The sequence below is a fragment of the Eublepharis macularius genome, chromosome 11 (assembly GCF_028583425.1).
Source record: "Eublepharis macularius isolate TG4126 chromosome 11, MPM_Emac_v1.0, whole genome shotgun sequence".
NCBI classification, from domain to species: domain Eukaryota; kingdom Metazoa; phylum Chordata; class Lepidosauria; order Squamata; family Eublepharidae; genus Eublepharis; species Eublepharis macularius.
This window is the reverse complement of record NC_072800.1, coordinates 36,351,686-36,413,295: the sequence shown is the minus strand read 5'-3', so window position 1 is coordinate 36,413,295 and position 61,610 is coordinate 36,351,686. Positions and strand designations below refer to the sequence as shown.

Genomic DNA, 61,610 nt, shown 5'->3' with positions numbered 1-61,610 from the left:
AGCTTTCCAAGTCCATGCAGGCCGGATTCACGTCAGGATGGTGAGCAGAGAGGAGGCTCAAGTCCCCCCCGCCAGAGTATTCCTACCCTGAAATGGCTCCAAAAGCACCGTTTGCCCCAATAGGGAAACTACAGGTACTAATGGCTACCCGTAAGGTTCCCCAGCAAGGCAAATAGCAGCTCCTTTTTTTCTCCCCAAGGAGGGAAAATGGTGCAAAGGAAAAACCCTCTGCTAGAGTTGCCAGCCTCCAGGTTGCAGCTGGAGATCTCTCAGAATTATAACTCATCTCCAGGCAACAGAGATCAGTTTCCCTAGAGAAAATAGCTTCCTTGGCAGGTGGGTTGCATGGCACTATACCCTGCTCTGGTCCCTCCCCAGGCTCCACTCCCCAAATCCCCAAGCATTCCTCTCCCCAGACTACTCAGCACCCACCCACCCCTGTGCATCCAGCAGTTAAGTTCCAAGTAAAGAACTCCCAGTGCACATCTGATTAGAAGCCCTCGTAACACGTGACTCAGCCCTTCAGGAGTCAAATCTGGCCATGGGATCTGGAAATGAAGGCTGACTGTTCTTCCTATGCTATGCCTTTGCCCCTTGCTTAGCCAGGAAGTGGCTCCAAGTCAAAGTCACTAATATTTATTTATTTAAAACATTTATTGGCTGCCTTTCTACCTTGCAAGAACTCAAGGCAGCTGCTCTGGAAGGGCAGTGGAGGAGCACAGCCTTCGATTGCAGAAAGGGCCCCACTTCAATCCGTGACACTGCCCGCTAAAAGGTCTTAGGTGGCAGGTTCTAGGGGAAATCTTTCTCTGACCAAGTAGGCCAAGGAGCTGGATGAGACCACTGGACTGATGCAGGGTAAGACAGCTGCCTATAAGCCGCATATAACATTCAAGGCCCCCGATTAGGAGGCAAACGGTTCGTTGGAGAACTCATCTTCAAGCTGATGCTCAGGAAAGGCATAGTAGTTCCTCCTCCTCCGTCAGCTTGTCTTTTAATGAGAGTCTCTCTACACAAAACATCTTACACCAGGAGAAAGGTCTGGCACTTGCTCCCCCATTGTGGATACACATGCACAGCTAGGGAGACAGAGGACACTTGAAGATAAGACCACACAGAAAGTAAGTCCCTTGAGCATCCCCGTGTAAGATGTCTTGTGTAGAGAGACCCTGAGCCACAAAGTGATTCTAGGTCCACAGGCAGCTTGAAGTAGAGAGACTCCACTGAAGTCAAATTCAGTGCCATTGTACGGAGGTCTATTACTGTGATTCTGTCTCATTGAAAGCCCGTGGGTTAATTCCATTATCTCTCCTAATGTTTCTTCTTGCTGCGTAAACTTCATAATCATTGCAAGCAGAGGTGAATGCAGGTGCCTGATCTGAGATCTCTTTGTAGCTTCTATCCAGCATGCTAGCACAAGCAGCCTAGAAAAGAAGTAAACTATCCAGCCAAACCAAACACTGAGACCTGCCAGCAAGACGTTGTGAACACACATATTGCTTTATTTTTTTGCACTGGCAGAGATCTTCTTTTCCCCTGTTCGTGCAATCCTAAACAAAGTTGCACCTTTCTCAGTCCGTTGGAGTCAATGGGCTTAGAAGGGTGTAACTCTGCTTAGGATAAGCAGATGTGAGGTGGTATGTATTGCCAATTCTAAAACAAGGAGGAACATTTAGGTAGTACGTTTGGTCTCCATCACTGTAAATAATTGATATATTAACATTTTTGGGGAGACCTTGCTCCCTTGTGATTTTTTTTCTGTTTGTCACTATTGCACAGGAATGAAGTTATAAGTTTCCTTACCTGAATCGGTCCCCAGATGTTGGAGTTCTGAATTACTGGGTCTTGCCTCTGAACTGGAACTGGAATTCTGTAGGAATTTGCAACATCTCTCCCCCCCCACCCCCTGCCGGGGGGCAACTGGCAACATACACCCATGTTGCCAGTTTGCATATATCTACATTGGTAAATTTTGATACTGCAAAAAAAAAAACTTGATGCAATTATATGTATCAAGATTCTTTGGGGTGGCTTACCAACGTATGGGGGCGATTGTGTGCATCCCATGGAGATTTCCCCATAGTTTGGGCACCGAACTGCAGGGATTTTTCTCCAAGGTTCCTTGCAACATTTTTGTCCATTTGTTTTCTTTCCATGGTTCCTTCCTCAGTACTTTCTCAAAATCCAATCAATGGTGGTTGGGGGGAAGAACAGAGAAATAGCTAGGAAACCATAGGAACACAACAAATGAAAAATGCTGTCATGAGGAAGCTCAGAGAAAAACCCACGGCCATTCAGCACCAAAACCATCATGTAAAAGATCCTAGCAGTGGAAGTAGTGGAAACCTTGTTGGTCTGTAGTAGAAGAGCAGGATTTGGGTCCAGTAGCACCTTAAAGACCAACTAGATTTCCAGGGTATGAGCTTTTGAGAATCAAACCTTCCTTCACCAGGGAATTTTGATTCTCAAAAGCTCATACTCTGGAAATCTAGTTGGTCTTTAAGGTGCCACTGGGCCCAAATCTTGCTGTCCTAGGGATGGAACGATGCAAATAAATGGAAGGAGCTGAAAGCTTTACAGAATCCAGTTCTCCTAGATCAATCGGTACTGAAGAAAAGTGGGCTACAGTGCAGAGAAAAAACATGCAGCAGCTATATGATGAGTCAGATCTTGGGTTCGGCTAGTTTTCTCCTCGGAACAGCAGCAGAGGAAGTTCTTTCCCGAGACCTGTAACCAGAGATCTTTCATTTGAAATTGCCTCTGATTGAGCCTGGGACACACTGCACGCAAAGCCTGTGCTTGGGCGCTCAGCCTCAAGCTCTCTAGGAAAAGAAGGAAATGGTAGAATGAGAAAAGAAACAGTACGGAGACGATGCACGCCTGATTTTGGACACACTGATTTCATTGCTTCCTGATATTTAGGCCTTGAAATTAGGATAAGAGGAAAAGCAAGCAATGGAGAGCAGAGCAGTAAGGAGCATAGGGGAAGGACAGCTTCCCAAATTTCTTTTCATATAAAAAAATAAAGGTCCTGCCCCTCTTTTTAGCCAAGAATAGGGCAGATATTAGAACAAACAAACATGTAGTCTTACTGCATCAAGCCTTACCTGAAGACTGGGGGGGAAATAGTTTCACAAACCAGATTCAGCCATATAGCAGCGGGCCATCACTACATTAAAGCAACTGTAGTTCTGATGTGGAAAAAACTGAAAAGTAATTTATCTGAGTTATGTCCATGATCAAGAAGGCACAACTGCTTCCCTATGGTTGCTTCCACTGTAAGTAGTCAGCCCCAGCCTCCGCCATATTTAATAGCTGTTCGATAGTGGCCTGCAATATCACAGGGCCCCTGAATTAATGCAGCCTGATCTGCAGCAGGGGGTATTCCAGCCAGAGTTGCTGAGTCCCACCTGGGAGATCAAGCATGAATAGGCCATTCATGCAAATGCAGAGTGACCGTAGTGATTGTATTTACTGCCTTCCCAGCTGTGGGCGTGAGCTGTGATAAGACAGGGTCTCGTTGAATCACCCCACTTAGCACATTCCAATACCCTCCTTCCGTGATGAAATCCCCACCCTAAGATCGAAGATCAATCAACCAGCACTGATAAGTTTAATTTGTCTCTGAGAACATGCATTTTCATATCTAAATTCATCAACTCAGCTCCAGGGAGATTCCCCAGCCTCAGGACACATTTTGCCCTATAAGAAATAGGCCTCTTGCTGCATTCAAATTGTGCATGTTTGCTGGATCCAAGTGCTGCTCCCTTAGGGCCACTTCCCTAAGTCTCTCTCTGGCCGAGAACGCTAGACGTTTGAAGCTCTCTTCCTCCGTGGACTGCTCTACTCTCTCAGATTGATAAAGATACTTTCCCCCCTCCCTCCCTCCCTCTATTCCAATTTCTGGCTAGCTTCCTAGAACTCTGTGTGTGTGTGTACCAACCATTTTTAATTGTCTGTTGTGTATGTTGGTTTTTCCTCTTTAAATAAAAATATCCTTTGACCTTAAAAGCACCAAGTCTTGTCTGCTACCTTGGGGAAAGGACCCTGTAAATACTGGTGGAGTTATCCCATAGTTACCCCTCTCACATAGCCTTGCTCCTTGCCATTAATTCCCCCCACTTACTCACAAGGAGCCCTATTCCAGGTAACACCACATGCAGATGGTTCTCCATTGTGCTCCCATTGTTGCTGTGAATGCAGAGCATTCTCACCTGTGACAAAATGGTTGTGGCGGGGGTGGAGGAGGGAATTCTGTTCTTTTCTCCATTCTTTTCTTTCTGTTCTTTTCTCCATTCTGTTCTTTTCTCTTCCCCATCAACAACAATGGAGTGCATTTTTCCAGTTTATTTTTGGTGAAAGGTATATTCCTATAGTGGGATGCTCTTATAGCACTGTACCTACTGCCAATAACAAAAATGGTAAAACTCTACCTTTGGAGTGTGTCTGTAAGGGAAGGGGGGCAGGTGCAAGGAGAAATGAAAGAGGAAATTGCATTGGATGTGGTTGGGGGAGTTGTGGAAACCTTCACCTTCTTGCCCATGATCTCCCCGAACTTGCGTTCAGTATGATCTGTCTGGAAAAGTCATACCAGAAGAGGGGCAAAACAGCAGTCGCAAGGAACACCTAGAGGATGGGCAACTGTCACAATGATGTCATGTGGAGGCCCCCCCAGTAATTTAGCTGGGGGGAGTGCAGAGCAAACCGCCATTTGGAGACAATCCATTACTGCAACCTGTTCCTATCCCTTTACTTCTCAGCCCGTGTTTAGCAGCAGCACAGTAATCTCACAAATGTCCTCATTACTACACAAAGGGAATATTCATACAGCCACATTACATGAAAACAATTGGATCCCAGATATACTGAACCTATAACTTAAATGCCACGACCCTGATTTTCACCGGGCCTTATTCAGAAAAAATAAAATGAATGAGCAGAGTTGGTTGCCTGGGGCTGGGTTTTAGTTGAGCTGAACGGTTTGCTTCTTGGTGTTTCATCTTTTGTTTCCTTTTTCTTTTCTTATTTTGAACTATTTCAATTTATATGCAATTTCTTCTCCAAACAATTCCTGCTGGGAGAATCAAGCTATGCTGCCTCTGTGAACAGTGATTGACATGACGGCAATATGCACAGCCTCTCCCAGTTCTGCCTGTTTGTGCAAAGAGGCATTTAGAATGCATTCTCGACACTTGAAGAACACGACCTAAGAAAATGATACAAAGCACAAGCCACAGAGCTCAGGAGGAGAAGGAGAAGGTGGAGGTATTTGGGGGAGGTTTCAGAGGTCTGCCTCTTTACGAAGTACAGTCTGGACAGAGACCTCCCCTTTCATCCTTTGATGAAGAGTTCAGGATGGAAACAGAACAAAGAAGTTGAGTATTTGCTGCATTGTGTCCCAAGAGAATGCAAACCATACAGAAATACTGCACATCCCGCTAGGAAAGCAGCTGTAGCTCAGTGGAAGAGCATCTGTTTTGCATTCAGAATATTCTACGTTCAATCCCCGGCATCTACAGTTTAAAAAGGAGTAAGGAGGGTCATACGTGATGTGAAAGACCTCTGCCTGAGACCCCAGAGAGCTGCTGCCTGTCAGAGTAGACAATATTGACCATGACAGATCAATGATCTGTCTTCGCATAAGGCAGCTTCATGTGTTCACCCATTCACGCACATTCGTATTCATACCCACTGAATCAAACAGGGTGAGAAGGCAGTAGAGAAAACTTAGAGACTATGGCAGCAGATAAACACTCATTAAGATCTGGCTTCCCCAAAACCAAAAATTTAATTTAAGGGGCTTGCAAAATACAGGCAGAGCCTAACTCTGAACTTACATGGCAAATTTGTGCTTTTGCGTTGTATGCTTGGGCAAGGTCTGTGGATAACATGTGTGCCTTTACTAGTGTGACATGGAAAGAATATAGTCAGCAGTAGACGAGAGACAGCCCCTTCTTCACACATGCCTCAGTCCTTATCTGAATTGGACATTGTACATGCAGGAGCTGAGAAGGACCCCTTACTCACATCTGACTGTCATGTCTTACACCCGGTGGGAATCCCAGACCCAGCCTCTGTGGTCCATAACGTGTGAATAGTATTAAGCACCTATGACCCTAGCTTTAGTACAAAGGAGACTCACCCCAGTCCACAGGATTCCAACCTCTAAAAGAAAAAGCACACACAAAGGTAGGGGAAAGCTTCGGGGGTTATCTCCGTCTCACATCTCAAACCTTTTTTTAGCAACAGATTTTTAAAAGTTGAATATCACTGGAAACTGTTCCTGTGAACATCCCATCCCTCCAGGTAGAATTCGGCATTTGCCAGGATGCAAGCTGGGAATGGCGCCAGCTGGAGATGTCTGGCCGTTGCTGCACTAAGCTGCTCTGTTTGGTTTGCCAGGAATCCCATAAGCCACTCTGAGCTTGAGGAGCGTGAAAAGGCAGGTGCAAGGCTAAGCCATGCGGAAAACTGTTCACTGCCCCCCCCTCCCCCGTGTTCCTCATACAGCAGGTTTCCTGACACCTGTAGACCATTTTTTGGCCTGGGAACAGACAAAACCTGCTTGCCTCATCTTGACCTACAGCCCCTCTCAACAGAGGTAAAGAAAAGAAAAAGACTGAGCTGGGAGTGTTTGTTTTTCAGTGATTTCTTTATTCTCTTCCCTTGAAGTGCTCCCTGCACAGCGAGGGATGGACACTTTAATCGGCCTCATCATTAGGCTAACGAATGAAAGCCTTCACTGTTTAATCAGCTATGGTCAATTTTAATCAGTGAAGCTGCAAGTTAAGGAAGACCATTCTCTTTTGGGAGGTTATTTTAGTCCTGTTGTGTTACCATGTACATTCAGCCTAAAGGGGAGAAAGAGAATGGAAAAGATACCTACCATTTCAAGAGGAGGATGAACAAACACAGGAGAAATGCAACAAAATTGAAATGAACTGTTGTGCTAAACATACCATTACACTAAATAAAGATATATCCAGGACCTAATGATGTTGTTTTAAACCTTTCATGCTAAAAAGGACACGTAGGAAGGGAAACACTTGGAAAATAACATAATGGATGTGGTTTATGTCATATTCCTCTTTGTGAACTTTTATGACCCCACAGATCCCACAACTCTCCTTGCTTAATCTAGTGTCTCTCATACAGCTTTACAGGCCCTTCTCTCATCCTTCAAACCCACCTCTTCTTTAGTCCAGACTTGGAGGTGGCCAATCTCAAACAGCAGGTTGCCAGATCATCTCAACTGACATGCTGGCCAGTTCTCCACCCAAGCAGCCAAGGTAAGTCCCTGGGCTACTGGCAGCACTGCTGAGACTCCACTGCTAGTTTGTCTGGCCAAGTATAACCCTTCTCTCCCCATGCAATTTCACATATGTCAAAAAAGCCCAATGCAAACCTGTCTAGCAAGCATGATGGAGTTATTTTGTGCTGAAACAAACTACATGATGAGCTCACAGCTGATCACAGCCAAATGCAGTGATTTCTAATGTGGAACAAGTTCACTGTGAAATTTGTGAAACACGCCCCCCCCCGCCCCCGCTGTGGCACATTTGCAGCACCATAACTCAGAAGAAAAAATGTTTCAGTTCTGCTGTCATTCATCTGAGGTATTCTGGAGGAGCTAGGCCTCAACTTTACTTGGGCGTACAGCAGGCCGGGCCTTTCTTTACACATTCCACGTATTTTTTAAAAAAACAAATGTTGCAAAGTTAAGCATGGAAGTGTCTATTGCTGTTCTCTCAGCTGTCGTGCTGTTCTTATGCAGTGAACCAAGCAAATCCGTGGCCTGTTCTGCCTCAGGCCCAATTCAGAAGAAGCAGACAGAGTCTGATGAGGAGGAAAAAAATTAAGTTACTTTATTCGAATACAGGAAAGCCAGTGGATATTGGGGAAGTAAATAGGGGTGTGCGCTTTGGGAATTCGATTCGGGTAAAATACCCAAATCGGACCCGATCTGGAAAGCTTCAGGATTTCCAAATCGGGGCTGATCTGGAAAGCTTCGGGATTTCCGAATCGGGGCCAGATTAGGAAATCCCAAAGCAAAGCTTCCCGAAGCATTCAGACTGCTTTGGGGGACCAAGGGGGTTAGGTTTAAAAGACTCTTTCACAAGTGGCAGGGCCCTTTAAACCTAACCATTCCCTCCCACCCTTTCCTCCCCACCCACCCCCCACTTACCTGACACTGGCAGAAGGGAAGGCTCTGTCGCAGAACCTAACAATTCCCTCCCACCCTTTCCTCCCCCCCCCCACTTACCTGGCACTGACAGAAGGGAAGGCCCTGTGGCCACTGCAACAGCCACAGCGGTGGCATGAGAGAAGGCCCTCTCTGCCGGCCAGCCATGCTGGTGCAGCGCCAGCAGGAAGGAAGGCCCTGTCTGCTGGCCAGCCGCACCAGCCACGGTGGCAGCAGGAGGGAAGGCCCTCTCTGCTGGCCAGCCACGCCGGTAGCAGTAGCAGGGAAAGCCCTGGCTGCACAAGGTAAGTGGGGTGGGGGTGGGGTTAAAGGGTGGGGAGGGGTGCTTAAGGGTGGGGGTAGCCTCTCCCTCCCTCCTCCCAGTCACTTCAGTATGCTCCGAATCTTTACGGAGCATACCGAAGCGACCTGGAAACCAAAAGCCAAAGCAGCATGCCGCTTCGGATTTTGGGGATTTCCAGATCTTTTTCCTGCTTCGGGTAAACCCAAAGCGGGAAACCTGAATCTTTTTGGGTTGCACACCCCTAGAAGTGAAAGCCCAGTAAAACCAACCACTCTTCAGAGATCTGAGAGCCATTAAATCAACTTTTAACACCTTTGGTTCATTAGCAGCAATTATACATTCAATAAGTTATTGGTCAAGTTAGTTACATGTATATATGACCTAACATCATTCCATTGGTTTGGCATAATTAGGGGTTGTCCCCTTACTCAATTAACACTTGCAAAAGTTGTTTGTCATTTCAAAGAACAAACATTCTTACTTTGGCAACTCTGATATCAATTCAAGTATCCATTTGGCAGATGTGTCATTTTCAAGACTGGCCAGTGGCCAGTATCTGTTCCCATCCTTAATGTAACTAGCAGAATAACTACCCATTGTTAATTTATTCCATTACATGATATAGGTGCTGAGAAGAGAACATCTCCCCAACATTCCTGAGACAAAGCGCCCCAATCGATGGCAGGATGCTGGCCGTTTATCTCTTGCAATGTTGCCAATGAGGGAATTGAGATTCTACAGGCTCGGATCTTGGAAACCCATGAATATCTAATCTCTGTGTGGAGCACAGAAAGCAAATTGCTTTGTTTTCACAGATTCTAGGAATGTAGTTTTATTTCTACTGTCAGCATTTTTGCTGACTTGCCAGTACATGAGGAAAGAGGGTTAGGGGCTTCTCTTAGTGTGGCTGTGTAAAGACCCAGGCTTCTTTACAGAAAGACCAAAATCATAAAACATGATTACATCTACATTCATATGGTCATCTTCTTTCTAATACATGTTGTGCTGTATCTAGAGTTACATAAAATATCACCCAGGGCCTCTGAGGGCCTCTGCTTACTACTCAGAATTTGTGGGGGGTCGGAGTTGTGTCCCACAGCAGTGTTAATTTAGGGAAGGCTGGGAGCTTCCCCTTATTCATGTTACCCCAATAAAAGGCCAGGTGGTTTGGTTGTCCTAAAATTAGTATAGCTGAACCCAGATCAAACCTTCATGTGGCTATAGATGTAAGCAACTTTGCAGTTTTATTCTTATTTTAGAAAGACTCATTACAACAAAAGTTGTACTGGTCAGATTCCCTACAGTACAGAAAGTGGGGATGATGATCTCTAATAAAAACCTAGTTCCAGTAAAGAAATGGTCTCCAAATACCTGTATAAATAAGTGTCATTCTTCCGCCTTTGCAGTTTAATATGCTGGGATCTTCTTTCCTCCTTAAATTAAATCGACTGATCTAGAGATTACCCTAACATCTGTGCTAAGGTTATATATTTTCTGAATTAGGGCAGTTTTGCATTTCCCAAATATTCCTTTTGTCCCTTGTTTATGATTATGACTCAGACAAACATACGGCAGTGGGAGATACACAGCTATGATACCTTTCAGAGGTATTTACTCATTCCAATGGCTTAATCCAACTGTGCATACTGAAAAGCCTCAAATTGCTTTTCTAACCACAAAACAGCCTTTGCAGAACTCAAGCTGTGACAATTTAAATGAGTAAGACTTCTTTGAGTATCTAATAAATATGAGATTTTAAACATCTCTCCAAATTACAGTGCAGACTTGTACACATGAAATACTTTTTAGAAGACCTTCAGTTTCAGCTAGAATCAGTGACTCATTGTTTGCTGAGGCTTAATTTGTTTTCTTTAGGGCTTAGTTGTGAAGCCTCTTCTAAATGTAAGCAATCAAGTTCAGATCATAAGAAACCTCTGAGCATGTGCAGACTGTCCTGCCTCCTGTTGGAACAGAGGCAACTCAGCATGCCTGGATACTGGGGGCATTATTTTACCCTTTCCACCAGAGCCAGATTGTGTAGATGTGTGAAACTTTTTAGTCTGAGCTAAACTTTTCTGACTCCTCCTTCACTTTCTATGCCTTTGCTCTCTCTTCTCATGTCTTGCAAGAAGCAAGACAGTTCTGCAGAGCTCTCTTGAGCAAAGATGCCAGAGAGACAGCCATGATTTCATACTCCCACTCACATGCAGCTGAGTTATCTGGCCACTGTAATAGGGAATAGTGTTACTTGGATTCGGTTTCTATTTTATCTCTGCCACAGCAAAAATGAAAGTGAAAGTGATTCAGTTTAAATAAAAGTAAATTGTACCTGTGGCAATATACTGGCTTGAAGAGTGTTTTACTTTACATGATCCCACTGAGCCTCTTTGCTACATTAATTAATACCTATTCCCAATACATTCATCACTGATTTACCTGTAGCTTTCTGCCACCTATCTGTAGGTGTGACACTGCGGTTCTGTGGTAAAGCACCTCTTTGGCATACAGAAGGTCTCAGGTTCAATCCCTGGTCTCTCTAGTTTCAGGATTTCAGGTAGCAGATGTTGAGAAAGATCTTTTTCTTCTTCAGACCCTGGAAAGCCAAGCCATCCAGAGCAGGCAATACTTTGGTAGATGGACCACTGGCCTGTCTTAATATAAGCCATCTTCATATGTTCAGATCTGATACTGGGGAAAGGGCTTTGAAGTCAGGTCTTCCAAGGGAAGTCATTGCAAGACTTTGAAGTCTTCCAAAGCAAGAATCCAGGAATATCCTCCCAGGCTTCCAGCAAGCTTAAGGACCAAACTAGACATGACAGTGTCCATGAGTGACTTTCTGAGCTGCCATTTTAAAGGGATTTTAAAAATACCTAGATTAAAAATACCGAGATTTTAAAAATACTGAGATTAAGCCCACAGTGCAGAGGCAAGATGTTTTTGTCCCTCCCTCATTCATTTTCAAGTGCCAAAATGGTGCCCCCCCCCCTGTGCCCATTGGACCCTCATACAATTTTTAAATTGGGCCCATTTTTAAATCCCTTTAGAATGGTGGTGTCCATGGGTTGGACCTGTGGATGCCCTCAAGTCTAGTTCACTAGGGTTGCCAATCCCCAGGTGCAGCCTGGAGATTTCTCAGAATTGTAACTGATCTCCATATGATAGAGATCAGTTCCCCTGGAGAAAATGGCTGCTGTACGGGGTGACAATATACCCCACTGAGGTCCCTCCACCTCATCAAACCCCTCCCTTCCCAGGTTCCACCCCCAAATCTCCAGGAATTTCCCACCCCAGAGCTCTCAAGCTTAAATTATCTGAACTGAGAATGATGCAGTACTGCCTGTTAGATTGCTCCCATCGTCTCTACGATCTCTAAGATGTGAGCCAAAGGCCATATTTCTTTCCTTAACCAGGGGCCCAGAGAAGAAATAAACCATGAATTATCTGCAAGCATGACTCCAGTCATAAAGACAAGCGAGGAGGAATTTCTCTTGCTTGTGCTCTGTAGTTTTCTTATAATGTCAAGCTACAGTGTTAAGGGGGAAAAAACCAGGAAAACATAAGCATGCTTGTGCTAATTCTAATCTAATTGCCTCCATCTTGTTCAGTTTTCTGCCTTCAGCAGCCAACCTGATGCCCCCAGGAAATGCACAAGAAGGGTGCGGTAGAGATGGCCACCCCATCATGCATGCTTAAGGCCCGTGCTTAGGAATTACGAAAGCTCAATTTTTGGCTGTGTTGACCAATAGCCAATAAAACTCCCATGCATGACCCTAGAGGTCCCTTCCAACCCTATGACTCTATGATTTTGCCTAGTCTTCTTTTAAAGCCATCTTTTCACTTCTAAGCAGGGCAGGGGATACCCCCTTCAAGATTTCTTTTAAACACCTTCTTTATAAATCTATTCAGCGCCACATGGTGGCTTTCAGAATTAAAGTACAACATGGAAAGCCTTGCATGACGGTATATTCTTTGGAATATGGTTCTTGAAGCATCTTTCAACAGTGTGCTTTATAGCAACTTTACAGCAGTTTCTCTACACTGTGATTTGGGATAATATAGCTTGTCTTCAGGCAGCAACATTTGCCGTTTTCACCTAAAGAACACAGACGGAGATAGGACTCAATTTGGAATAAGAGATAAGCTCTTTAAAAATTTGATTGCACCGCCTTAAGTGTAGGCCGGAGTAGGCATGCCACACAGCCTCCATTAATTGCTCTTTACATTTCTACATTCCTGGGCCGATTCCAGACGACTAACCTTAAGCCGTTTCATGCCGCCCTCTTCCGGATCGCGACGGGGAAAATGCGAAATATCGCGTTTCCTCGCGCGAGTTTTGCGCGACGACGCGCAAAACTCGCGCGAGGAAACGCGATATTTCGCATTTTCCCCGTCGTGATCAGGAAGAGGGCGGCATGAAACGGCTTAAGGTTAGTCGTCTGGAATCGGCCCTGATCTCCTGGTCACAGCATATCTGTCCAGTGGCCTGTAACTGGTTCAGAACTAGTTTAGAACACGCTACTATTGTTGTAACTATTGCTATGGACATATTTGGCATTGCTCTTTTCTGGGTTCCTGAAAGCTTTCTCAATAAAGCTCTCGCCTCCATGTTGGAGGGACAGACTTTGCATCCAGATCTCGGTCTCGTGTCGTTACTACACTTAAGTTCTTCCCTGGATCTTCCACATAAGGATTCTGTTTTGGTAGTTGCTAGTTAATCACAGAGTGCCTCAGGTCGTGTCTGCTGCTTCTTCCACACAACGTTCCACATTCAAACATGGCAGAATTTCACAGAAAATGCCTGAAGATAAGAGTTCTACTGTGACGCATGACAACATTCAATGACACTTTTGCAATAGAAGTAAGATTACTTTGCCTTCAGAGCTGAATTTTTCACCAGGATTCTGCCAATTTCTACCCAAGCCTTCATCAGTATCAAGCAGCAGTAGACCACCTTTTGCTATCTGACTTTCTAAAAGGGGTTTGAAGTACATAGCAAGACAACAGCTTACTATTTCTGACTGATGACAGAAGCAATCGATAGCACAATTCTCCCACTTGGAGAAAGAGCATGTGATAGAAACACTGAAAGAATAGATAAATAAGCTTCCACTCCCTTACACATACACAGCAGCACAACACTTTTGTGCCACAAGACATCTGGAGCAGTTCCTAGCAGGGTCACCTATATTTTAAAACTAGGTCAGCACAGCCTTTGATATGAAGGAGGGATAGACTTCTGCCTTGAGGAAGAAAAGGCTAGCCAGAAGAACTTTTGGGAGGGTGAGGGGAAGTCTGACCTATGGCAGCTCAAGGAGCTTTGCTGCTCCTTTTCTCTGCAGCAACTCTTGCCATTGTTGCCACCACTTCAGTCCAGGACGTGACAAAGATACCCGTCTTTGCTGCCCCTGCTCCCTATTAAAATAGAATGGCAAACCGTGTGCGCTCTATAAGGCTTCCTGAACTTTCTTGATTGCAATTAATACCTCTTGCAAGAGGTTGCCCACCATTTTGGTTGCCCTAGCAACAACCAACCAGGAATGATGGCCAAGTTCTTACGTGCAGGAGGAATCTCAGATGCGCTCTGGAAGTGAATGTGTGGCCTGCTGCACTGCTCTTAAAGAGGCGGGGGGAGGAGAAAGCAGGCGACTGGACAACTGAAAGAACCTGTTGCGGCTTGTGTAGGCTGTATTCAGCCAGCCCAAAGTGGTATAAGCCATGGCAGTCACTTTTGCAAAGGTGAGAAGGGCAAGCGCACATTACAACCTCACTAGGCTTTTGGACAGCCATGCCTGCTAATATTATGGATTCATTCATGGAGGGAAGGTCCTTGCAAGCTGATTTATCCCAATCCCTGCGCCTGGATGGCTCAGCAAGGTGCTGAGGACCAGGCTTCCCTCCAGCACCAAGGAGGAGGAAGTAGCACAAGGTGAACACATGGATCTGACTTCTGGTGAGCCACACAGTTCAACCAGGAAGGTCAGTGATAGGTTCTTTCCTGGCGATACGAGTGTTGTTGATTGTTACAAATGTTAATCTGCATTGCTTGCTGTAAAGGATTTTTTAGAGAGAGCCAGTGTGTTGAGACTCAGGTTCAAATCCCTGCTCCGCCATGGAAGCTTCTCAGGTGACCTTGGGGCAGTCACACTCTCTCAGCCTAACCTACCTCACAGAGTTGTTGTGAGGAGAAATGGAGGAGAGAAGAAGAATGTAAGACACTTTGGGTCCCCACTGGGGAGAAAATGAAGTTTTTAAAAGTTCCCCAGAAGTCTCTTACCCAAGACATTGCAGACTTCCTAAAAGAAACTGAAGAGGCCGGTTCTTTGAAAGAAGAATCATAGAGACGCATGGCTAGATAGCCCCCATTCTTTCTGATGGTTTGGAATTAGAATTGTATGGCCAGCCACTACTGAAAGCCTCCTTTCCCAGGAATATAATGTAAATGTTCAGAAGGCCAAAAAGATCACAGGAAACCATCACAGAATTGAGGTAGATTCCTAATGTGGCAGATAACTTAACACAACAAATGCATGTGGTAAGTCTTATAAATGAATACTTACTTGAAAACAGATGTGTCCCTGTGATACCTTTATCATGTAGACTAAGCCTGTCTGTACTAGTGCCAGATATCACATCTCCAGCCTAGAAATTGTGCATATAATGGTACAGGCGAAAGATACACTGCACCGGGAAAAATCATTCCATCAGCAGAAATTTTGGGTGGGATTCAGGCTGCCAACTGAGGGCACATTTGGGGGGTTGTGCACCCCGCTAGCCATCATGGACATGACCCTACTTACCCTTCCCTCTTCCCTTACCCTCCCTGCTCCACTTCTCAGTCCATCTGGCCCATTTCCTTCTCTTCTTTATCCCTCCCTTCTTGCCTTTCCCCCTATACCCTCCCCTTTCTCTTGCTCTGACTTAAAGCCAAAGCACAGATGATTTTTGAGATCCTTGATCTAGAACATGCCGACTTGGGAAATGTTTAACCTCCTCCCATCCTGTTCCTATTTAGTATTGTTAATTAGGCCCCCAGAGGTGCTATTTGCAAAGGCATATCCTACAGATTCTTTCCACAAAGGAAAACAGAAACTTTATGGAGAAGACATACTTTTTAAAAAAAAAACATGCAGAGAAAAAGAGCCTCCCTCCATGCAGGCTGCTGTTGGGTCAGCTTGTCTGAGCATCAGGTGAAACCCATGGTCCACAGATCCCACTGGTGACTCGAGATACCTGGGCAATCTCCCATTTATCAATGGTAGAAGTGGCTGGGAGCAAAGGAATGCTCAGCTGCCCTCTCTAAGTCCTGTTCCCATTAGCTCAGAGGCCTCTGGAACCTCCCAGGGGGTCTTTGGGGCAACATCTAATTTCCTTCCACCTGGACATGGCAACAGAGCAGAGTCTTATATTCAGGGATGCATGGAAGTTATATTCAGTTGTGTTACGGGACTCCTCACATCAAGAAATGGGGAATCACTCCCAAACTTCCGAGGGCCATTCCCCATTTCCTGGTAGAAGAAGCCAGACTTAAAAGTACGCACTGAAGATGCATGATCCCAAACACGCTGATGCCTGATGTTGCTACTGGTAGAGATTTAACCCTTTCACTCTGTGCCCCCCTCACCACCATTTAAAGGTGGGATTTTCCTCAGAAAAGAAAACATGCATTTTGTGTGTCTTTCTCTCTGTCTTGCTCCTTTTGGATCCTGGGACACCAGAAGTATGAATAGATTCCACTTTGCTCCTCCTTCCACGTTATCCCAGAGGCCCCTTTGGGATATTACAGGAGCCTCCAGGGCAATTTCCTATCACCTGCTACCTAGAAGAGAAAGAAGTATGACTCTCTTGTGCTCAAAGGAGAATTAGTCACATTGAGTCTGTTTCCAGTTAGTCGAGGCAACAGAACCAAAAACTGATGCTCAGTTATGGTACCCCTAACCCTGCCATTGGGAAACTTCAGATAATCTATGCCCCAGAGGCCATTGTGATGTCAAAACCAGGAATGAAATCCATGTAATTTTTTTATTAGAATAACCAACTAGACAAAATGTTGTGCAAGCTTTCATATTCATTAGAACCCACCTTCTCATTTCCTAATGGGAAGAATGCTAGAAGAAACAAAATATTGTATTCAGATATTCATCATTTATATTATCACATTTTCACTCATTTTATGCTATTCATTATCATTTCACTATTAATATATTCACTTATTTTATGCTTTTAGATTTTTGTTTTATGTTACTGGTTTGAATTTTGGTCTCCCTTACTGAATTTGGATTATTGGTCATAAAACAAACTGTTTATGTTATATCACATTTCAAATTCTATGATCTGACAGACATATTTTGGGAGCAGATTCTTTGTATACATAGCGAATAGATCACAGTGGTACAGCTTCCATTGAATATATAAAGAGATCTCTGAGAGATCTCTGTCTTTTGGTGCTACACCTCTGAAGATGCCAGCCACAGCTGCTGGCGAAACGTCAGGAACTACAATGCCAAGACCACGGCAATACAGCCCGGAAAACCCACAACAACCATCGTTCTCCGGCCGTGAAAGCCTTCGACAATACATCTTTTAGAAACTGTTTCACAATGCTCCTGCTTCCTATCACAAGTCAAATAAATGATCCTGTTTCATCATCATGACCTTTTCAGTTCAGGCATTATACAACACTGTGCCTTATTTTCACTATGGATAGTTGGTAAAACCTGGATTCAGCTCACAGATGATCATGCGAATCCTGGTTTCCCTATATCAATGCCAGGTTCGTTGCCTTCTCTCTCTAGCCTGGGAGGATTTTGCTAGGAACAAGCCAGGATGTCTCTGTTCCTACATCAATAGTTAAGACTGTGGTTAATAAATCAGCTTCAGATGCTAGTTTGGCAAATCCTAATTAGCCATTCAAGTAACCCCCTAGTTACTTTTTAAAGGGATAAACAGCGCCATCTGGTGGTTTGCCCAGTGCCTGCTTACAAGTAATGCCTCAAACTTGGCACGGTTTATGAGGCGAGAGGGAAGTCCAACATGCGTAATTGGGCACATCCAAGCCACTATGGTTGAGAGCACTGTGGAGAGAAGAAGGCAAGCCTGTGTTCTCATAGCTAAGATTTCAGGTTCCAGTTCTCCCCAAAGGCCAGGCTCCAGCAGGATCTTACCAGCAATTTGCAATTTGAAAAATCACTGTGCCTTCAATAGTATTAATCCAGTTGGGTATACATAAGGACCATATACTCCCATGTGATCCTACCCAACTGCTTTGGACAGGTTCAAAGACCCTCTTCAAGTGCCCCCTGGGGCAAGATGGGAGATTCATTTGCCACCTTCTCTCTCTGTCTTACACTGGCACGTGAAGACAATGGCATTCCTTCAGCAACCCTCCTCCCATTTATGTGTTTGATTGAATAGTTTTATAAAGATAATGCATTTTAAACTTTGTTTTACTGTTTTGACCTTGGGGACCCTGAACTGGATAGCAAGGTGGCATTAAAATGTTTTAAATAAATATATGCTAAGCTAAGCTATATATGGTAAGAGCCCCATAGCGCAGAGTGGCAAGCTGCAGTACTGCAGCCCAAGCTCTGCTCATGACCCGAGTTCGATCCCAGCGGAAGCTGGGTTTAGGTAGCTGGCTCAAGGTTGACTCAGCCTTCCATGCTTCCAAGGTTGGTAAAATGAGTACCCAGTTTCCTGGAGGTAAAATGTAGATGACTGGGGAAGGCAATGGCAAACCACCCCGTAACAAAAACTCTGCCAAGAAAACGTCGTGATACGTTCCCCCATGGGTCAGTAATGACTCGGTGCTTGCACAGGGGACTAACTTTACCTTATGTTAAACTAAGGTCTCCTACATAGAGAAGTCCTAAGGCTACATGCTACATAGAAGTAGCAAAGTATAAGCTAGCAAGACCACGTTCCCTCCCAGCAGCAACGTGCACTTACAGCACATGCAAAAAAAATCATACTTCCTGCTCTTACAAATTGCCACCTGGAAACTACATGCTTAGGTGTTATTTCCTCGAGTAGCTGAAGTGTGATGAATCAGACCTTAGAGCTGAAATGCTTGTTCAAAGTAGCAAACCTTGTGCAAGACGATTCCTCAACCCACCAAGTTGAGGAATCCCACAAAGTCAAATAGATAGATACCCATTTAAGCACCATTTATGCAATCAATATGTGATTCACTTTCCGCAGGCTCTTTTTCAATGCACCTCTTCTCTAGAGGATGCTCATAGAGAGACTTATACTTGTTAGAAGTGATTACCCAGCACAGCATTAGTCCTGGCAAGATTAAAGAGCGCATATAAAGGTCTCCAGACAGTCCTTCCCACTCTGTGGTAGGGCAGAACAAATCATTACATTATTTCAGAGCAAACCAGACGTTCTCACAATGCACAAGCGCTCACCAGAAAACTGATGAGTGCTGCCTTCATCAGAAAAATATGAGACCTCTGCCACGGGCAGAAATAATCGTTACACACGTGGATTTCAGTACAAATTATCTAAGGTCTATGTTGAACACAGCAAGGGAAAAAAGACTTTGATCATATAAACTTACCTGTCGATAGTTTTAGAGCTGCAAAATAAGGACCAACAGAGGAACAGTAGGAACACCAAGGTTCTTTTAGGGCCAGCCTCTGAAGTAGCATAAAGCAGCTGCGTAATGCAATCATTTCCTCAGGATGCAATTCTCTTGCCTAAAACCTCCATTTTTGCGATGGAGTGGGTTCAATCCTATGCACACTTCATTTAGGAACACATCTTACTGAATCCTTTTAACTTCCAAGCATGCATGCAGACACACAAGTTGTGCCTCCAGTGACTTTCAAACTATCTGATGTGGCGGGTTGGCATTTTTCCCCCCAAAGTGCCACAGACTGGAACCATTTTTGTACCATATTATCATATTTGCATAGGCCAAGACTATCGGCCTTTAGCCCCTCCCTTCCAAAGACCCTTATCCTTTAACCCCTCTGTCACAATTGCCCTTACCCTTGCCTACCCTCTGAAAAGCCTCACCTGCCCCTAGTGCCTTACCTTTTCCCATGCTGCCGAGGTCTCACTGTAGCACTAGGCAGCCCTGGAGCAGGTCACCTCGCCACAATGGTGCCCAGGCACAGGGCAGCTCAGTTTGCTGACCCACAGAGAAGTCTCAGGGCTGGAATGACTCAGCTTGCTGAGCTACAATGCTAGCCATCCTACGGCAGCACGACCAGGCTCAGCCTTTGCGGCCATGGACCACAACTTTTAGTGGCACTTTAGAATTCATTGCCACGAGAGTTGCTAAGAGATATATTTTAAAACTTTAAGGTACCAGTGGACTCTAATCTTACTGGTCTTCCTAGTTTTTGAAAGCTAAAAGCTTCAAGGGGAGATTTTAACATGAGATTGCTGAACTTGAGTTCCTTCACCAATTCAGGATGGAAACCATTGTCACCCCTCCCAGCAAAATAGATGAATAGACCTAGGTTTCTTGTCCAACTAGATGCTAATTTCTGTTCTAATCAAGCTACATTGTACCTTTGCATCCCAACTCCCTTCTTTGCTACACCACTCCCACCTCCTGAGGGGCACATAATGGCTTAGGGATTTCCCTTCCTACTTGTATCTGAGATGAAGGAAGCTTTGACTCTCAAAAGCTTATACCCTGAAAACCATGTTGGCCTGTAAGATGCCACTATATTCAAATCCTGCTGTTCTACTACTGATCAACAGCTGTCTGCCTGAAACTTATCATGGTAGGAAGAACAGTGTTTCTCAGACTCAATCAATCTTTTTTCTGAATAGAAATGCAAGGCATACTCCATTCTTGCACCCAAAAAGGTTTAGACAGCACAAGATGAAGAGCTGCAAGCATAGAAGATGCTACTTCATCTTAGGAATTTATTGACACATTCAGAGGAACTGCCTATCATCAGCAGTTAAAGTAAACATTGTTTAATGATAGTATATATGATCATTCAGGGGTGGACTGAAAGTTAAAATGACTCAGAAGAAAACCAAACTGAATGTTCCCAAGAGCCCCAAAAGCCAGCTTTGCAGGTCACCTCAAGTCAAACCCAGCCAGTAGTATCAGTGAGGTGTAGTTTCACCCACTGCCTTCTTCCGTATCTATTGCATTATTGAATACCCCGGCTGTTGATTGTATTGATTTACAATGAGTAATTCACTTTGAGCCTCAGTGAGAAAGGCAGACTAAAAATAATGCAAATAAATTAAAATTTAAAAAACACCTCCATCAACTAACCACGATGCAAGAGGCAACTGGTGAGCTGACACTGATAGATGTTGCCACTCAAAAGGTACAAGCGCTGCAGCCCCCGGGACACTGGCGGAGGCACTGAGGACAAGACTTCGCTTGCTCCTGACTGCCACCAGCCCTCCAGTGCAGTGGCCCACCAGGAACTTTTCCCGCAAGTTAAATGGCCAGTCTGCTCCATGAACTGTATGTTCGAGGCTTTCCAAGGGACTTAGCTATCCACAGTTGAAAGCCCAGAATGCTGGCTGAGATGGATTGTTTCTCATTGACCGTAACATAGGCACAGGCAGAACATTTTGGTACTGCAAACTATAAGATTCTTATAGTTCTTAATGTATCAAAGATTCAATGTCTTAATGTATTGATTCTTGCTACTGAAAAACCAAGTGAAACCCCCCACTTTAAAGCTTATGCTTGTCATGTAGATTAGACGGCAGGAAACAAAAAGGTTGCAAAACCTTATTTCAATTACTTGAAAGCATTTCAAAAGGCTACCGTAACTTTAGTATGACAAGAGGTAGCAACAATAGGATGAAAAATGACTTCAGAGGATTAATCTCTTGAATTGTAGGAAGTATAACAATAGCTGGAACAATTAGGCATACAGAAAAGCAAGGTACAATATACAAAAAGGACATCAAATATGAAGAGGTCCTCTTGGTTAAGACTTTGGTTATTAATACTGAAAGATTAATTCTACTCCTGCATCATCTTTGCAAGAAAGCCCGTCTTTAAGAAACCTTAGAATGGAAGCCTTTAAAAATTTGCTTCATGTTAATTACCTGCTATTAGCCCATAAAAATGTATGACAAAGGAGACTGAATCATTCCCGTTCTATAGAACTGCTTATTTTTCCTGTAAATATGAGGCTAGAAAACTTGAATTTCTACAGATAAAACCAATACCAAGCTACTTGCAATATTTTGTAATGTTCTTCTAATTATGTACGTATTTTATAAGGACACACCCCTGTAGTTGGCAGTAATTTCTTGATCTCAGTAAGCGCTTCTCTGTTTGCTGAGTCTGAAGTAACGTTAACTTAAATCTCCCAAATGTTCTTTCTTCTGAATATGAAGTGCTGGAGTTAGCTGTCTACAATGCTTCATCCCCAGGCTCATGAGTGTCATATTACATAAGGGATAGCATGGAGAAAACAACCACATTGCCACCTTTTCATACCCACTAGCACAGGGAGCGGGCTCTTGTATCCATACGAGCAACATGCCTCACTCTGGTTGAGACAAGGAGTGCAGAGGATTTCGCAATATAACCTCTGTTAATTTTCCTCTTGCAAGATAGTCATCTTTTCTCACTCATTCAAACTCTGAAAATACTGGAATCAATCCTATTGCAACTGAGCCAAGAAAACAGATGACATTCAAATTGAAAATGTTATCTGAGAATATTCACACATCCAGCCTCCACATGAACTAAACTTTAGCTGCAACCAGCTGAAACCAGAGAAAGACACACTAAAGTTTCCATAAAAACCAGTAAGATAGGCACAGAATTACATATATAAATGCTGTACACTTCAATGGGATTTACCAGCACTAAATTTTCTCTAAATTGCACAGTACCTTCAATAGCCACAAAAAATTTCATGTGGTTTTGTTTAAGCCAAACTCTCCATTTTGGTACCAAATGTATTAAGCAGCAGCAAACTTTGCAACTCAGTTTATATAACTGAACAAAAATTACAACCTGTTCCAGGACTACAGTTTAACAAACATAGTAATTTTATCAGCATTTTAGTCTTAGAAAAAGAGACATGCTCACTTTTTTATAAGGAGAAAGGGAAGCAAAAATATATGGTAGTCTGAACTGACTGGTTTAAAGTCTAGCTCACAGAGCACTCTAGCCATACCTGACAGTTACTTGCTGGTACTTAAAAGGCAGCATTCCATTATCTAGGTAATTTGGTAAAAGCAATTCAAAAATACACAAGTCATCATATTAGGTGTATATTAAACAGAGTTTATTTCACTGCAGACAGTTTATGCTTTTTTGGAAGGAGCAGCTGCCTTCTGGAGCTTCTTTACTTCATGCTTGATGATTCGATTCCTCTGTAACAAACAAATTTTAGATTATAAGCAAAAGAAATGAACAGAAACCCTATTTAATTATCCATACTCATTATTTGCATATGGACTATTGAAAGTAAGCAGACTTGATTATTATTAATTTTTACTTAATTCATTTATACCCCAATCGGGACCCAAAACACCTTACAGCAGTCTCCTCTTCTCCAGTTTATCTACACAACACCCCTGTAAGGTTGGTTTGGCTGAGTGTGTAACTGCCCCAAGGTCACCCAACAAACCTCCATGGCAGTGGGGAATTTGAACCTGGGTCTTCCAGATCCTATTTTGACACTTACTACTACTTTACACTGGCTTGTTGTGAATAAATAAATGTGTTACGCACCAATAACAACAACCACAATAATAATAGTGCTTATATACTGCCATTCTTGACAGATCAGTGTCCAACTCAGAGCAGTGAATGAAGTCAGCTTTGTTATTATCCTCAATACAGCTGGGGAGCTGGAGCTGAGAGAAGTGGCTTATCCAGACCCACCTGTTGACCTCATGGCAATTGTGGGAGTCAGCAGAGTGCTGATTCAAAGCCCAGCTACTTAACTTGCCTGACTGATGGTAAAGAGTTTCAGCTTCCATTTTCCCAATGCTAAGCTTCTAGCTCTCTTGGCTGAGCAGAAAAGACAGGACACAAGGACTTGCTGAATAATGGAACATGAAGCTCCCAAATGTTCACACCAAGAAGGATTATAGCTTCATTCATATAGTTTTAAGGAAACCTAGTGGCTATTAAAAATGATCTTCACTTATATATTCTCTATACAGAGTGAGAAAATGGCTAAACAAGTAGAAATCTGTGTCAGTTAAAAGTACTGACAACCGACAAAAAAAAAGGTAAATCTAACATTTTTAACATACACACCCAAAAGGTTTAAGAATTTTACGACTGCCTTCAGAAGATGAACTTTTATATCACCTAACCTCTATACTAATGACTAGATTACAACTCAAGGAACATTTTTTCTCAGTTATAAATACAGAATGCCTTGAGAACCAGCCAGAAATCAAGTCTGTACTGAGGAAAACCAGGCTATCACATTTTAAGGAGTTCAAGGGATAACAAGCTGTTTTTATTTCATTTAGTTCTGCTATGAAATACATGATGGTTATCTGCTTCTGTACCCATGAAATGAAGCTGGATAACATGCATTCTTGCAATTACATGGACAAACAGAAGACCAAACTGGGATACATACAGGCAAAGCTGCAGCAATTCCTGTGCTAACTGTGCTATAAAGTGTTTTCACATTTCAGTTTCTTCATATATAGGTACATGTGTAGCAAATCACATGGAAGAGTAAGAGACAGAACTAGCCCCAAGACTGTAAATCAGAAAACAAATTCAAAGAGACGCTAGAATGTAAGCCATGTTCCAAATACAAAGCCAGACAACCAGTAAGCTCTGCATTTTTTAAAAAAAACTATTCACTGTGAATTATATAATTTATATACACTTTACTCACCATTTTCTTGGCTTTCATGACCTTATAACGATCAAAATCTGTCATCTTGGCTTTCTGTGGGAAGATTTTCAAAGATGAACAAAACTTAATTTGTAAGAAATTTAAAAATCCTTACAAACCTGAAAATGTGGAGTTTGAAGACATCCAAATAGTTTTGAACCCAACGTAACTGACATCTCAAGCCTACCAATTTACATCTGGCACATTCTTTTAAAAGGCTGAAGGAAAATTTATCTAGATTTGTCCTGTTCACTAAACTACAGGTTTCTTAAATTGACAATTTATGTCTGAATGTAAAAAAAATACTTATCAGAAGAGTTATGTAGGCATCTTTGAAGCTACTGAAATGCAAGCACTTATGTTTTAACTAAGCTACTCATTGTTAAGAGGAAGGTCATCTTTTATTCTCTACTTTTTCACTTTTATTACACTATCACCTTAAAGCAAAAGTGGCTATCAAAATCAAAGCGTTCACTCCAAGCAGTGTTATTTTATGCTATTTTCAAAACCTACCTTCTCCCTGGCTTCAATTTTTTGTGCCCATCTTGTGGCTTTCCACTTCTCATTGATGTTTTCCTTCTCCCAGGCAACTCGCACACACTTCTGACGAGCACTAATTTTTTTTTAAAAAAGAAGACATACATTTGTTATTGAAAAAATAAGCTTCTGGTTTCAATTTACAAATCAGGTTAAAAAACACTCAGTTAGTTGGGGCACTGAAAGAAATTATATTTCAGTCTCTCCAGATAATCCTTTCTTGATCTAATAGTCAAACAAAAGCTGATAACAATCGATTTACCAAGTGTATGTTCTTCATTAAATTCTATCCTTGCACCTGTGATTATGTTACATTACAGGCACAGGCACAACTGCATCATGTCAGTCCATTTTGGTGGAACTAGTGATGCCTCTCAAAAAACTCCTAAACGCAAGTAACCTGTTTGATGCATACCTCGACATATACAGCGTTAAGACTTGCTTTCAAATTGGGACCTTTAACACAAATGCTCATAAGCACATAGTTTTATTGGCTGTCTCAGGCTTCTGGCTACATTCTATGGACCACGAACGTACACTTCAGCTGGAATACTGTATTAATACTGATTTAATTCACTGTAACAATTTTGCTTTGAATACAGGATACTGTTATCAGAAAGGTTTCAGGCTGACACAATGAGACTGTTCTTGGGCTACCAGGGCTACTAACCTGTGAGGAAACTTGAGAACAAAGTCAGTTAGCTGCATGCACTTGAATGGCATAGCCTGCCTTCTGACACCACTGCAGGGACCATCCACTAATGCCTTATGATGAGGAAGATAAACATGGACGATTAGGTTATCAATATTATAACAAACAATTCTTGCACTCACTTCAACAAAAAAAAAAAACACTAAAATTTTCTAAGTCAGCCTACAGAAAAACTTGAAAAAAATTAGTTTCTAACGAAGGCTATCCACTGCTGCAAAAGAAAAGCATCTCCTTGAAATTCTAACAATTTCCCTGATAGCCCTCCTCATAACATCAGTGGCAGAAACAAAACCAATATGAATGTTTCCTTGTAAAAAATAGAATCATTCATCTAAGACCACTATGTCTTTATTTTTACTCTTAAATTTATAAAACAGATTTGAAAATAATTCTATCCTGAGCTACTGGGACGAGGCAATGAAGACGGTAGTGAAAGGGTAGCAGGTCATGTACATGGCTTTCTGTGAGCCCTCCTGTACTAAAAGAACCATACTACATGTATCTTCTTGATGCCACAAGGCATGTATAGAACCAACGAACAAATACCACTTTAAAAGATATCAAGTAAACTCATGTATAGAACTGAGCGAACTTCTAGAGCATCACAATTACAAGCTAAAAGACATCTTGTATTCCACTGGTATTTTTTTTTAAGAATAAGCCTGAAGAACTGATATAGGAAAAACAAAGAAAAGACATATCAGAAAAATGGACAACAGTTTCTTCCCTAGTCTTTAAAACATATTTTAAGCACTCCAAACTTACCCTGTTCTGATCAATAACATCCACAATTGCTACCAGTTTGCCTGCATGTGGTCCAAAGGAAATATAGGCCACTCGGCCAATCTCCACATAGCGTTTGAACACCTTGATGGGACAGAACATCATTTTAATTTTCAAGTGTTGTATCATCATTCACATTTCATAATTATCTCAATCCTGACCACACCAGCATCAAAAAACCGTGGGCCTGGAACACCACAAAAATTTAAAAGCATAATCGCCTAAAATGGAACACCTGAACTCCAAAAAGGAACAGGTTTAAAGAAATGTATATACCTAACACATATTTATCCCTCTTTTTTATTGCCACAATAACCCCATCAAGGAGGTTAGGTTGAATGTGACTGGCTCCAAGTCCCCCAATGAACTTCATGGCAGAAAGGAAATCTACATTCAAATCTACATTTAGGGCTCCAATGTGGCAACTGAAGAGAGGTCCTTTGGCAACAGATGAATGTAATGATCCTGATTGTTGGCTGCCCAGAGGAACTGTTTGGCCACTCTGAGAGACAGGATTCTGGATTAATGGACCATTGGTCTGATCCAACAGGGCCCTTCTTATGATCAAGCTGGTATTTCTTTGGTAACCGCGAGGCATCTTCTCCATTTGCTACCTTCTCTCATTGTGCTCTTCAGCACGATGAGAATGAGGGTACCATATGGGTGTGTGTAGCAGACCGGCAATCTACCCTTCCCCCAATACTATTCCTTTCTGCAGCATTCTGGATGCGTCCCAAGCGTCAGAAAGCAATTAATTACACAAGAACGCATGCATGTCCTATGTAGTGCTCACTGGGGGACAATCATAAGCAGATCTACTCAGAAGTCTCATCCTATTCATTGGGATTGACTTCCTGGTAAGTATTTTTTAGATTGCAGCCTTGGAGACCCTGGACCAGTTATCCTCAGCCTAACCGACTTCATAGAGTTAAGAGAGAAGCTGCTCTGAGTGAATTAACAAACTGTGAAGTGGTACACAAGACTAAATATTTGGGAATAGAGCTGACAGCTAAAAATATTGATTTATTTAAGAACAATTATGAAAACTCTGGACACAAATTGAAAGAGATATGATAAAATGGAATAAATTAAACTTATCGTGGTTCGGTCGGATTGACAAAGTCAAAATGAATGTGTTGCCTAGGATCATGTTCCTAATGCAAACAATACCAATTATAAAAGACAAAAAACAAATTGAAAAATGGCAGATGATGATATCGGAATTTGTGTGGGCAGGAAAGAAACCAAGAGTAAAGATTAAAGTACTTTGTGATGCTAAGGAAAGAGGTGGAATGCAGTTACCTGATCTTCGACTTTACCACGAAGCGATATGTCTAATCTGGTTAAAAGAATGGGTGTCGTTAACCAATCATAAATTACTAACTTTGGAAGGTTATAATAAACTATTTGGATGGCATGCATATATGTAGTATGATAAGTATAAAATGGATGCAATTTTTCAGCACCACTATTTGAGAAGAAATTTACTGGTGACTTGGCTAAAGTACAAAAAATTTATAGATCAGAAGAAACCTCTGTGGATTATACCAGCTGAGGTGATCAACCCAAACCTAGAATACAAAGGAAGAGAATGGCTTACCCTCAAGGACCTAACAGAAGTAGCAGATAAGGAGGTGAAACTCAAACCAAATGAGGAGTTGCCATTCAAATATGGTTGGTTACAATATAGACAAATTAAAGACTTATTTGACTCAGACCAAAGAAAGATAGGTTTTAGAACCAAGAATTCAGAATTTGAAGAACTATTGTTGGGAGATAATAGTAAAGCAATTTCTAAAATGTACACATTGTTATTGAAGTGGTTTACAGAAGATGAAACAGTCAAGGTACAAATAGTAAAGTGGGCTATAAATTGTAATAATGAAATAACGATGGAAGCAACTATGGAAAATACCTTAAAATATCAACATGTACCAGTATTAGAGAGAATGGCTATAAAATGTTATAGATGGTATTTAACACCGAAAAAATTAGCCATAGCCAATAAACAGCTATCTAATAAGTGTTGGAAATGTAAGGAGCATGAAGGTTCTCTATTTCATATGTGGTGGACTTGTCGTAAGGCTAGAGGCTTTTGGACCAAAATATGTGCTGAGAAGTCTTTGATACTTCACTATAATCTTGCTAGAAATCCAGAAATGTTGTTACTATCTTTGCATTTGGAAGATGTTAACAGAAATGATAAGATATTGTTATATTACATGATAACAGCAGCTAGAATAATATATGCTCAGTACTGGAAGAGAAGAGATACCTGAAATTGAAGAGTGGGCAAGGAAATTGTTGTACATGGCTGAAATGGACGAACTAACAAGAAACTTGAAGGATCAAGATCCAAAAGCATTTTTGGAAGATTGGAAAAAGTTGAAAAAATATATTTAAAAGAAATGGGATGTTAAGGGACAATTGTGGTCTTTTGAGGGGTTTTAATGATAAGATATAGTTAAGATCTTTACTAATAACAAGATAAGAACAATTTTAGTATAGAAATAATGTGTTACTAATAAGGGGGGGTTGGAGTGCTGTTGGAAGTCAACATCGAAAAGGGGGGGAAGGGAGGGGCGGGGAAATCTATTCATGGGAATTGAAACGGATTATATTTGTATCTTAATTTGACTATATATTGACCCATCCAATAAAAATTTATTATAAAAAAAAAAGAGAAGCTCTCTCATCATGTTACAGAACCCCTTAAAATGCACGTGCATCTACGATGGGGGAAGGACATGCCTCTACGGCTTTAGAGTTCCGAAGCCTAAAGCTGCTTCAGTGCGTTTAAATCCGATTAAGTTTTCCAACTCCGGGTTGGGAATTTCCTAGCTTTTCTAGGGGTAGAGCCCAGGGAGGCTGTGATTTGGGGAGGGGGGGTGGAATAATGCTATAGATTGCACCGTCTAAAGCAGCGATTTTCTCCAGATAACTGGTCTCTGTCGTCTGGACATCAGCAGTAATTCCTGAAAATCTGCAGTCCTCACCTGGAAGTTGGCAAATCCGGCTGTGCCTGTTCCAAGGCCCACGGCTTTAGCTACCACCCGGCCGGGGTCGACCCGGGAGCTGCAAGCGAAGGCCGCCCACGATCCTAACCCTCCACGATCCTAACCCCCGCATAAACTCCCCGGCCTGCCACGCTCCTCACCTCAGAGAGAACTAAGCCGCTCCCTCACGCGCCCACGAGGCAGCCCACACTCCCCCTCTCTCCCTCCGTCCCCCTCCCGGCCGCCACAGTCGCCTGCCGCCCCGCATCCCCGCTTTATGGAGAACCCCCTTCCCTTCCCCGCCCGCCCCGAAATCTCTGAAGAAAATGCTCCGTGGAGTAGGCCTCAGCCACGTTCGCGCTCACCATGATGGCCACCCCGCCAGCCGACCGGAAAACAAAGAGAAAGAGCAGCTTCCGGTGGCATCGCCGATATCCCGGCCAAGAGCTTAGTGCGCAGGCGCAGGGGAGAGACCGGCCCGTGCAGGAGGTGCCTGATTGGGTTCGAGGAGGGTGAAACAAAAGGTCAAAAATGCGCATGCGTAAAATCCACCTTCTAGTAGGCTTGCGTTATGCAGTGTAGGGGGGATGGGAAGTAGTTTGATTTGGTCTGTGCGGGCGTCAGGAATGACGACGCATGCGTGTGTCTGTGCCTCTCAACGCTTGGGTTTGGAAAGTTATGACTCTGGCCGAATGGGGGCGCTGTGGTGCACGAAGACAATATTGCTTACTTGCTAGACTTCGCCTGTGGGGAGCCGTCGGCTATTTCGAGGTGTGTTACCGGCTGTTTGATTGGCAGGCGCCGGCGCAAATGTTCTGGCAAACCGACTGAACACTTCAGGCATTTGCCTCATGAATGCTTTAGGCCTCCATAAATTTGGTAGACTTTACGTTACAACACTCTTTGTTATTTTGGCTGCCTCTCTGGAACAACACACAGAGGCACTCTGCTTTTAACAAATTCACCAAACGCAAATCAGCATGCAAAATTTCCCCTGCAGGGTCTTTACAGAGAGAAGACGCTCACCCTCTTTACGCAGCTAGTCAAGGGACCCCTGCTTTCAGTAAGGCTGACCCTTCTATGTAAGCCAGGGAGACTGTTACGGCAGGAAACGCCCTTTTATTTTTGATCAAATAATTATTGGGCATGTAATTTTTAAGCAATCATGTAATATGGGGAACATGGAGCTTTTCTAGCTTCATGTTTATCCACGTGCATATTACATTTTGGTTCTATATGAACCCTGGAGGGGACGTGTGTATGGTTGGTTGACATTCAATGTGTGTGTTTTATTCCCCCCGCCCCCACACTGGAGCTGTTTGGCCCAAGAGTCACTTGAGCGATGGTCAGCTCTCACAAGGCCATTTTAAAATAAAAGTCGTTCTTGGAGTTAGTGGGTGTCTCCTTTCAGCTGACTCTGCAAACGGGCTGAGGGGTACATTTGTCATGTCTGCACCCCTTAATTTCAGCTGATGTGTGAACCATGGTTCTGTGCTGTGCCTTAATGTCATATTGCTGATCATAACTTGCCTTGTATTCACAGGCCTGCTGTATCTAGAGTGTCTTATCTCTTATGCTTTGAAGCTGTGTCTCTGACCTTGTAAACCTGGTTCTCAGGGGGAAGAAGAATAACCGTGTTTCATTCTTAATCTATTGCCTCTCTTATGTCTAGACAAAGCATGTAAACTATTTAGGGAGTTCTCAGGACCCCTTCATGCCAAAAGTTGTGTTTTCCTATTGGGAGGGGGGAGAGTGCTTGGAGCCTATATGAACAATGTTTTTTTTCATATTTTACCATTCCTGTCAATTTCTGATCAACCTGTGGACATACCTATGAACATGATTTGATTTCTGAATAAAACCTTTTCAACCAAGACAATGGAGTGCTTGCTGTGAGGGTACAGGGGTCTATCTGTCATAGCCTGTCATCCATAGACCTGACAACATTGTCCGCATATGGTATGAGCCTATTCTGTGGAGGTCAGAAGCTTGAGTTGCTTTTTGACCTCCATTTGGACTCTAATCGTGGCTGGAAACGAAACTTTCTCCTGGGATAACAAAACCTGAAACTCCAAATATAATTTTTATGGCATTGCATTAATTAGATGTCTTTTTCAGGCAATTAATAAGCAAATAATATTATGTTCCTTTCTAGTTCACTATAAGACTCCATTGGTTCATTTCAGTATTTGTTTTCTTCTGGCTTATTCTGCAACTCTCCTAGGTGATCAAAGCTCTTGGAGTAAGCCCCATTAATCTTAGTGGAACTTACTCCACATAATTGTGCATACTGTGTGTACTGCCCTTACGAAAGAGGCTGCAAGGAACTAGAAAACCTGGAATGATTCCAATAAACAGTGCATGGGATTTTTGTGACCTGACAAAGTCCTTTGATCTTTTCTCAGGCTCACACTGACTTGGAATGCTCAAATTTTTAAACAAGCTATGTGAATAAAGTGCAGTATTATTAGGTTTTTCCCCATTTTGATCTTCCTAAAGCCTTTCACAGCAGAAATGGCAACGTTGCCAAGCCTCCACAATTATTTTGTATTACATCCTTGTGCTATACTTTAACTCATCTGGAAGCAGTTCCAAGACTTGGTTCTTACAGTCACCAAGTAGGTTCAAATGTCCTCTTCATATGTGCTGAGAGTTGGTGAATCCTTTCTTTACTAAACTGTCTGCTTAGCAAGGTCAGCATTAAAGGCTCTGCTGAATGTGCCTGCATTTACTGATATGAGTGGGTGGTCAAGAGAGATACGAATGTGATCATTTTTGCTTTAGCACTTTGCTTGTGAGGCTCTCAAAGCAATCCTAAGGTCTACTCAAAATCCTGTTCAGGTCTATTCAATGTGGCTGACTCCCAGGAAAGTGTCTTCAGGATTGCACTGTCTGTTTCTTTTTATGTTTTAGGTGGACGATAGTCTATAAATGTGGCCAGTTCTGCATTCTCATTTATGTGCTGAGGTTTTATCGCTGCTAAATTGTTTGACACTATTTAATCTTATGCTGTTTTATTGTTCTTATAATTTTAATGCTGTTATTGCCACTAGTTTTATTGGGTCTTCTTGATTGTATTGAGTCACAGATTTTGTCCCTGAACTTATGATTGTGAGATGACATATAAATAAAGAAATGGCACAGCTTTAAAGACCCTGACAGTGAATACAACAGGTTAATGGATACTAAGGAATACCTTATCTGCCTAAAACAAAGGCCATTTCCACATGGTTTATCTGGGTTTAATGTTGTTGGGAAGTGGGATATGTTACCCTGCTTCCCCACAGCCTCATGGTGCATTGGTGCACCTCCCAGAGTTAATCCAGCTTGTCTCCAATTTTTCTCAAACCTGCTTTGCCTCAAATTTTGGGGGCGGTTGCAGGTAAAGCCTGGATGGCTGCTGATTGGATGGGAAAGTTTGGATTTTCTCACCCACACGACAGCCCTATTCCTCGATCCTGTCCCCTGACACTAGGGGGCTTTTCATTTTTTAATTAGCATTAGCATATTGTTATATTGATGTGCCATTGTAACAATAGGTTCTCCAAATTCTCAGCTTTATTTTTTTTAAAATAAATCTCTAGCCCATCCCTTGCAGAGGTATAAGGGAAAAGGCTTATCTTCGCAACAGAAGGGGTTAGAGACTTATTATTTTAAAAAAATGAAAGTTGGAATTTCACAGAACCTGTTACATCTATTGTTAAGAAAGTATGTTGATATAACAATTCTAATGGGTAGACAGGGTAATTGTAAAAACCCTTGTGGTCTGTGGGGGGAGTGGCCGCTGCTGGGGGAGTGAGGAAGGGGAAACTGCCATGTGGAAGCCCTGGTGCCACTGCACTTACCTGCAGTTGTACCAGCAATGGGGAAACCACACAAGGCCCTCCCCGTATGGAAACTAAAGGCTAGTTTTTCTCCCCAGGAGTGTTTTCAAGAACAACCTTGTATCTGACAAAGAGAGCTTTGGATCTTGAAAGCTTATACTGTGGAAACCTTGTTGGTCTATAAGGTCCTACTGGACTTGAATCTTGCTTTGCTGCTATAGACCAATACCTGAAGCTAAGAAAAACTTTGATACCTAAAATCTGGATACAATTTAGTTATGTACAACAATTTTTAAAAACTTTATTTAAGGGGGGGGGTCGTCTTACATTCAGGGCTGTCCGGTAAATATGCCAGTTATCATTCAGTGATTTGAAAGGCAACAGGACAAAACCTGCGCATTCTATACACACAGATGCATTCGTGAAGCTGCCTATACGGAGTCAGACCATTGGTCCATCAGGGCCAGTAAAGTCTACACAGACTGGCAGTGGCTGTCCAGGGCCTCAGGCCAAGGTCTTTCCCATCACCAGCTGCCTGATTCTTTTAACAGGAGATGCCCAAGAGTTAACCTGGGACTTTCTGAATGCAAAGCTGGTGCTCCACCACTGAGCCACCACCTGCGCAGTCTATTAACTGCTAGAAGTAAGCAGGGCTTTTTTTCTGGGAAAAGAGATGGTGCAATTCAGTGGTGGAACTCAGGACCGCACAATGACGTCAGTTTGGGTCAGCTGGAACAAGGGGGGAGTTTTTTGAAGTTTAAATCGCCCTCGACAAAAATGGCCGCATGACGCAGAGGGTAATCTAAACTCCCCTCTGTCTGGAGATCAGGGGGGCGGGGACACCAGCCATGTGACCATTTTCAAGAGGTGCCGGAACTCCATTCCACCACGTTCCAGCTGAAAAAAAGCCCTGGAAGTAAGCATTGACCAGATCCCCATGCTATTTTTTGTGTAGATTTATTTCCTAAAGAATCAACAAATGTCGGCTGCTTCTTGTTGCACAAGAACAGGCAGTGTTTTGGCTAACTTCACAGGTACCACCAAAGCTCCAGAAGATGGCCGAAATGTATTGGGGTGTTTTGGTACACCCTCTTGTATTGCCATGCCATTATTTTCTTTATTCCTTTTTTGATTTTTCTGAAACCCTGTTTTTGTTTTTAAAAAGTGTCCAGAGCTTCATTAGGAGCTTGTTTTATTCTGCAGCAAATACATGTTCAACATGGCAGGTATTCTTGTGCATGCGTGACACAACACATGAGTACACGAGGAAGATTAGACACAGTAATGCCACTGCTGTAAAGAAGAGAAGAAGGCCAGCGAACAGAGAGGGATTCACAGGCAACCAGATCTGATCACTCTCTGCTGGAATCATGTTGGTGAGGCTAAGCATGTAGCCCAGGGACCAAGCAATGCTACTGTTCCCCACCTGAAAGACAGGTAATGAATGACATCACGTCAGAATCCATCATCAAGAACGTCTACAGCTGTTCCAGCAGATAAGAACATTTCTGATTGGAACTCAGGCTACCACTGACTAGTTGCACAATTTTCTGTCTTCATAATAGACAGGCAGTCTTGGGGAGGGGAGGGGAGGGGAGTTTGGTTAGTAAGGGAAGGCCCTTTTGCCTCTGCAAAAGTTGCCTCAGACTACGCTGCTTGATCTTTGAAAAGACCCACCCAAACATGCACTTTCCCCTCAGGTTTGGCAGCTGTAAAAGGTTCCTCTGAACGCTATGCATGAATAGTAAATGTTCCTTGGTTGTTCCAAAAACAGAATGTGTGGAGAAATTTCTTAGTAGAAGTTGACCCAGGATCCCTAAACCATTTCAAGTACCGTTTGAAGAAACTTTTGTTGCTGCTAGTAGTTCACTGAAAAAAACCTCACTGTTCTTCTTTAGCTTCAAATCAGTGCTAGTTTTAGGACGGATTTGGTGCTACCAGGGCCGTTTCCAGACGGCTTACCGGCCCACGGAACGTCGCGCCACGTTGCGGGGAAAACGCGAAATATCGTGTTTTCTTGTGCGAGTCACGCGAGAAAACGCGATATTTCGCGTTTTCCCCGCAACGTGGCGCAACGTTCCAGGGGCTGGTAAGCCGTCTGGAAACGGCCCAGAACTCCTGGACCACATGGGAAGAATCCACAATGCGGCTTGCTTGGGAATAGTGCCATGGACAACATCAGGTTTCCTGGGGCCCTGAGCAAACTGAGCCCATACGTGAGTGTGCCTCTATACCCCATCCCTCGTGGAGGGAACTCTGTTGAGTGTGACTCCTTTGAGCTCCTTCAAGCCCTCTGACAGTGTCTACTCCCTTTGCCTCCTTTCCTACACCCTCGGTGTGCCTCACACAGAAAATGGTAGTTCATCCTCTGAGGCTCTTGCAATGCTGCAAAGATCTCTGGGGATGACCTTCCGTTTCCCATGTGAAGGGCACAGAGAAAAGCAGCTCCATTAAGCCACACTGCCTGTCTATGACAACCTCTGAGTGCTGCACTGTGGATTTCTCCTGTATGGTTTGAAAGTTCTCAAGTTACCTTCATAAAATGATAAGTCTAAACTGTAGCAGCTCTCCACATCTTAAAGATGATGTGAGAAGGGGCACAGTGACGTTTTCACACCTGAACTGATGTTTCCCTCCTCACTGGTTTTAAATGACACGCAGGAGGAGGTTAAAGGCAGGGATGTTAAGAGAACCAACTGCCCCAGGCAACCGCTTCACATTTCTTCATGGTCAGGTCCAATCTGACCTTTTGGTTCCTGAGGCTGAAAACCCAAACGCATCTCCACCCACTTCCTAATTAGCATGAGGCACAACCCATCAAGAAGTTCTCTTGCAAAAGTCCCACTGGTGTGAATGGGAGCTGCAGAAATGTGCTGGGTGTTGCCTAATGTTTAGGCTTCCTCTGCTCATGGTAAAGCCAGCCTAGATCTTGGGGTTTTTTTCTAACTGTAAGAGAAATGCTGTAAGAGTGGTTCTAAGTCTGACCTTATTCAAGACCTCCATCCTATCTTTGTTGGGAGATAAATTTTTTGAACTTACTTCCTTCTGAAAGTGGATCTGAGGCCAAGTATCTGCATTAAATTTATAGCCATGTATAAGAAGGTAGTAGATGTAGTTTGCTGAAAAGCAGTAAGATCTTGCATACGTCTCTTCAAACTTAGGTAGCATAAATGGAAGCTGAAAACAAAAACGGACATGCTTAACTCAATCGATCCAGATACGACAAAAGAGTTTGTGCCATATTTTTAAAAATCCTATTGATTTCAATTAGAAAGTTAAGCACTTAACTTTGGCTGATCATGACCAGGGTTACAAGCATGGGCTACATGAATATCAGACTGAATTTAAACTTTATGAAAAAAAAGTAGGAAAAATGCATCACTTTAAATTTATAGATATGAATGCAGATGAATTGAGATGGCCTGGTTTTGTATAGTTGCGAGTAGCGTATATAGTCGATATCAAATGGAGGAGACTGATCCAGACCTGGACCCAGTTCTGTGCACAGAATGACCACAGGCTTGAATTGAAGTCAGCCAGTGAAAATTGTCCAGATAAATTCAGAGCATTGGCTGTATAATAGAATCCCGAAAAAGCCTATGAACAAAGCCAGAGAAAAGATGCTTTATAGTCAAGGGTCAAACAGTGACAAAAAACCAACTACAAGACTATTATGTCTGCAAGCTTACCACAAACTTCCCTTTCACTTTTGGCTGGAAGACTCCATTAAATGAACAGTTCTCTCTGTCTCTGCAAGCTGTTGAGTCAAACAATGTGGACACAGCTTCCATGCAGAGTGCTGGATCCCCAGTTCCCTTGACAGTTACCGCATGGCTTGGATTGTAATTCTCTGGTCTTAGAAATTCTGTGCAGCGGCTTCCGTATAAATGCTTCATTGTTAAAACAGTTTCATAATTCCGAGGATAACACGGATTCTCAAACCTGGATTTACTGCCTGAATTCTGAAGGTTAACAAAAATAAAACGCGATTATCAGGAATTATTCATTGCCCTATACTAAACCTAGAAAAGAGAAAAATACATTCACGGCAACAGCCAAGTAGATAACCGGACGTTTTGTCAGGGCGAAGAGAGCTCTGATTTGCACAGGGATCTAAACATGACTGCAGTACATAACCGAACGCATCTACCTTCAGTTAGATCCTAACAGGAGAACATTTCTTTGAGTGTACCTGTAATACTGATGCCAACATTTGTTTCTCTGCTTCGTCTCTCCCATAACATTGGTAGCTGTGTGTGTATACACTATAATCATAACCATACAGCTGGAAATTTAGCGTGCTGTTAGAACTGTCAGCAGTTCCTTCGGGGATGAAAGATATTTGAGTGGAGGCCCCTCCTAAATCAAGGGCTCCTGTCGTTTCTGCTCCATCAGGACGGACCCAGGCACTCCAAATGTTTTTCTAGAAATAAAGAGGGAAAAGTTGACGTATCTTCTGCTGTGGCATGGTACTCCCCCCCCCCCTCACACACACTTCTCTACTGAGCTCTCCGAGTGCCATGAAATATTAATGTGGGAACACTCTTCCCCAGATTGTCTGTGGGTGTTTTACAGATTAGAACATTCTTTCTCAGATAAAAATGCAATTTAAGAAGTACAAAAGAGGGGGGGGAATAAATTGCCTTGCATAGATTTGATCAGAGTAGTAGAATCCCCATGGAGCCATGTAGCGCCTTGGCACATGTGCCAAACTACGCCCAGCACTGGGCTGGTGTAGAGTGGGCCCGTATGGCCCAGTAGTACAATACTGGTTTTCAATGTGGATGACTCAGGATTAAACCCTCATATTAAATGGGGAAGTTCACTGGGCAATGCTAGTGAAACCAACATCTCTCTCTACCCAACCTGGTGGTGGAAAGTGCAGGTAAATTATGGCAACCTTGTAGAGTTTTCAAGGCAAGAGATGTTCTAAGGTGCTTTGTAACTACCCTGAACTTACTTCGTAGTCTCCCATCCAAGTAACAATCAAGGCGGACCCTGCTTAGCTTCCAAGATCTGACAAGATTGGGCTAGCTTAAGCTATCCGAGTCATGGCTAACCCAACCTACCACATGTAAAATGAGAGACATTTTATACCCTAAAAAAAAGTGCTACGGGAATTCTCAGTAATGGCTACTTCCATACAGGGATTTTTCCTTGGGTGGAACACAGCACGCCTCCATTTTTGGAGACATGCTGTCCTTTGCTCAAACTTAAAAGGGAAATGCAGGGCGGCCATGGGCAAAGCCCGTCTTGGGATCTCTGCCTGCAGTCAATGCAGGGAGGCAGTGAGCTAAGCTCAAAGCTAAGTTCCATTTTTCTCCTCTTCCCTTTCAGCCCTTTAACTGGGTTTTTTTTAGTTCACAGGTGAGGCAGCTTGGCTGTGACAGAAGTGAAAGGCACTGCGGGGCTCAGGGGAGGAGGGCACCAAGATTCTTCCCTGGGCGCTTGTGCACTGCCCAGCACTGCAGGAGTGACAGCAGCTTATTATATTATAAACTATATATTAAAATATATAGTATTAGCGTAAGAGGGCATTTGTTCCAGATAATGCCCCACAGCTTAAATAACATATTAAAGCAGTGACAGGTGGTGGAGTTGGAGAGCTCTTTGCTCTCACAACAGCCCTGCACACTGGAGGGGGAGGGAGATTCTGTATTATCATACAACCATTACAGACATGGATTTCCAGCTTGTACCCTTTCCATATGCAATAGCACTGAACAGAGATCAACCAGTGTAATTTTGCTCTGAATGGAGAGGCAGCGATAGACTGTAGAACTGTGTCTGTCAAGTGACTGAGAGCCAAGCTACAAGTGACGAATTACACTTTCCTGGCAAGTGAACAGACTCACGTGTATTCCTCCCTGTTCCCTTGCCATTCACTTGCTCTCCACTTGATCAAGCGGGAGTGGTGCGGTAGGGATCTTGATGGCTGGAGGAGAGCCTGCTGGCCCCCACGAACAACGAACATGTTCGTGAACAGAATCATGTTCATCAATGTTCGTTGTTCGTGGATAGCAACAAACAAACACCATGTTTGGGGGTTTTTTCTGTCCGTGCCCATGTCTAACTATGACTTGTTTATGCTGAAGTGGGGACTACCTACAATTTAAAATGTCTGCAAAATTAAGGGGATTTACTCAGAACTTAGGAAGAAAGAAGTTGTTTTATAGTCCAATTCTCATCAGATCCAAGCAACTAAGCAGGGTCGGTATTTGGAGTGGGGGGAGGGGGGCACCAAGGAAGACTCTACAGAGGAAGGCAATGGCAAACCACCTCTGCCTCTCGCTTGCTTTGAAAATCCCTTGCTGGGGCCGGTATAAGTCGGTTGCAATTTGATGGCACATGCATACATGCTTATAACCTGACCAGATCAACTGTAACAATCCTCAGCATTTTTGATGTACAGTATCATTAACACAACCACTTTACAGGGTATTTGACACTGCAAGACACTGATGTGCTAGCTAAACCAGAAGACTTGTAACAAAGGCCTGGTCAAGACATGCAGCAGAATGAAGTTGCAGGATTTTGAGGTAGAAGAATGACTGGTACCACTTCAGGCAGACTACAGGAGGGGAAGTAACATTTTTAGTGTCCCCCCCCCCCCAAAAAAAAAACATATCAGGAAGAAAGTCTAGTCTAGTCTAGTTCCTTATATACGGTGCTAGTTTGCCATTTTGAGAGATTTTTTTAATATAACAGAAGTCTGAAAATGTAATCTTCCACTCGCAGTTTGTAGTCTTTCCACTGCATGTGTAAACTAGGCTTTGGTACCTTTGCAATCAACACATTCCTAAAACCACAGCCGTTAGCTTTGTTTTAAAAGATGCACTATACTACAATGTTAACAAAACTGATCTCCCTTCGCATAACAGGTGAAGTTATTCAAGTCTCAGCATACATCCCTTTGAACACTTGTAATTTATCAAACAATAGTATGTAATAAAACATGCAGATTGTTCCACACACCTCCAAGAAATTGCCCATTAAATAGTTGGCTGTAATCCATCCATATACCCCTTCCTCTTGCCCAGTTATGATTTGAGCACCCCTAAATTCAAAGGGCTGGGATGTGAAGTAGTTTTGAATGCTCTCAAGGACTTCACTGGCTGCTGTTTCATTTTGCAACCTAAGCAATTCACAGAACACAAAATGCTGAGCGTCTGAAAGGAGAAGGTTACCCTTCATCATTTGCCAAATCTAGTGATTAGAGGAAACGTTTGCGATTTTTTTCATGTAGGGGCAGCCTTTGAATAAGAAACAACCATGGGCTGGTTCATACAAGCAGGCACATTGCTCAGTTACTCAACTGTTATTGGCTTGGTCAAATGCGTCAATAGTCTCCACTGAAAAATACATGCTGGAAAAAACATTGGGTGATAGGAAAGTAATTAACCTGTTATGGCTCATACCTAAGTTATCACAAACAGCAAGTGAGGATCTTGGGGGTGAACATGTCTCAAGATACAGAACCAGATGGAATTAATCATTCTGGAGGCCTTACAAGAATATACTTAAACCAACAAGGGATGTTCTTTCTCAAGCAAAAATATGTTTAGTGCATGGATTACTCAGGGATATAATCAAAAGGTCACAGATTGCTGCCATCTTCTGCTTTTCCAAACAGCAAATATAGTGCATACTGTGCCAAAATGCATTTTCAATAGGAACATCCACTGGTTTACATGCCAAAAACACGATAAAGACGGTTATTGGTTGTTTATCTGGCCAGCTCAGTACTGAGCTATAGTAACATTTCTGTTCCACGGCAGGGCATCAAATGCAAGTGTTACACACACAATATGGACCAGACTCCCTCTTCTTGGGTTGGCAGGCAGTTGCAACAACTTGCACTCCAAAGCAGCCAGCCCCCTTCAGGGCCTGGACCCAATAAATACAAATTGCACATTTATTATGAAACGCTCAGGAACACTTGGATCTGGGATCTCTTTAAGCCTAATCAATAATCACAATTGGTTTTAAGTTGTGAGATGATTTTGTTAATAATAGTCTCAGTAAGGATCAAACTCCCTTTTAGACGTATAGGAGTTGGTCTATCACACATATATAGTCTGTAAAGGTTGATCAGTTTTCATAACAACAACAATAGCAACAACAACAACAAAGGTGTGCTTATATACTGCAGTTGTACACAGACTAGAGCCCACTCAGAGTAGTGAACGAAGTCAGTGTATTATTATACCACCAATACAGCTGGGGAGCTGGGGCTGAAAGGAGCAGCTTATCCAAGGGCACCTACTGAACTCATGGCAGCAGTGGGATTTGAACCAGCAGAGTGCTGAATCACAATTCAACCACTTAACCACTATGCTACAGGAACTTTAAGGCAAAGAAAGTACTTCAGAATGACTCATTATGCTGTTCTGTTGACACTTTGATCCATGCAACCTTTTAACTTGGCTAATATTTACTGGTCGTTTGTTTTTACACTACCTCAGAAGTCTCATGCCAGCAGTAGCTCCCAGGTAGACAGGTGTGTGCCTATGCAAGTGAAATGGAATTTTTTCCTTGACTTTATCCATACAGTCATTAATGGGCTTAGCAATATCTTGAGGGTTACTCCCATAGCTTGAGATCCCAGGACCTAAGACAGAGTAATTAAAGGAGTCAGTTTTGTTCTGCCAAATATATTTTAAATCTAATAAATAAAGATTTATTTCTTAGATTTATCATTAGATAAATCTAATAATAAAGATTTGTTTGATTATTCCATAGCTGTTTAAAGCAAGAAAATTTGTCTCTATTTTTTTTGCAAGCAAGTGAACAAGATTGTTATCACAAACATTGCCTTTCATGCAAGCTCTATTTTTGAAGCCCTGTATTATCTATACTTTCAGCTTGCCAAAAATGCTGCATTAACATTCTTTAGACATTGCAAAGAAGTAAGTATAGCTACTGGAAGGAGAACATTTCAGTTCTCATCACAACCTTTTTATTTGTTTATTTACAGTCCGCCTTTCTTGTTGAGACTCAAGGAAGATTACAAACTAGTAAAACAATGCAATTGGACAACCTCAGACATCCAATAAATAATGCAATAGAAATGGGATTACAAAATCAGAAAACAACGCAAACAAAAAACAGCTTAAGGTATGTCATACTATAAACAATGCAGAGAATGGCTTTAAAAAGTAGCAGACAATAGGAGTAAGATAATACATACAATAAACACTGCAATAGATTATTCCCTTTATCAAAATGCTCTCCTGAACCATTGCTTTATACTACAAGCAAGCAAGAATGCTTAGATCTTCACCCTACCGTGGCAAATACCTGAACTACACATTGCCAAATGTTTAAGTACTAGATGATGATGAGCCAGTACCTGAAGGAACCACCTTTTAAATATTAAATATTGGAGCGGTCACATAGACCCCTTCCACACAGATATTTTGCTCCATTTGAGGCTCCCAACTGTAGCAGAACATTTCTGACCATCTGTATGGCCCGTCTGCTTTCCTTTTGCAGGTTCCCTGTGCTTTCTCTGTGTTTTCTTAAACTACTTTTGGCCCACTGCTTCCTCCTGGTGAGCAGCTGAAGTGCATGTGCCTTCAGGTATGCCGGACTTCAAAAAACACGGCCAACATTTCAGCACTACCTTTTAGCATGGTGGTCAGGTCACCAGAACTTTTTTTTTAAAAGGCTGACCTTTCCAAATGACATGTCTTTTAAACTTGTATCTATTTACCCTATGGCATTGTCCTTGATACTATATTGAAATGTACTTGTTACTGATTGTACTAATCTTCTACCGTGTAATCCGCCTTGGGTCTCAGTGAGAAAGGTGAACTATAAATGACATAAATAAAATAAATTAAAAATTAAAGTAAATGTTCTAGAAGGAAAAGAATGGTAAGAGCAACTGTCGGTTACAAGGAAGAAAGGGGGAGGGAGAGAGAAATTAACAGCTCAAGCCCCTAAAAGCTTAGAGATTCATGGAGGGATAGATTTGGGGAGATGGGCTGAGAGTTCCCAACTGGGTTTTGTGCCATAGGATTCCTTGCAGTGTGTGCTGCTTTAGCCAATCCTCTTAGTTTGTCTCTTTTGTTCACGTGGCTTGTGGGCCTGGCAGTGAATCCAAGGACCTCACACTCCAAGACTGTTCTGTCTAGAAACATTACACTTCTGCCATGTCCACGCTTGCTCACTGCTGCTCGTTCCTTGCAGCATGCCGAATATACATACATTCAGGGCTTTTTTTCTGGGAAAAGAGGTGGTGGAACTCAGGACTGGACAATGACGTCACTTTGGGTCAGCTGGAACAAGAGGGGAGTTTTTCAAATGGCGAAAATGGTCACATGGCCAGTGGCCCTGCCCCTGATCTCCAGACAGAGGGGAGTTTAGATTGCCCTCCACGCTGCAGCACAGAGGGCAATCTAAACTCCCCTCTGGAGATCAGGGGTGGGGCCACTGGCCATGTGACCATTTTCAAGAGGTGCCGGAACTCTGTTCCACCACGTTCCCGCTGGAAAACCCCCCCTGCATATATGCATTTGGACCAGACCTTGGTACGGTTTTCTATCTTTCTATCTGTTAAGCTTGTAGACCTAATTTGGGTAAACAGTGGACAGCCAAGGCAATGGGAGGATTCATGATGAAGCTTACAACACTTCTCCCTTGTATGCATTCAAAGTGGCCTATCACATCGCATGGCAGCCGCCTTATACAGAGCTAGACCACTGACCTATCAAGCTCAGTATGGTCTACGCTGGCTGGTAGAGTTTGAGGTCTTTCACATCTGCTACTTGAGACCCTTTTTACCTGGAGATGCCAAGGACTCACCTTGGAACCTTCTGCATGTAAAACAGATAGTCTACCATTCAACCCGCAGCTGCAAATCATTTTTCCCTCTTCTGCTTTATCTTCCTAACAACAACCTTGCAATATTGTGACAAGCCCAAGGTCACCCAGTTGTTCCAGATCCTAGTCTGACACACTAACTACTATGCCACGGCAGCTCTCTGAACCAATGGTAACATATGAATGATCTTTCCCTCCACCATGCATCTGATTTTGTTATTATTCCTAATCTACTAGCCGAGAGTGATCAGCTACACTGTGTCAGGGAGATGATCAGACATATGGTGTTGAATGAGCTCTTGGTTGTGTATCAAGGCTTTTTAAAGCAGCACAGGTACATTTATTTGTTTATCCATCCATTCTTCATCTTTAGAAAATAATATCACAACTATTTAGAAAATAGTTCCAAAACTGCTGCAGGGACAGAAGGAGGTATGTTGGTGCTGTTGTAGGTGCTAGCCAGTAGGCACCTTCCACAACCAACTTTTCCCCAGTTCCTTGCTGGAAACTTGCAGAGCCAGTTTTTCAGAGTTCACCCCAAGACAGAAAAAGGTGTAATCACACTGAACACAAAACAGGTGCTTTCGAACTGCCCCCAATGCACTATAAAGTGAGATATACCTTTTATTTAATTTAGCAAAGTGCATCCTGAGGTCTCATGAAAAGGAGATGAAGACAAAAACCAAGGGTCAACACTAGCATGGGGGACATTCATGTGTGTGGTCCTCTGAGTTAAAAATTCCCCGCCACATAAGGGAACCAGGGTGAGAACTTTGCTTTCGATTACAGTGGGCCATGCATTCCCTTTCATTAGTCACCAAAACAGGCCCACGAAACCAATAATTTTCAGACAAGATTCTATTTGCAAACTCCAGATCCTATTTTTAAAACACATTTCTTATAATTCAACGTGCTTGGAAAGAACATCAAATGCTCCCACAGAAACAGCACTGCCCTAATTGTGTGCATGAAAGGAGACGTTCACGAGTTTATACCCATCAATTGAAAATCTCACTTTACTGCCTAGCACCCTTTGATTACAGAGCACACATCTTCAAAAAGAGCCTGATCCACACTCCTCCATGCAGAGATGACACAAAGCAACAGTTTAGTTTAAAAGCCCAGCTGAACTGGATCTAACAAGATTTTCTTCCAGGGTATCCATTGCTTCGGATGGACTCAGGATAGGGTTAGTCATATTACAGAATGACCCACTTGCGAGACTTTACACCCACGTTTTCTTACCCAAGCATAGTGTGCAACACCAGTGCCTAGAGGTGATGCTGTCGCACTGTCCTCTAAAACAAAGCATGGAAAACATCCTCTGTTTTGATACACAATTGCTACCACCCCCATTTGTCAATGTTTCACAGCTATGATCTCGCAGAGTCACAAAGGAGGAAGACATCCATTTCTCTCATGAGGATACGCACGAGCTTCCCACACATTTGGAACTGCCAAACCTGTCCCTCTGTTAAAAACAGAGAAGCCGTCTTGGCATAAGAAGCTGCCAATCTTTTTTTATTATGTGCCAGACGTGTGACGAGCAGGACTCAAAGAACAGGCAACCCCGCTCCCTTCCCCCAGATTGTTCGGTCCATGGTGTTTTCTCTGGTATCCCCCTCATTTCAAAATTCTTGTTTCCCGTTCACCTTTCACGTTGCACTTGAAGGTTTGACTAACGACTCCAGTGTTGTTTTCTTTTTCTGCCGGCCACTCATATACGTATACTGTTGTTCGAGATGATCCAGCATCAAGTACTATTCCATACTAAAAGATAAAGAAGAAGTTATCTTTCGGTAGATTGTTTTGGAAAAGAGTTTTTAAAAATTACAAGTGTTAGAAAAGTAGAGTTGGGGAGCCTAAGAACTACTTGGAAGCTTTGTGCTAGCTCACTATGATGTTAAGATATTTTTCTCCCTTTGAATAGCTAATCTTCATGCCTTATTACGCAAATGGCTTTTGAAACAGCCCTTCATTTCAAAATCTGTTTGCCAAACAGTATTGGGGGAGACAAGTTTAATGCCTCGAGTTTATAAAACTTGTTTCCTGGTTCTTTTGATCCTGGCCACAGAACTGAACTTTGATGAAATCAAGAGTGCTTTGTGAATCTCCATCTCCTCATCCTTTGCAAATATACAACGTCAAGCTATCTCTCATTCACATTTGTGATGGGAAAAAAGATTGCGCAATTTACCATCAAGTCAACAGAAACTATTATTGTTTCAATCTAGTACTCTCCCCTGGCAATAACCTGAATCCTGAGGCACCATGCAAAAATTCTGATGAGTAAAGCCATTGTTTTCGTTTATCAGGACTTTTGAAAATGTCTGTGCTATTGAAAATGTGTATGATTAGGCAGGAATAGTGGGTCCCTTAGATGGAGAGATATTTTGGGTTCAAGTGAAGACAAAGTGAAGACAATATTTTAGGCCTTCCCTCCCCCCATATGGCTCCACTAGAGACTTCTGCAAACCACCAAATACTTTTTCTTTTCTTTTCTTTTTTTTTTAATTATTTTTTCAGTATACTACACAACACTACAATAACACTACACAAGACTATCACAAGGAAAGGAAAAGGATGAAGAGAAAGGGAAGGGGCGGGGAAAAGGGGACATAAAGGGAAGGATAAACTACATTCAACACTACACTTCAATGTTTTCCCTTCATACTGCCATAATAGAAAAAAATAGCTCAATAAAATGATGATGGGGTGGTTAATCATACAGATTACACATTTCAAATTCTAATTAAACTTTCCTCCCCCTTCTGGGTCCCGGACGCAATTCTCTCTGTGCAACCGCAGCTGCGGTGCTCTCCTCCTCCCCCCCCCCTCAGGCTTCTCCTTTTCTTCGTTCTTGGTACACTGGAATTCCGGGTTTTTATCCTCAAAATCCTTTAGTTGATCTTCTGATAGTATCTTATAGGCTTGATCTTTATGTCTAAACCATATTCCTTCCGGAAGTAACCATTTATACTTTATTCCATGGTCCCTCAGAAGAGCTGCGAACTTTTTGTACTTAAAACGTCTTTTCCGGACTAGAAATGGAACGTCCTTTAAAATCTTGACTTTAAGACCCATAAACTCCAAATCCGCATTGTATGAGTTATATAGGATAGTGTCCCGAATCTTTTTAAATGAAAAGTCAATAATGATCTCGCGAGGCAACTGTCGCTTTATTGCATATTTTGAAGAAGCCCGATGGACCTCCAAAATGGCGCTTTTAACCTCTTCTTTAGTTGTCCTCGCGGGTGTCGCCAGTAGTTCCGAGACCAAATCCCACAGATCCTCATTTTCCTCCTCTTTCACATTTTGGAGACGCAAAGTTGTCTGCATTCGTTCCACCTGTAGCCCGATCAGCTGGTTCTCCACCAACTTCAGCTCTTTTTTCGTAGCCTTCACAAGTGACGCACTTTCCAGAGCAGACTTCTCTGCCCCCCCCCGCTACTTCCTTAATGGTTTTCACTTCGCTTTCAATTGAGCCCACCCTTTGATCAGTTTCGTTCAGCTTGTCAACAAAGGGTTTTATGGCTTCCACCACCGCCCTGCGCACCAACTCTTCGAGCGACTCTCCCTTCTGTAAGGTAGCCGAGATTGACTTACCGAGAGCGGGACTTTGCTTCTTTGCTGCCATTTGGGGGGGGGGGGCGCCAGCCAGATCCTGGAACTCACCGAAGGGGAAGAGCGAGTCTTCTTCAGATCAACCTCTCCTTCACAAACGCTTGTAGAACAGAAGGGATTCGCTTGTTTACAGGCTTCCGCCCGTTTCTTTTATTTGCCGTTTCTCGTTGCCCGGCGGCACTCAAGGCGCCGCGCACGTCTGCCGGCCTCCATAGGGACAAACGGGCAATTCCCCCCCCCCGCATTGATTCCGGGAGGTTCTTCCCGCAGCGTCCCGGACCCTGCCTCCCTAACTGGGAGTCCTGGGGGCTAATCCTTGCAGATCAGCCGCCCGGTCAGGGTGCCCGGTCGTTTCCTCCCGGACCTGCCGAGAGGAGCGTCCGGCATGGCTGAGAAAGCGAAACCGAATCATACTTTTTCTTTTCTTTTTTACACACAACCTTTATTGGCATGTCAGAGCAAAAAAAGGTACATTAAAATTAGTTGATAGCGTCCCTGATACAGATTGCAGATTGAAGAAAACTAGCCACGTTAGAGGTTATAGAAAAGTTGTGACCAGATAGTAATCGCTGCAAATACTTTTTCTAGGAATCTTTCCTGCCTATCCCACCTTATGTAGTATTCTTATGATCTAAGGGCAGTTCCTGGCAGACCCATAAGAAAATAAGAATTGGGACCAAAGATACATCTAATCTGGCCTCTTCTTTCTCGTAGTGGCCAACTCAATGCACCCAGAAGAGCTATAAGGAGAACGCGGAGTATATTGCCCCAAGTATATTTAGAGGTAGTCTGCCTTGGAATATGAAGGTTCTATTTAGCCATCATGGCTGAAGGATCTTAATTTACCCAGTACTCTGTGGAAGCTGTCTAAGCTAGTGGCCTTGACACACTTTGTGGCACTAAATTCCATAGCTTATGATATTAACTGTTGCAAGACATTCTTGTGCCCCAGAAAGGCTCACAGAACTGGAAAATCATGCCACTGTGAGCAGGATACAATAACAACAACATTTGATTTATATACAGCCCTTCGGGACGACTTAACACCCACCCAGAGCGGTTTACAAAGTATGTTATTATTATCCCCACAACAAACATCCTGTGAGGTGGATGGGACAGAGAGCTCCTAGAAGCTGTGACTGACCCATGGTCACCCAGCTGGCTTCAAGTGGAGGAGTGGGTATCAAACCCTCCAAGAAATTATACAAAGTATTCTTTTTGTCAATCCTTAAGCAACTGCCCATCATCTTTCATTTACTACCTGTGTCCAAGTATTATGGGAGAGACAGAAAAAGTTCTCACTATTTATATTTTCTGCACCCTTCCACGACATCTGCCTAGCTTGATTTTTTCATTACTACCTTGCTTTCCTTTCACCAGGGTCCCCAAAAGAGGCTGAAAGTATCATTCTGGTGGAGAGTGCCATCAAGTCATAGCTAACTTACAGCAACCTCTGCTGGGGTTTTCAAGGCAAGAGAACTGGTTTGCCACTGCCTGCCTCTGTAACTCTGATCTTCGCTGGAGGTCTCCCATCCAATTAGTAAGCAAGGCCAACCTTGCTTAGGTTCCGATATCTGATGAGACTGGGCTTGCCTAGGCTATCTAGGTTAGGGCAGAACATCATTCTACTCCCTGTTTTGTGCTCATAACAACAACCCTGTGAGGTAGGTTAGGCCCAAGGTCACCCAGCAAGCTTTCATGGCAGAGTGGGGATTTGAACCCATATCTCCCAAATCTTAGTCCAGCATTATAACTACTATACCTCACTGGCTCTCTTTAATGCTATTTAGTGGTGATCTGCGTTTGGACATGGGTCTGCCATTGTTATGAGCAGTTCTGTCCTAAATCTTTTACTAAGTAACTTTTGACCTTCCATTCAACTTTTAATTTCATTTCAGAAGATCTGGATGAGTCACTGGAGCCTGAAAGTACATAGTTCTGACTCCTTTGTGAATTACTAGGAGAAAAATCAAAAGCCTCAAATCCATCTAACAGGTTTCAAACCAAGAACAGCAAGTCAAGCAAAGGGAAGACATGCTGTGCAAGAGAGCTTGCCTCTGGCCTTTAAAAAACTGCAGACAGGAGCTTGACTCTTGGACATCAGAGGCAGGAACTTGTCAGCATTCTGCGTTTGGAAATTTACAACTGAGAGCAACAGGATTTGAGTCCAGTGGCACCTTAGAGATGAACAAGTTTTTGAAAGTGTAAGTTTCGAGAGTCAGAGCTTCCTTCTTCAGACACGAAGAGATAACTTAAGATTATTTCCCCCCCACAAAAACAATTTAAAACAGGCACTTCTAATCTTATAAACATGTTTAATATGAAATGATTTTTATTTCAAATTAGCAAAAAAGTATTTTGGCATAACAAGAACTACATTAATCAGTAATATAAGAACAAGGTGGCTGAACATTAAAAGAATTCAGACTGTGTTAAACTGAAACACTGTTTACTCTCAAATCCACTGATTACTTATTAATAATCCATCTGTAAGACACTGAACTATGCTCCACTGCAGAACACCCAGTCTCAGACCTACATCTAATACCTTGTAAACTTGCAGAGTGGCTTTTTTTGGAATAAGCACCGTAAAGAAATGCAATGTGAGCTGATTTGCAAAGAGCGAGAGCAAGCCTGCAAAAGGGTCAGCTACTGGGATACCTTCATTCAGACCCATTCTCAACAGCTGGGCTGCCAGTGTGGGAGGGGGGCAAATAAATTAATGTAGAATCGGTGATCCTTCTACAACCCTGTTAAAAGATGCTCAAGTTTATGTGCATGTTTCATGGGTATGAACCATGGGCACTTTATAAAAACCATTATTAATAAGCTCAGAAGCTTTTGCCTTTCTTGAAATAAATAACTTCTAGACATTGTCCCTTTCAGGCACCTTGCCCATGTATACAGTCATAGTTACTAAAGGGGTATTGCTTTTCTGGATGATTTGAACAAGACAAAGATGAAAATTATTTTGAAAAATTCACTCTCTGCCAGGTCAGAGCTGGTCAGGTCAGGAGCATTGCCGCTTGATGGGAGGGGTAGACTATCCCTATGGGATTTTTTAAAAATCAGACATGTTCCTATTCTAAAAAGAACCTCTGATGCTTTAAATGGAAGCTGCCACGTCCTAAATTAAAGGACCTTTTTATTTAAAAAAAAATCTTAGGTGGAGCAAAATAGTACTTCAGCTGAGGCAGTACACTGGCTTTTCCCTCCCTGCCCACAGCAGTCATTGAGCATATAAGAGTAGCTGATGAGTGGAAAATAAGCCCTTCATAGAGACTTGGCTGAGTGCTGGATCAAGAGCAAGGCTTTTTTTCAGGGGGAACGCAGGGGAACGGAGTTCCGGAACCTCTTGAAAATGGTCACATGGCTGGTGGCCCCTCCCCCTGATCTCCAGACAGAGGGGAGTTGAGATTGCCCTCCGCGCCGCTGAGTGGCGCAGAGGGCAATCTTAACTCCCCCCTGTCTAGAGATCAGGGGGCAGGGCCACCAGCCATGTGACCATTTTCTCTGAGGGCAACCCACTGAGTTCCACCACCTCTTTTCCCAGAAAAAAAGCCCTGATCAAGAGTGATATGTGGGAATATTGTTTCACCAATGCAGGGCAGCTGAATTCATACTATGTTCAGTGGGAGATCAAGTAGGCTACTTTATGGTACAGCAATAATCAGTAAACCCCTTGAGGTCTTTTTCCAGAGATGTCATCCCATTATTTTCGTTCCCACTATTTAAATGCTGTTATTTCAACAGAGTTGTGCAGATTTTTATCGCCTCAGTGTAAGCAATTGAATGCATTCCATAAATAATGTCTCCTTCTGGTTTCTTCTCCCTTGGTATTAGCAGGCAGAAGGATAAGTCTGTCAACATGTCCTAACCAGTGAAGCAAGCAAGCAGCTACACCCTTCTAGCTTAACCCCTTGAGAAAGACACACACAGCCAAGAGAGGCCTGTCAGCAGGAGCCGTAAACCTTTGAGGCCTTTAGGCATGTAACTGTCCACAAAGATCTCCTCAAGAATAATCTCATCTTAATACATAGCCTTGCTCTGTTTTATTTGTTTACAGTGTTTTAATCTTTCCCCCTAAAAATGTTATATTGTGGACACTTTTGCTTCTCATCTTGGGACAGTTTAATCAAATGACTGGATATGCTGATGTTTGTTTACTTCATTTATATCCCACTTTTCTCCCCAATGGGAACCCAAAGCAGCTTACATTTACCTCCTGTCCTCCATTTTGTCCTCATAACAACCCAGTGGAGTAGATTAAGCTGATGGGCCCGAGGTCAGCCAGCAAGCTTCCATGGCAAAGTGGAAATTTGAACCCGGGTTTCCCAAATGCTAGTCCAGCACTCTTGCCACTGCTTCACGCTGGCTCTCACATATCAATCAATCAATTTTATTGATATGGTCTATGACCAGCACAAGTCGTATAAATACAATTCTTAAAAGATACCTTTCTTAAAAGAGATACAGTTCTTAAAATTTAAAAATCTTACCAGACTATACCGGTTAAAAATTTCAAATAGTGCAGACGGAATCAGGGATTCAGTTTCTGGATTGTTAAAATTCTTATTTGGTGTGTAAAATTTCCTGGCGGGTTTTATAGACAGGGAATCTCATGCCGAGTGCTGTGAATTGTGGGTTAACACCCATAAGAAGCATCCTGGTAATCTGTAGATCACAGCGACCAGGACACCTTCTAAGTAACGAGAAAATGATCTTTCGGTGAGTTCCTTTGTGGAGCAGACAATAGAGTAAAGTATGTTCTAAAGTTTCGACTTTTCCGTTGCTACAGGGGCAGACCCTTTCCAACACAGGGATCTTTCTATATCACTGGCTCTCAAATAACAGCAGTAAACAAGTAAGCGACCCTTTTGCAATCACAACATTAAACGCTGCTGTGGGACCTTTTCTTCCTTAGTGTTTTACACTCAAGAGTTTTGCTTGATATAAGCATTCCTAGCATTTGAAGGGGGCTCCCTTCCTTATCCCTGGCCAGCCACAACCCAACATCACACCTGACAAGAAACTCTGGCTACCCGACAACAGTTGCCTGAGATACCCAAATTTCCCCAACAGTAAAGGGGGAAAAAACCAGACACACAAGCTTCAGCTCATAGCCATACTCTGAAGGTCTCCTTTTCATGGGTCTTTGTTCCATGTGCATTTTTTATTTTAGGAGGGGCAGGGAGGAAGAAGAGGACTATATATGGCACTGAAGATTCACCTTCCCAAATCCTACTCAGCCACCTTGACAGTTCTGTAGTTTACCAAGCAATGGCCATAGAGTAGCAGAGCTGTCTTTATAGCCATCAGAACTAGAAGAAGGTTGTCCCAAATTTCAAGATGCTAAATTCTGTACTCTACACTAGATGCTATACAACTGCAGTATATTGTGTAGGGAGAGTTACAGCTGTGGGCAGGGCTGTTTTGGCACTTGAAAAGGCATGGGGGAGGGGAAAACAAGATCACTTGGGCCTGCCATGCTGCAGGCCCTATCAGGATTGGGCCCTTGCTGCATTTTTAAATGGCTGAGTTCAGCTCTAAAATGGTGTTGGCATCCACAGGTGAGGGCATGTGGACAATACGACATCTAGCCTAGCCCTGAGTTACCAAAGCTGACATTTTCTTAGGGAATTTACCTGAAGAGCTTTGCAACAACCAACGCAGACGCATTTCCAAAATGAGAGGGAGCTCCCAACTGCATCCAGGCCCTTCCTTCTAATGATAGATGAAAGGGACAGGCTGTGGTTACTTCTTGCATTGATCTCAGGAAACACTCTCTGCATGCTCAGAAGCAGTGGGTTGGAACTTATTGGCCTGTGCCACTAGTGGAGGTGCTTTCTTCCGGAAGAAGCCATCAAAATAAACTCTACGACTTACTTCCATCACAGGAAAGTGCCTCTGCCAACAGAACGGCTCTGCGATATCCATCCAGCTATTCATTTGTACACCATGTGTTTGGGGACTGTGCCCTGGCACTGAAAATGAGTTTTAGGCTCAGTCCTGCCTCCAATTACTCTATGGACACCGCATGCGATTCAGCGTATTCTGGAAACTTACCTTCAGACCTGGTGAAAGGATGGCTTTTTGATTCAGCTGGACAAGAGTAATAGCAACTATAACAGCTATGCTTAAAAGCAGAAAAACGAAAGCGACAATGGCGGGCATTTTGTACAGGACCCGGAAGCCTAAAAGTAAGAAAGGGAAAATTTACATGATGAATTTTACTAGTTTTGCATTATTTTTCTTTCCATTTTCACTCAAGAAGTCTCTGTTTTCCATTTGCTTAAGAAAGGAAAGGGAAACTATTTGCCCATTCACAGCTCACAACAGAGGACACGGAGCCACCAGGATTTGGATCACACGTGCTCCTGAAGTTCCATGCTAGAAACTCAGTTTCTAGGTGCGAGGGAGCCTGATTCATATTGCAACTGTGCTTTGTGGGGCAAAGGGGCTTAAGCCTTTACCTAGGAGCCATTTTCCTGACCAAAAAGGCCCTGGAACCACAGTATTTGCCTCACTGGGGAAACTCACATGTATTGATGACTACATGGAAGTTTAATCAACAGCCAAACATCAGCTCCTGGGACGATTTCATGTCTAGCGAATTGGCATGGGAGGGAGGGCTTAAGCCCCTTCTCCCCACATGCCACAGTACAGATCCAAACTGGGACCCCACATGCCTGAGAACTGATTTCCCAGGATGCAACTCCAAGTGAACATCTGTTGACAGATAGTTCAGGACTGTCAACAGATAGCGTGTGAACTGTGTGTGAATTGGTTCTAAAGAAATATGACTTGTAGAATACTCCATGGAAACCTCAATGGGATCTTTGCCTTTTAAAAATAACTAGACAGCAAGTATGATTTCCTTCAAATAGTCTAGGGTTGCTTCCCCTTCTTTTCTCAACGGGGTTTCCACATCTTTCTGCCTGACACAAAGCTATGAAAGCCCTGTTAGAGGAAAAAAGAACAACCCTAGATCAGCAGGATGAAATCACATCAAGAGGTGGATTATCATCATGGGGAAAGCTCTTCCTATTGAACTACGCTTATTCATAGGAACCCTGTAAGAATAAAGATGGCAACTCCACATTAGCAGCCGGTTGACTCATGCATTTACCTCAGTTTATTAGACCACAGTGAATGATTCACAGAGGAGTGTGTCATAAGTCACGCAAGGTGATATTATATCTCATAGCAAACTATGTGGCTCAGGACTATCACAAAAGCAGCAAAACCAGGCCAACCTCTGACAAAGTAGGAGCTATGACATCCTCAGAGGACTCTCAAGGTATGCAAGAAAATATAACTTTGTAAATTAACCAAAAGAAAATAAAACCCAAAAAACTGATGAGGACTGAGCATGCCCCAAGAGGCACAGAACATTGAAAATAGTTGAGAATAAAAAGGGGGAAAACAGACAACATTAGTTTGCTCAAGCTTTTGAGAACGTATAGATGCCTGAAGGAGGTAGGCCCATGGCGAACACTGGAAGGGAACTTGGGGCCAAGCTACAAGTGACGAATGACACTTGCCTGGCAAGTGAACAGACTCACGCGTATTCCTCCCCGTGCTCTCCACTTGATCAAGTGGAGCACAAGCGAAGTGCAAGTGAACAGGGAGGAATACATGTGAGTCTGTTCACTTGCCAGGCAAGTGTCATTCATCACTTGTAGCTTAGCCCTTACTGACTCAGCTCAAGTTCTAATCTGGACTCTAGCTTTAGATCCTAAAAGTACTAGAAAATGGGTGAGTCTTATTTGCACAAGAAGTGCTGTACTTCCTTATTGAATCGAGTAATACTTTTCTTTTGCATTTCATCTTCTAAGGCATAGAATCTTAATATATCCTGATGTCAAGTATAAGTGGATTTTACACAGGTTAAGATGTCTTTTGTTTGCAGCTGAGGAAAAAAGTAGCATTGGCACCAGACGCAGCAAGAGGGAAAGGAAACCTTGAGAAGGCGCCTGGAAGTGACTACTGGATGTGACTATTAACAAGGGCGACAGAACAGTTGCAAATGTAAACTGTCTTCAAAATCTTAAAGGTTACAATGTTATTTCTCTTAAAGTAAAAATGGAAACTCTCAGGTTTCTACATAAAGTCAAGTGCAGCAGCCATATTCATCTTGTTGTAACTGCAGTCCTGCAAGTTCCTCCTAAGAGAGAAATCCCAAAGGGAATGGGGGAGGGAGATGATGCTCAGCTGACACAGAACAGGATATCTTTAGGCACATGGCCTGGAGGATTCTAAAAATCCCAAGAGACGAGTAGAATATTTTGGTCAAATCCTTTATTTTGCATGAAGGGAATTCTTGCTCTCATCTTTCCACAGAAGTAGACAAAAGGAAGGGTTTCCTTGTTTTGTTGTTTGTTTTAAAGAAATGTTGGCTGCCTAATGAAGTTACCTAGCACGGGCTAAAGCAGGTAAGTGGAAATAGTGAGAACAACTTACTCCACAACACCCTTCCTCTAGGAAAAACCTAATGCAGTCCTATTAGTTCTTTTTGTACCAATCTGACTGCAGTCTATGACAGACAAAAGGGTTGTACCATAAAGATGCATGGGTAAGAGCACCTCTGTCTCCTTATCAGCTTCATGGTTCATATGCCTTTTCGGATCAGAAGCACTATATTCCACTCTTTCTTTTTCTTTTTTCTTAGCTCTATAGGAAAATCATGTCAACCTATGCCGTAAATCAAAACTAATTATAACCAATTAATAAATACTCCCAGCCAATAAATTACATATTTACTCTGCCTTTCTTCCAAGGATACAGGGTTAACATACACGTTTCTCCCTTCAGTCCTGTAGGGTAGGTGAGGCTGAGACAGAATAACTGGTTCAAAGTTATCAGGATAGTTCATGGGGATTTGAATAGAGGCCTAGCCACATCAATCACTACACCACAGCAACAGCTATTGTATCACATAGTTCTAGGAACGTGTTTACTAGAAACACCTGTTAGTACATTCTTATCATTTTACATCACAAAAATCAGAAGCACGTAGAGTGAATTTAGACAAAACTATTCTTATTTAGGAAAACAAACAGCTTTTCTACTGGAGGGAAAGGGGGCTAGAATACTGGTAAGAGACAAGCAAGATTGCAAATTTTGTGCAGTATGTTTATCCACTTAAACACGCTCTATAAAAATAGGTGAGACAGGAAAGATATAGTCATAAGGATATCATCTTTGACTAAACGAGATTCAAGTTCAGTTCTCTCTTCTGCTCAATTTTAATTTAAATCTGTCTCCACCTTATTACTATTCAGTGAAAATAACATTCTTAACACTTCCTTGCCTTAAGGCCTTACATAGGTGAACCCATCAAAGTCTGGGAGGTGTTCAGATACTGCAATAACATTGATTTTAGCTAACTACATGGGGATTCTTCATTTGTCTCCCATGTGTCTGGTTGCCTTCAGTGGGTATACTTTGGAGTGACCTTATACTGCAATCTGTAGACCATCTAAACAGGGATGCATGTACTTGAATTGCCTTTCTCCCCTGTAATTGACACCTTATGAATATGAATTATGCCTACATAAGCAAGTTTGAAATAACCTTGTTGTTAAAAAATGTTGCCAGTAAGTTGGATCTTGTCTTTTCTTACAGAAAGTGCCATGTACCCTTTTGATGCTTATTACTATATTATTGCAAACAGTTAAGTGAGGTCCTTCAGGTTATGTGTGAAATGCTTTTTGCACTGCCAGAAAAGCAAAGATGGCGTATATCCAGGAATTTTAAGGCAGCCCTTTGCAAAGGAAGTGCAAATAAAATATCTCTCATAGCATGCATCAATCAATGAAGCATCTCCCAGTTGCACTTTCATCACCACATATTTTATAAGTTCAACTCCAGCTAACAAACCCTTTGGCAAATGCACAGTGCAGGCCCTTGTTTCAGCTACATATTTTAATTACACAGTAATTGGGTTACAAAAGGCTTGTGCCAAGGGGCGCTGGGCAACATTATGTCCTCCTTTATACCTAACCAGATTACTGTCTCCTACTCAGAAAGTATCCTTTAACTTATTTAGTGGTGAAATTGTTGACATTTCACCAGAAGACAGTCTGCCTTTGATGTGGATCCACAGATCTGAGCAGAATTTGGCTCAAATAATCAATTCACAGTACAATCCTATGCAGAGTTACTCTGCACTGGACTGTATTGCTAGACTACTAACTTAGTCCATCCTGAGAACTCGGGTTAAGGGACAGCTTTTTAAAAAGCAACAACAGAACCAACAGCTTTCAGTCTCTAAATATAAAACTGTATCTCAAAAAGACTTTATACCAGCTTTCCCTTACCACCAAAAGCTAGCTCAGACAAGGAAAGAGCCCCCAGTATGGTCGCCAACTCTGACTTGGGAGTTCTCTGGAGATTTCGGAGCAGTGCCTGAGAAGGGCGGAGCTTGGGGAGGGAGCTCAGCCAGAATGCTATGTCATAGATTCCACCTCTTGAAGCTGCTATTTCCAGTAAAGGAACTGATCTTTGTTGTCTGGAGATCAGTTATAATTCTGGGAGAACTCCAAGCTCCAACTGGAGGCTGGCGACTATGTCAACTGTAGGCTTAGCCCTGTTTCTGCATGCCTTTAGTGGATGGGTGCAAATGGAAAAATGAAAGAGGGTATTCATGGAAGATTGCACCTAGGGAACAGGGCAGACTCTGAGGTAGGCAAGGCCCAAGTTGTTTGGGCTTCCACTACATGGGAACTAGCCAATAGCTACATCTTACAAAAGAAAGAGATGTTGATGAAATCTCAGTCTGCAGTTGAACTTCACTATTAGAACAGCCCCCTTCTGGAGCAAGGAATAAAATAAATACAATCAACTCTCAAGTCTAAATTCAGTTACATACGCAGGACCACACAAGATCGTTTGTTTCCAAAAGCTTTCTGAAGAATTACTAAAAACAAAATTGGCTCAACAGCTAATCATCTTTCTAGTATCAAAACATCTACTGAGCAAGCCATGTTGATATACACCTCCTTTGTATATACATATAAAACAAGCCACACAGGTTAAAATACATCTCGGTATGTTTCCGTGCCAGCCTACTGAAAATACTAACCTGTTTGTTCACAGGGTTGGCGGGACAGGGCTGTAAACATCTCTTTGTTCAAACTACACAGTAGGAAAAACACACATTCAGCATCAGATTAGGTGATGAAAACAATACACAAGTCATAACTAAACAGTTTCAGATTGTAAAACATTCTTTAGTCTGGAAAAAAAAAGCTCAGGAAAAAAAGAGTTTTCCAGGGAAAAGCTTTTTGAAATACAGGATTCAGAAATAGAACACACGAACACACAAAGCTGCTTTTTTTCTGAGTAGAATTATTGGTCCATCAAGATCAACTCTGACTGGCAGTGCTCGCCTGGGTCTCAGGCACAGATCTTTCACATCACCAGCTGTCTTCAACTGGAGATGCCAAGGACTGAACCGGGGACCTTCTGCATGCAAAACAGACATTCCACCCACCACTGGACATGGGCCCCTCCATAAAAGAGGGACAGACATAGCTGTTGGGGTGTCCAGACCACAGGGCTGAGCTGCCCAATTCTCAGCCAGCAGAGATACACGGCACAGCAAGAAGAGAGGCTCCATTAAAGCTAAAAATTAAAAAAAAGGAGTCATGGGGCACCTTAAAAAAGACTTGTTTCTGGCCTGCAGTTTTATTTTGCTGCTACAGACTAGCACAGCTACCCATCTAGGACAAAAGATCAAAGAAACCTTGTCCCAGGACCGATTACATTTTGTTTGTACAAAACGCATGTTGCATTCATCAATTGGGGCACCTGCATACAATTCAGTGCATACTCCTTAGGAAGACTCCCAAACAGGGAGATTCAGTCATTGCTTCCCAATTTTTGACAGACACATTTTGTACAGGCATGCCTTTCATACTGGGTAAGCGGTCCACATGTTTTGTACAAAATGTAAAGTGAGAAGTGGCCTTTATTTGCCCAGCAGAAACTGAAAAGGAGGAGAGCTGGAGCAGCGGGGCTCTGGCAAGTTAAATTAACAGAATGTGCTGTGCGCGCGCACATGTTTTTAAAAGCCGAGAAGAAACAGAGAGACGCTTGCATTGGATGTCTGTGTGTGTGCTTTCACATGTCTGGCAATTGTGTATACAGAAACTAAATGCAGCATGTGCAGTGTTTGTGTAGTAAAGACAATTCTCAAATCCTAACAGGGCATATCATGAACACTCATTCGATGTGACAAAGCCTACAGAAGGGGATGTGAATGGGAGTTGTGTGTCTGCACGGATGTGAAACAGCACACAGGCTTTGCATGTGTGTTTGTGTGTGACTGAATTTACACAGAGAGGAGTCTGTGTTGTGTATGTGTAATAAAAGCACACAAGCACGCATCACATTCTATGTGACCATCCCACTGGATGAGAGATCTGTGTGTTTTGCACCCAGAAATGGCAGCTACCTCCTGGAGCAGACCTCAGTAAGGCAACAGAGCTCAAACAGTTTTTTAGATGGTCAAGGCAGCAGCAGGCCTCGGTTTTCCAAAGCATGGGGCTCAGCTACGCCCCAACAATCCTTGGGAACCTCCTTTTGAATGAATGAGCACTGCTGCTGCTGAATGCGCTCTCCAACTCCCAGTGTTTTAAAAGTACAGTATATAGCAAAAAGGCATTAGAGTTGCGGTCTGTCTAAATAAACGACCCCTAAAGATAAAAGCAATAATTTTAAAAGTTCCGAGGTCATCCAGAACCCCTGCTCAGTGAATAGGTCCGAAGTATCTTTGCCCACATGCATCTCCCTTATGAACACATATTGGCAATTCACAAGCCCAGCGAGAGGGTTTCTGTCTCTCTTTACATCGCTGCCCATTGCTCTCCGTCTGTACATCCTTTATCAGTTTAAATATGTCATCCACACTGGCAGTCTTTTCCTAGGTCGAAACCCCCCAGATCTGCACTGCACCCCCGCACCCCCGGCTCATCCCTGACCGCTGCGCACAATGCAGGGCGCTCAGTTGCTCTCTGCTCCATTTCCCCCCCAGAACCCCCAGAGCCAGATGTGCAGCGCGTCACACACCCGCTCCCTGCTGTGCAACACCGCGGCCCCCCGAGGCACGCAGAGTCAGCCTGCCGCAGCAGAGCAGCATTCGAGGCCGCGGCGCCGCAGACCCACGGCATGCCCCGGCGCTGTGCTGCCGAGAGCCTGGGGGTCCCTCCGGCGCCGCCGGCCGCCAGTCTCGCTCCCCAACGAACGGCTCGCCCAGCCTTCTCTGCAGAGGCGCAAGCTCCCGCAACGCGCAGCCCGCACGCCCGTCAGAAAGCGCCCCCACGAGCGCCGCGCACCTCTTCGCAGCAGCAGCAGCGGACGGCGGGCCGAGGGATCCCAGGCGGCGGCCCCCGGCGGCCCGGCTCCCTGGCCCGGCTCCTCTAGCTTCGGGCTGGGTCCTGCGCGAGGGGGGCAGGGAGACGCCTCAGCTCCGGCCGGGGCTTCATCGTCGCCCGGGCAGGACCGGCGCGGAGGGGGCGGGAGGCGAGCCCTTCACGACACGCGCGCCTCTCCCCGCGCACAGCTGCCCGGCGCCGGCTATAAACCCGCCCGGGGCTCCCGCTGGCCCCTCCTTCCCTCCCTCCCCGCGCCGCTGCCGCTGCCGCAAGACGGGCCGAAGAGCGAGGCCGGGGAGGGGAGCGGCGCCGAGGGGCAAGCGCGTGGCCAACCTCCAGGTGGGGCCGGGAGACCTCCTGGACTCACAACTGCTCTGCAGGCCATAGAGCTCCCCTGGAGAAAATGGCATCTTCCATAGGTAGACTCTGTGGCATTGTACCCGGCTCAGGTCCCTCCTCAAACCCCCATCTTCCTCCAAATCTCCAGGAATTTCTCAGCCCAGAGTTGGCAACCCCTTGGGACAAATGGGGACAGAAAGGATCCCCCCCCCCTTTGCCAGTGCACTGGCTGCCTCTCCAGAGCCTCCTCTAAGGCAGGCTGCAGACCTCCGAGGGACC

The 61,610-nt window shown here is 43.3% G+C and overlaps 2 protein-coding genes across 2 annotated transcripts; both read right to left on the bottom strand.

Annotated features, from left to right (window-relative positions):
• Window positions 1-22,704: 22,704 nt before the first annotated feature.
• On the bottom strand, window positions 22,705-29,831 carry RPL14 (ribosomal protein L14). Its single transcript, XM_054992079.1, has 6 exons — window positions 29,704-29,831; window positions 26,325-26,426; window positions 25,518-25,612; window positions 24,824-24,923; window positions 24,311-24,364; window positions 22,705-22,814 (listed from the first exon to the last, which is right to left on the bottom strand). The coding sequence occupies exons 1-6, from the start codon at window positions 29,704-29,706 to the stop codon at window positions 22,746-22,748; spliced, it is 423 nt and encodes a 140-aa protein (XP_054848054.1). The 5' UTR covers window positions 29,707-29,831; the 3' UTR covers window positions 22,705-22,745.
• A 4,506-nt stretch (window positions 29,832-34,337) lies between these two features.
• Window positions 34,338-61,179, bottom strand: ENTPD3 (ectonucleoside triphosphate diphosphohydrolase 3). Its single transcript, XM_054992185.1, has 11 exons — window positions 60,954-61,179; window positions 58,700-58,752; window positions 53,680-53,807; window positions 45,642-45,759; window positions 41,623-41,773; window positions 40,138-40,297; window positions 37,355-37,585; window positions 36,852-37,124; window positions 36,649-36,759; window positions 36,202-36,339; window positions 34,338-34,588 (listed from the first exon to the last, which is right to left on the bottom strand). Exons 2-11 carry the CDS (start codon window positions 58,737-58,739, stop codon window positions 34,355-34,357), a joined length of 1,584 nt encoding a protein of 527 aa, XP_054848160.1. The 5' UTR covers window positions 58,740-58,752; window positions 60,954-61,179; the 3' UTR covers window positions 34,338-34,354.
• Between the last annotated feature and the right edge of the window lie 431 nt (window positions 61,180-61,610).

What these genes read in the sequence shown, in the direction of transcription:
- RPL14 (XM_054992079.1), bottom strand. An exon ending in AAATTGAAGCCAGGGAGAAG is followed by an intron (nt 24,365 to 24,823) that starts GTAGGTTTTGAA and finishes ATCTTCCCACAG; the next exon opens with AAAGCCAAGATGACAGATTT. An exon ending in TCATGAAAGCCAAGAAAATG is followed by an intron (nt 22,815 to 24,310) that starts GTGAGTAAAGTG and finishes TGTTTGTTACAG; the next exon opens with AGGAATCGAATCATCAAGCA.
- ENTPD3 (XM_054992185.1), bottom strand. Translation starts at nt 58,739, where the DNA reads ATGTTTACAGCCCTGTCCCGCCAACCCTGTGAACAAACAG. An exon ending in TGTTGGCATCAGTATTACAG is followed by an intron (nt 37,125 to 37,354) that starts GTACACTCAAAG and finishes GTTAACCTTCAG; the next exon opens with AATTCAGGCAGTAAATCCAG. An exon ending in AGATCCACTTTCAGAAGGAA is followed by an intron (nt 34,589 to 36,201) that starts GTAAGTTCAAAA and finishes CCTGTCTTTCAG; the next exon opens with GTGGGGAACAGTAGCATTGC.